Source organism: Erinaceus europaeus, chromosome 14 (genome assembly GCF_950295315.1).
Source record: "Erinaceus europaeus chromosome 14, mEriEur2.1, whole genome shotgun sequence".
In the NCBI taxonomy this organism is placed as follows: Eukaryota; Metazoa; Chordata; class Mammalia; order Eulipotyphla; family Erinaceidae; genus Erinaceus; species Erinaceus europaeus.
The window spans coordinates 31,428,361-31,500,449 of NC_080175.1; the positions used below are offsets into that span (position 1 = coordinate 31,428,361).

At 42.8% G+C, this 72,089-nt stretch overlaps 1 long non-coding RNA gene across 1 annotated transcript; it reads left to right on the plus strand.

Moving 5' to 3' along the window:
* The first annotated feature begins 5,145 nt into the window (after nt 1-5,145).
* Nucleotides 5,146-56,231, plus strand: LOC132532656 (uncharacterized). The gene is made up of 4 exons (XR_009544564.1): nt 5,146-5,255; nt 49,853-49,929; nt 50,992-51,139; nt 55,620-56,231. It is a non-coding gene; the product is annotated as an uncharacterized LOC132532656 (long non-coding RNA).
* Nucleotides 56,232-72,089: the final 15,858 nt, after the last annotated feature.

A 72,089-nucleotide genomic window follows, 5' to 3' on the forward strand; every position in this document is an offset into this window, starting at 1 on the left:
ATCTGCCTTGAAAGAGCTCCTCCAACTTCATGGCTGTAATTGGAGCTACCTTACTTGGGGGCTGTTTGTTACTCTCAAGGTCAGTTGACAAGTACTGGTTTGCAGAGTTGTGCATTGCCACTCTCAACCTGCCTCTGGATAAAGCTCTGCAATATCTGGAGAATCAGTAGCAATCTAGTCTGTCTCTTGGCTTCTAAGAGGTGGGAGAAATAGGATTGGGTTAACCTCTGATTTTTGTCCCTATTGCTTTTCTAAAACTCACGTCAACTTTCTCTCTAATATGTCTCTCCTAAAACCAAGGTCTCCATTAATTTGTATTTTATTGAATATTGCTTAGCAGAGGTACCTGGGCACCAGCACACACACAAAAGAATCAGGTAATAATAGTGGTCACTATTTATTGAGGCCTGATTCTGTAGAACGCACTGCACTAATCAAGTTTTTTTATGTGTGACTTCATTTAAATTCACAACAAACCCATGAGCCAGTTATACTGGTTGTACATGTTGATAGGTGATGAAAGAAGCTCAGTGAGGCTAAATGGCTTGCCCAAGTTCACAGAGCTGGAAGTCGGCATGATCGAGATTTGAACCGAGATTTTTTTTTTTTCCAACTTGGTTATCTTTGGAGTTGGTTCCTGCATGACAAACACACCATTCACTGTTGTCATTTTTCCTTTTATTTTTTTTAACTTTACTTATTGTATCAGATAGAACAGGAAAAAAATTGAAAGGCAAGAGGATAGTGAGGGAAAGAAAAATAGAGAGATACCTGCAGCCCTGCTTCATCACCCATGAAGCTTTCTCACTGTCTGTTGGGACTGGAGGCTTAAACCTGGGTACTTGTGTATGGTGATACATTCATCTAACCATGTGTGCCATCACCCAGCTCCGATGAACTGAGGTCTTTCTGACATGTTGTAGAGTTTGTAGCAAGTCTCAAATCACTGACAGTCTAGGGAAAGGGAGAGAAAGGACCTGAATATGAGGACTATTAAGTACTCCAGAGCCATATAAGTCTGTATCGAGCACACTGGTAGAATTTGTTAGAGAGCTTCCTGGAAACAGAGGAAATAATTCTTCTGTCAGAGGGGACTTGAGCTAGAGTGAGGTCATTTTGACTTGATGGGTACAAAGTCATTCTAGTTCTTCTAGGTTGCCGTGTGACAATAGCAGGAGCCCACTGTTGGGTGGGAAGACAGTTTGTGGAAAACAGTGGTAGGAAATCAGTCAGAATAGAAGGCTCAAGCTACTATCGACCCAAACACCTGGCTGAAGATGAGCTTCATTTTACAGTCCATGGGAGTCTGAGGAGATGCTGGTGTCTCCACCTATGTTGGAGGGTGCCCAGCCCCTTAACTTGTTTTAATGACCACATTCATACTGCTAACAAAGACCATTCAAGGTATGCTTCAGAGGTGCACTTATGCCCCCTGCCTTGGCTCTCTCTCTCTCTCCATGTTCCCTCATGAGTCATTCAAAGGTGGAAGTGAGTTAGAAATGGAGCCATGCCTCTAGAAGGCTAGAGTGAGTCCCAGTAGACCGCCATGCCCCACTGTCCTGCCTGGCCAGGCTGGGGGCTCAGCGTCGGGGTTTCAGCATGGGCCCAGTGTGGCTGCTTTATAGAGGCCGACTGCTCCAGGCTCCCTCCTGCCAATAGAATGGCGATAATCTGCCCTCAGGACCTGGGTTTGAGAAGCTTCACTTGTCAGCCCGTGCCTTTTTGCAAGAGATGTTTGTGAAACCTTGTGAGAAATGACCCCTGTTCAATTCTCTGGAGCAGCCCAGGTGCCCCTGTGTTGAGACTTTGATAAGAAACCTACTTTTCATCAAGAACTGAGACAGGTGAGTATCCAGGGGCTTGTTCTGCCTAGAAAAGCCACAGACTCATCTGTAGCCTGTGTAAACTGGAGCAGCCCATGTGTATAGTTGGAATATTTAATAATAGCAAATAAACTTCCTCAGGAAGGGATGGGCTATGGGGGGGACAGTCAACTCAGTACTCTGGTATGGCAGCCTCTCCTTGGTCTACAAGGAGAAAACTCTCCTGTATAAATGACCTCTAAATGTGAGTCACCTCAAGACCCCAAGCCCTCAGCCTGGGAAGCAGGGGCACAGTGAGGCAGTCAGGTGTGAATTATATGAGTCTGTGAAGGCAGGAAGCAAAAAGAGCTATAATAGTAGAGTAAGTTAATTTCACATAAGTGGAATTAGCAGTTAAATAAATAGCAACCCCAGAGCTAACCTGGTCTGGAATGCTCAGTGTCCCCTGCCAGGGGACAGAAAAACCTTATGGCTGAGCAGGAATTGGGTCACAACCAGGTCAGTTCTCCACTCTAAGGATAAATTCTCTGGAAATAGAAGAAAGTGTTTGTGTTTAAAAAGATAGTCTACGTTGAGTAAAGGAGACTGTGTCCCTGTGTGTGTGCGGAGTGTGTGTGGGGGGGAGGGCTGCTTCACATTGATGGTTTATCAATTTTTACAGTGGTCACGGTACCCCAGGTGTCAATTGAAGCCTAAATGCAATCTTAGAAGTATGTGGGGGTGGGTGGGGTGGAGGGGTGGCCTAGGCTGTGAGAGGCAAGTTGGGAGCAGTGGGTTCAAGGGTTCTATCCTGAGCTTCCACTGCAGGCTGAGCATGCATTGGTTTTGTTTTTAAATTGTCATCCTGTTATTTGCTTATTGGTCAGTTTTAGGCTTCTGCCTTCTTCATGACTTTAAAGCAACCCCTGTGAGAGGCCTTGGGTCCTTGTGGGGAGGTGCTTCAGAGGCTACAGGGTATGGTGGGAAAGGTAGGGGAGTGTTGAAATAAGATAAAGCAGGTTTTGCACAAAGTAAGGATAATTAACAACAACAACAAAAAAAAAAAACCCAAAAAACTAAGGACAACCATATTGTACAGAGGTGTCAAAATGCGGGGAAAAGTAGGAAATCCCTAATTCAAATCTTGACATACTAAAGAGGAACATGTTAACAAAAGAAAGCTCTCTTTCTTTTCTCTCTACTCCTTTCTTAGATCTTTATTAGTGATTTACAAAATAACAGGGATACAATTCCACACTGCTGCTATCACCAGAGTTCTGTGTCCCCATTTTCTCCACTGGAGACTGCAGTGGTTCTCCCAAGGTCACAGATATGGGTTTATAACTATCTGTGTTCCTCTTCTTTTAATACAATGGCACCTAGAGACTCCATATTACTCAAAGGCAGTTCCATCAATCAAAATTCTCCCAATGTGGGAATTGCTACGTGCCTTTCAGGCAGTTGTCAGTGAAGACTTCTTGCAAGAACCTTTATGAAGCTGTAGTTCTCAATCTGTATTTGTTTAGAATCTTGACCTAAGGCAAGGCAGACTTGCTGATAGAATGGGGGAGAGGAGACCCAAAACAAGTTACTATTCTTTCAAATTTCTTTTAGTGATTTAGTAGAGATTTATAAGATTGTAAGATTACAGGGATATAGTTCCACACTGCACCCACCACCAAAGTTCTTTGTTCCCAGCTCAGATAATCAGCATATTTGTCACATTTCAAGAAAGTTTGGTCACTCTTTTGTTTGTTTGTTTGCTTGCTTGCTTGCAAGCTCATGAGTCTCAATTCTTCATATTCTACATATGAGTGGAATCGTCCAGTAGTCATTTTTCTTTTCCTTACTTCACTGAGCATAATCACCTTTAGCGTCACCGAAACACTTTAAGACCTTAACATCAAAGATATATTTATAGACTCAACCCCATGGCAAGTGAGACTAAAACACAAATAAATACATGGGAATCCATCAGACTGAAAAGCTTCTACACTTTGAAAGAAAGGCAAGTCAGCAATTGGGAAAAGATATTTGTACATCACACATCTGATAAGATATTGATATCAAATATCTATAAATAAATCATCACAGGGGCTGGGGAGTTAAGCACTCATATTACAGTGTGCAAGGGCCCTGATTCAAGCCTCTGGTCCCACCTGTAGGGAGGACACTTAATGAGTGATGTAACAATGCTGCAGGTGTTTCTCTCTCTCCATCTCTATCTCCCTATTTCCTCTCAATTTCTCTTTGTATCCATCCAAAATAAATAAATACGTAAATAATTTCTGAAAAGAATCAAGTTGAAAAAGAAAGCATACAATTCAACAACAACAACAAAACAAGTAACCCAATTTAAAAAGCGGGCAAAAGATTTGCATAAGCTGTAACTCTTTAACCTGGGGTTCCTAAACTTTGTACTCTGTGTCCAAAGAATAGCGTCTACTCCACACCTCTCCTGAGTGTGGGAGAGAGGGGGTAGGCTTAGGGGAAGGCAGTGGGAGCCACAGAGGAATCACCTGGTCAGGTGGCTGTGAGCTTGTTGAGCAGGTAATCTACATGACCTATGGCCTATTTATATTACAAGTGTATGGGGAAAAGAATAACGAGATAAGAGCATGATGTTTCACACTTGATTTTATATAGCAAAACATTGTCACATGCTCTCAAAAATAGCTCTAATGGTTTCATTTTACTAGCCTTGATTATTTTTAAATGTTTAATTAATTTATTTATTTGGTAGAGACAGAAATTGATAGAGAAGAGGAAAGAGAAAGAGATATACCTGTAGTACTGCTTCACCACTTGTGAAGCATCTCCCCTGCGGGTGGGAGCCAGGGGCTTGAACCCAAGTCATTGTGCACTGTAACATGTGCACTCTACCAGGTGTACTATTGTCCCTTAATGTCAACCACTTTTATTTTTACCAGAGCACTGCTCAGAGATGGCTTATAGTAGTAGTGGGACTGAACATGGGAGTTCATAACCTCAGGCTTAACAGTTGGTTGCATAAAGGTATGCTGTTTCTCCAGCCCAACCTTGATTATAACATGAAAGTTATTAGAATAGCACAAACCTGCAGGCAAGCAAGCCACCAAGGAAGTGTTTCCTTTCAATAAGGTGACAAATCATGTCAGGGTTTGCCTACGATCATTCTGAAAGTTTTGCATCCCAGTAGAACCCTCAGCCTGAGGCAATCTAAGATGGTGTGTTGTTACACAGCCCATGAATAGGACTTTGGGACTTGATTAGCAAATGGCTGAGGTTGAACCGAGAATGTAATTATCATGCGGCTGATGTCAGGCTGATTCAGGACTGGACTTAGAAACAAGCTGGGCAGAAGTCGGGCTCTCTGTTACTGCGCTCCTGATCTTCTGGCTCCTTGCTTTCTTGGTTCGCTGTGCCGAACATGGCTGCTCCTTCCAGGACTTGAACATGTATAGCTGAAATCAGGTAACTAATTTATGGATTCATGGGCCCAGCCTAGTCTTAGCTCTGCCAATAATTGCCTATCTTGCTGTACCGTAAACATACCATTCCATAATGCTTATACTGCCATGTAACAAACCTTTGATTGTTTTAAAGCAGCATCTAGCCATGCCTCCATGAAGTCTTCATAAATTTTTAATTACAATAATGGTGGTCACTTTACCATATAAGCAGACTTTAAGGAGTTATATATGTATCACCTTTAGCTATGAAGATACATAAATCATTTATTGATCTGCAATCTATTTGTGTATAATATCTAAGTACTGGACAATTTCAGAAGCCCAAAATACTCACTGTAGGACAAACCCTCCCCCAAACTACTCTCATCAGACTAAAATGAGTAACAGAGCACAGAAAACCAATAGTAATTTCTAAATAAAAAGTGTAAATAACAGCCACTGAAAAGCCATAACAGTTCCAAACAACTGCTGAAGAACTAATTAAAAGGCATCCTTCCAAAAACTGGAGAAATCCAGTCTATGTATAGTGTGGGGTAACAAACTTGAGTCCTTAGTAAACTCTGCAAACAACCATTTTAGTTTATGAATAACAGATTTCTGTGGGTTACTGGCAAGTAGCTCTTAGTTATACATGAGAAGAAAAGGCTGGGGGAAAAGTGTGTGTGTGTGTGTAAACCTGCAGAGATTTGTATTGCTGGGTCAGTGCACAGTCATCAAAATGACATTTAGTTCCCACCAGGGTGTCAAGGTCAACACCTGAAAAGTCACTGCTTTAGCTCATTAAATAAATGAGAAAACCAAAGCTTAGGAAAGCTAAATGACTTTCCCAAAGTTGCAGCTGTCACAAAACCCTCTAAAAAAGTCTTTGTTCTTGCTGTAGAAATTAGAGTTGGAGGATTTCTAGATATTGATCTGTCTTGTTCAGTTCAGATACAGTCAAAACAGTGAGAGAGGATTATATCAGTTGGTCCCCCTCCCCCCCCAAAATAAGCTTTAGTTCTTTTTAAAAGAATATATTTTATTTTTAAATGTTTATTTATTCATTTGATAGAGACAGAAAGAAATCAAGAAGGAAGGGGAAGATAGAGAGGGAGAAAGGGTGGCATCTGCAGCATTGTTCCACTGCTTGTAAAGCATTGCCCTGCAAGTGGGGATCAGGGGCTTGAACCCATGTCCTTTCACATTATAGCATGTGTGCCCAACCAGGTGTGCCACCACCTGGTAAATAAGTTGTGGTTCTAAACTCCAGAATCCATGGATGTAAATTTAATAGGAAATAGATCTTTGCAAAAAAAAAAAAAAAAAAGAGCCAAGTTAAGGTGATTAAGTCCCTAGGGCAGCCCTGCCCCAATATAACAGACACCCTAATAACAGGAGGGATCAGCTCACAACTCAACCCCTGTTTTTTTCTTTCTCTCTCTCTAGAGTCTACGTGTAACCAAGGCATATATTTTCCTTTCTTTTTCTGTCCCTACATTGTCTCAATAAATTCTTATCTCCCTGAAAAATAAGTTAAGAATAGGAACCTACAAACACACACACACACACACACACACACACACACACACACACACACACACACACATATGCCATGTGAACCTATGTAGATACAATCACAGAAGGAAGACAGCCATGTGAACACAAAGGTAGAAATTTGAATTCTGCTGCTATTGGCCTGGGCCTGTGGGGCCAGAAGATGCTTGAAGAGACCAGGAGCGCCTCCCCTGCCCCAAGCTTGATTTTTAGCATCTAGCTCCCAGAATTGTGAGAGAATACATTCCCATAGATTGATGCCACCTTGTTTGAGGCACTTAGTTACAACAGCTCTAAGAAATGAATGCAGGGCCTCAAAGTGATTCAGAGCCCTGGGCTGGATCTCCTCCCTCCAGCAATTTTCAAGATGTTTTTCCCTTCTCTTCAATCTTGAGGCCTCCCCCTCCTGCATGGGCATGGCGTGGGCACAAAGAGGCTGGTATAATGCCGGTGCCTGAGTCTGTGCCCAGGAGGTGGGACACCCCTCCCCTTCTTCCAGAAGACACTGTTCTTGGCCGAGTGCTTCCAGCAGGACCACTTGACATTTTCCCGTCCACACACCATTTGGCGAGAGCGAGATTGATTCAATGAGCCATCCCAGGCCTTTGCTGGTTTTCTTCTAGGAGGAAAGCAAAGAGCTCATGAGATTAGGGGTGGGGAGATGTGGGCAGTAGGAAGCTGGGGGGAAGGCTGCCTCTGTGGAAGCTGAGAAGGCTGCATACTATCTTGCTTTTACACATAACATCTTATAGATGCAATATATAGACATATTTGTACTACCCCCTATTGTGTGAGGTGACTGGTTGTGAACTTCCAAAGGAAGATGAGGATAAATTTCCCCAAGGCCAAATAGCTCCAACCAGGGCAAGGGCATGGCTACAATTCCTCTCGGACACAATCTGAGCTCAGTTTGATGCAGATAAATCCACCTCCCTGTTGATATGCTTATTAAGGTACCTGGAAAGACATCAAAGCGTTGTCTTTCCAGGCCAAAATTATGAATGTAGTTATTTTACATTTGTTTATTACTTTTGCAATAATGCTACAGTAAATAGGAAGGAATGATGTAATAAAACAAAATTTAAAAATCTCGTGGTTACAGCTCTTGAGCATGAATACTATTAGTATCCTGATGCCCTTTCAAGCAATGAAAACACAGAGAGAACTGATATAGCTGTCCTCAACATTAACTCTTTCTTACTCCAGAGAGGAACAAAGACTTTTCCAGTGAATCACCTTCTTACTGTGTTGTGATCACCCTGTGTCTATAAAACTGGGTCAAGAAGCCACCCCACCATCCACATTCCAATCCCTTCCATTCATAGTAACCACAATATTTAATAGGAGCATAACAGACCATTAGTGATAGAAACCTTCATTTACCTAACCAGTCTTTATAACTTGACATTTTACTTTTGGGCTTGGAATTTTAAAAGAGATGTTTTTTTTTTTGTTGTTGTTGTTCTTTATTGGGAAGATTAATGGTTTCTAGTGGACAGTAAAATACAGTAGTTCGTACAAGTGTAACATTTCTCAGTTTTCCACAAAACTCTCTAACCCCCCACCTTGGTCCCCCTCTGCCGTCATATTCCAGGACCTGAACACTACCCCACTCCTCAGAGTCCTTCACTTTGGTGCAGTACACCAAATCCAGTCCAAGTTCTGCTTTGTGTTTTCCCTTCTGTTCTTATAAAATGAGTCATTTTATATTTTACTTTGAGTATCAAAATTCAGAGGGTCAGATAGCAGTTGTATTACCCCTTTGAGTCCCCCTGGGTATATATTTGTGGTATAGGTGTGTGTGCTGAGTTGTGTCATGTCACGAGCCACTCCTCTTTAAATTACAACTTTTAAAAGATCTCCAGAGTCTTGTGTCCCAGTATCCTGCCTGATTTGCCCTCCTGGGTGTCAGCTTCTGTGTCACTGAAGTTCAGAAAAGATCCACCTGGTGTCTAAGTTTTGGCACCCAACTGGGGGGGGCGGTGCTGTTGGCCAGCCACCTCCTGGATCTCCTACAGACACTCATGAGCTGGACGTCGGCCTCATTTCAGTCAACTATTTGGCCCGTGTGTGGATTTGGGTCAGCCTTGCCCCATACCCCTGACATTGTGGGCAGGCATTCATGGTCATAGTTTCCACTCTCTTGGTTTAAAAATGACTTTCTGGGCTGGAGAGACAAGCCTAATGGTTTTACAAAAGTCTTATTAAGGGGCCAGGCAGTGGTGCACCTGGTTAAGCCACACGTTACAATGAAGAAGAACCCATGTTGAAGCCCCTGCTCCCCACCTGCAGGTGGGAAATCTTTATGAGTGGTGAAGCAGGTCTGCAGGTGTCTCTCTGTCTCTCTCCTCTCTATCTTCCCTCCCCTCTCAATTTCTCTCTGTCTCTATCCAATAGTAGATTAAAAAATATTTTTTTAAAAAGACTTTAATTGAGCCATAGTTTCTATGAGATCCCAGCTTCAAACCCCAGTACCACCAAAAGCCAAAGCTGAACAGTGTTCTTATCTCTGTTTCTTTCTCACTTTATCTTTCTTATTAAAATAAACAAGACAGGAAAAAAGGAAAGTGACTTCCAATATTCATTGGTCAAAGAAACACTATTATTTCTGCCTCCATTTTTCTTCCTCTCTCTCTCTCTCTCTTTTACTAGAACTCTGCTCATCTGGCTTATGATGGTGTGGGGGATTGAACCTGGGACTTTGGAGCCCCAGGCATTGAAGTCCTTTTGCATAACCAGTATGCTATCTCCTCCACCCCCCATCTTTCCATCAGCCTAAAATACTAGCGCTGTTTTCAACCTAGATCTGCCCTCCCTTCTCTGGTGTGACATCCCTGTCTTTCTGGGAGGAAGACAAATATATGGCAACTGCCATGCCACTCATTGTTGGTCTGTGGCCAGGACACCGAAAGTTACTATATTCTTTCCAGCAAAGCCTGGGCATAATATTAGTGCCCTAGGTAAACAGCCTTGTGTTGTCCCAAGACTTGGCAATGCTTAGCACAAAATCTTTTTCTTTCTTTTTAGCCAGAGACAGAGAGGCAAAGAGAGGGAAAGAGGCCACGGTATCAAAACTTCCTCCAGTGCCATGGAGGCCAGGCTCACACCTGGGCCACCCTCATGGCAAAGCAGTGTGCTATCCTAGTCAGCCATTTCACTGGCCCCTTTCATCTCTTCTAATTCTGACATCTTTCAGAAATCATTGAACTTTCACCTTTACCTTTAAAAGTGGAGCTGTGTAGAAGAACGGCCAGTGGGAAATAAAGACATCACTGCAATTGCTAACGGAAATCCTGCCACAAGGAGTCCTAGAACAGGGACAGACTTTCAAGATCACCAACTGGGAAGGAACAGCCTGAGAGCTGGGGAAGAAGATCTATACCACAGACCATAAATCCAGCCAGGGGAAAATAGAGACACTTCCTTAATCACACTTGGCTAAGGACTTTCACCATGCCTTTGGTGAGGAGCGACTGGAAAGTATTATCAGAATCCCGCTGTGTAGCTAGCTGTTGCTCACAAGATATAATTATGCTCGGGTTTACTTTACAGTAAACTGACTGTGAGTCTCATTCTGTAGGGTAAGATCAGACAGTCTCAAATAATTCTTTTGTTGCCTTTAGAAGCCCTATAGTAAAAACTTTACTGTGTATCATGTAATTATAGATCTGTACTGGGGCTCTCTGCCAACACACACACATCACCTGGAACCGTAGCATGCAAGATTCTGGTTCCCAAAGTGAAAGGACCTGGTGAACCCTTTCTTTCTTTTAATTTTTTAAAATATTTATTTATTTACTCCCTTTCATTGCCCTTGTTGTTTTATTGTTATAGTTATTCTTATTGTCATTGTTGTTGGATAGGACAGAGACAAATGGAGAGAGGAGGGGAAAGCAAGGAGGGAGAGAGAAAGACAGACACCTGTAGACCTGCTTCACCACCTGTGAAGCGACTCCCCTGCAGGTGGGGAGCCAGGGGCTCGAACCGGGATCCTTATGCCGGCCCTTGTGCTTTGCACTATGTGTGCTTAACTGGCTGTGCTACCACCTGACTCCCAAGGGTGAACCCTTTCTAGAATGCTTGGTGTTGGGATGCTACATGTCACAACAGCTACAAGGACATTCATTTATTACACAATGCTTTTTGAGAACGTGTGTTGGGACATACACTGCCCTAGGTGCGAGGGACACAGTAGAAAAATAAAGTGCCTATAACTTCAAGAAGGCTCCAGAAAGTAACTAAGCAATAAAGATATAAGTGGGAATAGTCTTTAAGGAAGTAAGAGCTGGGTTGGAGAACTAGATCAGGGGCAGAGCAGAGCTCTAGCACATGTAGGCTCCCTCCCTGGTGCTTCATCATAAATGAGGCTGGTGCTCTGGTCTCCTAATTAACAAGTAAAAAAGAATAAGGAAAATTGTGAAGATAGCATAGTGATCGTGCAGAAAGGTTTTCATGTCTGAGGCACCAAAGGCCCCATGTTCAGTCTCTAGCACTACCACAAACCAGGGCTAAGCAGTGCTCCAGTTAAAAATAGATAAATAGGGGCCAGGCAGTGGTACATCTAGCTGAGTATACAAGCTATTCTGCAGGAGGGGAAGCTTCAAGAACGATGACACAATCTTGCAGTTGCTTCTCTCTCTCCCTCTCTACCCCTCCCTGCCCTTTCAGTTTCTCTCTATCCAATAAATACTCAAAATTATTTAAAGAATTAAAAATAAAGAAACAAACAATAAAATAAATGAAAATAAAAATGAGTCCACCAGGAACAAAGGGATTAGCGGATATAGAGCCCCAGTGAAAACTCTGGTGGGAAAAATAAAAAAGAGGAAGAAACAAAGAAAGAAAAGAGAAGATCTAGAGTAATCACAGAAGGACAAGAGTGAGGAAGAGAATGAGAAATAAGTGAAAGAACAGATGGAAAAACCAAAAACCTTATTGTTGGAGGTTTCATCCCTGGAACCTGCATGGGACATTTAGAATAAAGATGAGAGGCTGGTCTTCCTGTTTCACGCTCTGGAGCATCAACAGCAGCTAGTGTATCCAGCAGAGCTGAATGGTTTTGAACATTGAGATGTCAGGTGGCCAGTGCCCTGTAGTGCTTGCAGATGGCTTGAGTAGGGGAGATGATGTTATTAGGAAGCCACGAGTGAACCACTTACCCTGGAGCACAGCTGCAGGAAGGACAGCCAGAGAGATACAGGCAGGCGGTACAGTTAGGCTGTTTCATCAGGTTCCATCCCTGTGCTCTGCCAACAGTGAGAGGAAAAGAAGGGGGGCTTGGAGACAACCCAGCTTTGTCAGTGCTCAGCCCCAAGGGGCTTAAGTTGCCAGGAAGGGCTTAGCAGTTGGGTTCTCAGGAGAGGAGATGAAGCTTATATCAGAGCTTTAAAAAATCATCGCTGGAATTTATAACTCTCCCCTCAGACCATTAGACTTTGGGCTACATGACAGAACCCAGTGGAGCCTTGGCTGTTTCTAATGGTTGAGACAAATGCAGTCTGATCACTCAGGTGAGGGCAGTCTACTCATTAACCCTCTACTCTGTTCCTGTGATTGGCAGCAGCTCTGTTGCTTTTGTCTTTATCTCTCTCTCTTTTTTTAATGTTCTATTACATTTTATTTATTTTTTATTGGATAGAGACAGAGAAATTAAGAGGTTCAGGGGAGGTAGAGGGGGAAAGTGACAGAGAGACACCTTGCAGCCCTGGAGCTTCACCACTCATGAAGCTTTCCCCCTGCAGGTGGGGACCAGAGACTTGAACCTTGAGCACTATAATGTGTGCACTTAGCCACGTGTGCCACCGCCTGGCCCCTGCCCTTATATTTCATGCAGCCCGGCTTTGCATGGTAATCATGAAAATCATAGCACTGTCTCCTTGTGTTCATACATAATGGACAGCTTAGAAACTGCTGGCAGTGTTTACTTACTAGAACAGCATGGAGAGGGAGGCAGAGAACATGCTACTATCTTTCTGTTCTATGGCACAAAAAAACTGCAGCCCAGACTCAGAGCATTTTCCCAATCTCATAGCTGATGAACTGTGCTAGGATTTTAACTCAAGTCACTTGACTGTGACAACCACATTGTGACTGGTCTTTATATGATAACATATATTTATGCAGTGGAATGGAAGCTGCTGGTTGATCTTCAGCCTTAGAGCAGGACACAATATGTGTCTGGATGAAGATTAATTCCTGGGCAAAGAAGCAGTGCTCCCTTCCAGCAAGGCTGGAGGACATGTGTCACTTCCGTTCATTTGTCATGCAGGGACACTGTTTGTTTATTCTGAGCAGGGACATAGGAGCAGCGGGAACTGAAAGAAGACAAGGGTGGGCAAGACAAGTAGACGCATGCCTTTACTCTGTCAGGGAGTCAGCTCAACTTAAGCTCTCCTTAGCTCAGTCCCTGTTCAGCCTCAGCTCAACATCTTGCCAGCTGCTCTGTAGGTCAGCAGCCCTAGTAAACCCCAAGGACAACAGCAGCAATAGTTCCCTGGGTCAGGTGGCAGGATGGTAGACACAATCACCACAGCTCCAGAAGTGGGACAACAGTCAAAGTCCCCTCTGGCCTAAACCAGGGTGTCTTTATAACAAATCACACAAAAGGGGTAAGCAGCCAGGCTGGAGGTCTGGGTGGGCAGGCTGTCCTTATATAGTGATCACGAGCAGCAGCAGAAAGGCAAAGTATGTCTACATGCTTACACAGTTTCTGCTTAGTTATTTTCCAGTGGAGGGCCGAAGGTAGCCATATATGCTTCACATAACTACGTTATCTGATGCTCCCCTATAACTTGGGGCCTGGCCCATCTTCATCTGAATTTCAAGGTTCTACTCCTACCTTAACCCCACTCAGGGTACCTAAATCTTGGTCCTCTAAACCCTAGCAAGCTCTAGCCCACAGGTTACTTGCTATGTGGGCATTCAGCATCTATTGCCCCTTTCACTTACTGACATCATTTGAATTAATGTCTCTCCCCACTGGGTGCTGTCTGGTGTTCTTAGCTGGCTTAGGGAACACACATGTTCACAGCCCAACAGTCTAGCTCTCTTCTGGGACTTCAGCCATAGTACAGAGTGAGAGGGAGTACATGTATTCCAAGGACAGAGCCCTAAGGGAGCTTCAAGTGACTGCCCACACCCTACAGCAGTCAAGTTCCTGCACTATTTAAAGCTCTTGCTCCTACTTTCTGGAGCTTGAGAGCCACATGGTGTCCTGCTAATCAGGCCCCTTCCCACCCAAGCCAGCTAGAATCAGCTTTGTTGTTTCTGTTGCTTACAACCAAAAGACTCTGTTTCCTTTCTGTTCTCCTGTGTCCTCTTTCTCCTCTTACAGAAGCAGGACATCACTGAAGATATATTTGTGCCATCTTCTGGTCAGCAATGTGCAGGGGGCCCTGCAGGGGAGAATATAAGTAACACACAGAAAAAGTTATAGGAAGTTTATTTGAATAAATAAGTTTTTAAAATGTTACTAAAAAAAAGAGAATAGCAGACAGTAAAAAAGAAGTCATCTTCTGCCTCAAAGGTGAGACAGGGAGGCATGTCAGCAAAGGGAGAGCCAGTTACCTGCACTTAGGCAGCAGTGCACTGGTTCTAGAACTTTCAACTGAAATTGGATTTTGTGGGAAAACAAAAGAAGGAGCCTGTAGATAACCACCCTGGTGTCAGGGGCAGATTTCTGTCCTATTCAATTGGCAGGTGTGGAACCCTTTATTTTGATATTCAGAATGACTTGAAACTGTCAGCTAGTTTTTGCACTTGTAAATATCTTAAGCCTGGGGGTTTTCATTGGCCTGGCTCTGAACTGTTGCTGTTCTGTCATCCTGGCAAAAACTTTATTTATACTTCTATGCCACAGCAATTATAAAGTAAAGAACCCTAGAACCAGAGTTAAAAAAAAAAAAAAAAAGAACAAGTTTGAATTCAGTCCCTGCCACCTCTTGGCAGAGTAAACTTGTCTGTGTTATTTAACTTTTCTGAAAACTTTGTTCATTCTCCTTGAAATAAGGGTAATGACAACTGCTTCATCTTTGGGCTGTAAAGATCACATGAGATGACATTTCAAGGGCCTAGTATAGCTGCCACACCCAGTACCTGTCTTCCCCTGCCACTCCCTGGCTCTCTCCCTCACTGTTATTTCCAGTTCCTGTCTGCTGCTTTGCAATTCTCTTCATCCCTTTCTGCTTCTCTTTCTCTACTGCTTTGCAATCCTCCATATCCCTCGGGCACCTACCACCTTCTATTTCCTCTCTCCAGCCCTCACCCTCTAACTGATGACACCCAGAGCTTGGTCAGCCCAACCCCACATTTCACACTGAATCAAAAACACTCAGGTTTATTTATTTATTTGTTTGTTTATTTATTTATTTATTTATTGTGGGATTAATGGTGTACAGTCGGCAGTAAATACAATAGTTTGTACATGCATAACATTTCCCAGTTTTCCACATAACAATACATCCCCCACTAGGTCCTCCTCTGCCATCATGTTCCAGGACCTAAATCCTTGCCCCCTTCCCCCAACAAAGTCTTTTATTTTGGTGCAATACACCAGCTCCAGTTCAGGTTCTACTTCTGATCTTGTTTCTCTTCTGATCTTGTTTTTCAACTTCTGCCTGTGAGTGAGATCATCCTATATTCATCCTTCTGTTTCTGACTTATCTCACTTAACATGATTCCTTCAAGCTCCATCCAAGATGCGGTTTAAAGAAAGTGAATCACCATGAACCTGAGATTTTGGAGCCTAAGGAATAAGAACCTCTTTGTATAAACATTAAGCCATCTACCCCTGCTCACATTTTCTCAGTTTTCCACATAACAACCACCCCTCCAGGTCCTCCTCTGCCATTGTGTTCCAGGACCTGAAACTCCCCCTCCCTCCCTAGAGTCCTTTACTTTGGTGCAATACACCAGTTGTGCTTTGTGTTTTTTCCATCTAAATTTTAAAGGAATCTTCAGTGAAACTAATCCAGTTACAAAAAAAAATAATAATAGTTGGACAATAAATTTAGAAGTGTTTTACAGTAGCTCATGAGATGTCAAGTCAGTTAGAAGCAGACAAGGAAGGCACTCCTGCAACCGGAAGTAGTAATTTTTATCATGGGGGAGAAGGTGCCCCCCACCAGGCTCCACACTCCCTCTTGGATCTGTAAGGGGAGCTTTGTCTGACATTCTTTGTGAGAGACTGTGGACAGGCCCTAAAAAGTACTCTACACGGCCAAGCTAATAGGCTGGCAGCCTGGCTACCAGGGAGACAACAGTCCCCTTTCAGTTGGGGAGAAAGTGGCACTGCGTTTGTGAAGGGGCAGTGGGCAGGTTAAGGCAGGGCTCAGAACCAGCACTGGCTCCCCATCGGCTGGTGTGTTTGGGCAGAACAGCCCCTTCCTGTTGTGCCTCTGTCTTCTGTTTCCCAGGAGAGGGGTTTGTGGGGCTGTGAGCAGCCTCTGTGCTACCTGGAAGGATGTGCTGGTCCCCGGGCTGTAATTAGGCTTCAGGAAGTCAACAAGCTGCTAAAAGATTGAGCCTTTGAAATGTGGAGGCAGAGCCCAAGGCTGCTTTGAATTCTGCCCTGCCTTTTTCTCAGGCTGTGTGCTTTGGTGTTTTGTGCTTTGAAGTGTGACCCAATCCCTTGAGCTGGAAAGAGCAATTTTTGTTACTTTTTTTGGTCTTCAATGATAATTGACCATTGACTCAGCTCTGTGCTGCTTCCAACAGCCTTGGGGGCTGGAAGCTCTTATGCTTGGATGGCAGAGGTACACTCCTGTGTTCATATCTGCACTAGTCACCATAGCCAGGTTATAGGAACAGCCTAAATGCTCATGGGCAGAGGAGTGAGTAAGGAAACTGTGGGCTAAATATTTGAAGCAATACTACTCTGCAATCAAAAAGATGAGATTGTATCATTTTAGACAACATGGAACTGGAGGTGATTGTGCTAAGTGAAATGAGAGGTGAAGGACAACTACCTACTGGATGGTTTCACTAATATATGAAATACAGGTGACAAAAACAAATGAATTTGCTTAAAAAAATGATCAAACTGATCCTTGGATTTTGTGAAAGCTTTGGTGGTTGTGGGGGTGGGGACCATAAAACTGATAGATTGTGGGTATCATAACTTACACACCGTGTGTGGACATGAAGCCATACCCTCGAACTCTTGTAATTTGTAAAACACAGATCACTAATAGTAAAAATTTAATAATTAAAAAAAAGTTCCTGTGAGTGCCCCCACCTGCCTCTTTTTCCGTTTTATTTTTTATTACCACCAGGATTATTGTTGGAGTTCACTACCTACACAACAAATCCATTGCTCCTGGGGTCATTTTTTTCATTTTCTCTTTACTTGCTAGTACAGAGGAAAACTGAGAGATGTGGGAGATATAGGAAGAGAAAGAGAGATACTTGCAGCCCTGCTTCACTGCTCTTGAACTTCTCCCTCTGCAGGTGGGACCAGGGTTTTGAACCTGGGTCCTTGCTCATGGGTGTGTGTGTGCGCAATACACTGTGCCAGTGCCCAGACCTCCACCTGCCCATTTTTGTTTCAAGCCAGAACTCAGTTCAGGTGGCTCTTCCATCTAGTGGCCATGCCACTGGATATGTGCCAAGTGATTACTACAATTTGGACAGCATTGGTTGGTCCTCTGGAATTTTACATCGGATGAAGGAAGTCTGGATCAGACAGACTTCTGTGTGGCCCTTCTAGAGTTAGAGCTAACTGCTAACTAACACTGTCAATTTTAAGAAAAAAACAAACTACATTTGGAAGTTAGGAAAACAGTTCAAGTGGTTGTGAGTGCTCAGAGAGAAAGCCTGATGTGGGAAAAGGCACGTGTGTGTGTGAGCGTGCGTGCATGCGTGCGTGCGTGCGTGCGTGCGTGCGTGCGTGCGTGCGTGTGTGTGTGTGTGTGTGGTGGGGGTTGGACAAGGGTGTTGGCAGTGGGGCCAGGAAGAAGGCAGAATAGAAACAGGGTGAGAAAATTGCAAAGAACAAGGAAGCAGCTGGAAATATCCATCAAGGAGCTGGTGAGAGGGTGGAATGGAAAAGAAAGCAAAAAGGAAAGTCCCTACTATGTGTCAGGCATCATGCTAGGTTTTATTCACCTATTACATATTTATACTTTATCTGTTTAAGCACTTGAACTCTGCAATTGCAGGTGCAAAAGGTCAAGGGTGGAGCTGCAAAGACAGGAGGAGGACTTCTCTCATCAAGTTCTGGGTCCCCACATGCTGGGCTGAGTCATATTTAGAAAAAAAAAACAAAACACTATGTGGGGCTTACTGCCCCTGCTGGTTATTGCTCTGGGTGAGACAGAAGCCATAGGAATGGCCAAGTGATAGGGGCCTCTTTGCCGTGACTGCTGAACCATCTACCTGGGACATGGTCCTGAAGGACATATCCTTCCCTCCCTACCATCTCCTCCTCTCCAGAAGTGCGGAGCAGAGAAGCACAGTTGCTATGGATATCAGAGCTGGGGACTAATCTGCCAGAGAGAGCCTGGGCCCTCAGGTGAGGAGTGGGGCTGATGTGGCACTTCCATTCAGATGCTCAAGTAGGTGGATTCTATGTGCTGTCTTGTTCCCTCTCATGCTGAGGACCTTTGATTCCCCTCAGAAGGGTCATGGCCTCTCGTCCTTCCAGCTCCCCAGGTCTGTATCTGTCATCCCACACTTGTCCCTGAGTGACTACACTTCAGAGAACTGCTGGCAAGCTGCCATCAGAGAAAAGATGAAGTCTCTGACTTGGTCCCTGGCACAGCATGAGTGCCTGGTTAATATTCTCTTCCAGTGGGTGGCTGAGAACAGTAAGGGCCTCAGTCTGTCCTCCTGGCTCCACTCCCTCTGGGAGTGTCTCTGCACAGTTTCTGATCTGTGAGCAGCAATAAAAGGGACACAGACACTTGCATATCAGTTCCTGCTCTCCTGTAGCTCCTGGAACTGGGCCACCTTGTGACAAGCCTGCATCACATGTGGAGAATGAGGCCATAGAGAGGGGACTCCGGTGATGGCCTCAGCTGGTGCAGGCTGAAGTCATTAAGACAGTTAACTGAAAACTTCCATTGATTTCTCAAAGGTGCCCAGTTTCAGAGTCAGACTGTTACAGGTATCACAGCCACATGCCAGAATTCTCAGATGATTGGCTTAATGATTCATTGTCTTCCATTTTCCATCTGGAAGACTTTCCCCTCAGTAACTTAAAAATTATAGCAACAAATGAAGCTATTAAATAAAAATTTCTGGAAATGAAGTCAAAATTGCCCTTTAGGTGAGACAAAGGGACCACTCCAATGTCCTGTTTTCCTGGTCAAACTCAGTAGGACCCACCCCAGGGGGTGGGGGTGGAAGGCTGGGCCAAGTTAGGCAGCCATCTAGGGCAGACAGGGAAGGTCAGGCCAGAGGGAGGGCAGGATCTGTGTCCTGGTCATGAAGGCCACGGGGTAAGGGCAGGTTACAAGCAAGAAGAGTCATAAGGTCAGAGTCTAGGGATGTCAGGAACATTTGAGAAGAGTCAGAAAGACGGTAAATGGTTTTAGAACAAGAGTTGTGGCTGAGGTGAGTGGGCTGAAGGTTTCTCCACATATGGTCCTGGGGCACTTGACCTTTGTCTTTTACATGGCTAGAGACCCCTTTCAGACTTGGCTGAACATGAGCTCAGATCAGCCCATTGGTGGGTATTAGTGGAGTGCCAACAACATGTCCAAGGTTGGACTAGGCACCATGAGGGAGTCAGGGGTAGGCTGAGGCACTTGCTCTCAGATGGGTCACCTCACAGAATCTGTGCCAGTCAGGTCTAGAAACATGAGAGCAGTCAGTGGATAAGTAAGTGGCAGTTGAATAGTTCTGTGTGAAATTCTAAAGGAGAAAGGGTTAGTTAGACCATGAAGAATAGAGAGGCATTCACAGCACCTGTCTACTGCTAATAAACTTTCCTTCCTATATATATGGACTGAGGGTTTGAACCCTGGTCCTGGCACATGGTAATGTGTGTACTCTACCAAATGTGCCACCAGCTCCCCACCCCCATTTTTACCATCTTCTATTTACCATCTCCAGCCTAAATGATATTTAAAGTCTTTTGGCTCTTTAACAATCTGTGACTAATGGCATTTATCTTAAGACAATGCAGCTATAATACCTACAGTCTGTGTTATATGGGGTGAGTGGGGAGTGGAGAGGTTGGTCTTATAATATTCTTGTCTGAATTTCTTACATAGAAACCTGAGAAATTTGTATCTGGTCTAGAATCTTCTGTATTGCAAAAATGTTGGACATTCAGAGAAATGCAAATAAAGACAATAATGAGATACCACTTCACTCCTGTGAGAATATCATACATCAGAAAAAGTAGCAGCAACAAATGCTGGAAAGGTTGTAGGGACAAAGGAACCCTCCTGCCCTGCTAGTGGAAATGTAAATTAATCCAACCACTGTAGAGAGCAGTCTGGAGAACTCTCAAAAGGCTACAAGTGGACCTAACCTATGACCCTGCAATTCCTTTCCTGGGGATATATCCTAAGGAACAAAACACAACTATCCAAAAAGATTTGTATATACCTATGTTCATAGCAGCACAATTTGTAGTGGCCAAAACCTGAAGCAACCCAGGCGTCCAACAACAGAGGAGTGGCTGAGAAAGTTGTGGTCTATACACAGTGGAAAACTACTCAGCTATTAAAAATGGTGAATTCGCCTTCTTCACCTCATCTTGGATGGAGCTTGAAGGAAACGGATTAAGTGAGATTAGCCAGAGAGAGAAGGAAGAATATAGGGTGATCTAACTCATAGGCAGAAGTTATAAAAATATGATCAGAAGGGAGAACACTAAGCAGAACTTGGACAGTGTATTGCACCAAAGTAAAAGACTCTGGGTGGGGGGAGTGTTCATGTCCTGAAACATGACGGCAGAGGACCTAGTGGGGGTTGAATTGTTATGTGGAAAACTGAGAAATGCTACACATGTACTAACTATTATATTTTACTGTTGACTGTAAACCATTAATACTTCAATAAAGAAATTTTTTAAATGTTGGATATTATTAATGAACAATAAGCAACCATAAACACTCAGTGTAGTTGTAGACAATAAAGAGAGTAATAGAAAAATTCGAATTTCCTTTGGGAAGTGACAGGGATACAGGTATACCTACTTAAATTACTAGGGATACTTTATTTTTTTAAAGCTGGCTGATAAATGTTTGGTTGTTAATTTTGTTATGATTTGTATGGATTTCATGCACACACCTTGAAATGTGGAGTCTATTTCATTTCTTATTAATCATTTTTTAAGGTTAATAATGGGTTACAAGATTGCAAGATTACAATGTTTAGTTCCACACTGCACCCACCACCAAGATTCTGTGTCCCCACCCTCACACCTCCCAAAGATAACAGATATCCACCATAGTCCATAGTCCTCACAGTGTCTTAAAAGCAATGTTTTTTTTTTTGCAAGTTCATGTATTTCAGTTCTCCAGTGGAATCTATTTTACAAACACACATAGTATTAAGTTAAAAGAAATAGATTAGATAATTGTGAAATTGTAACTGAATGAGAAAAGGTTGAATTTCCTAGGGAGGAGCTAGGGTCCTTTGGTGGGGAGGATGCTGTGAGGAGAAGTACCACTATCCTCCTTTGGCTGGAGAAGTCCAGGAGGAGACTTCTAGACGTCTGGTTCCCAAACTTTCGGTCCTGTCCTGCCTCAATCCCGAGGAAATGCTTTTGTGTTTTTTTTTCCCCATCATAATGGGGCTTCACTATTCTGGGTTTGCTTTTTCAGATAGAGTGACAGAGACCAAAAAGCAAAAAAAGGATAGGGAAGGATATCATATCACCAAAGCTTCCTCTGGTATGGTGGGTCAGATCTGGACTTGGGTGGCATGCATGAAAAAGTAGCACACTATCCAGGTGAGCTATCCTGCTGACTCCACCCTGGAGTCTTTATAAAGCAACCCCAAGGTGGATAAGAAGAGAATCTTTTTCAGGAAGACTTTCACTCTTAACATTGCACAGTATTACAAATCAAGACCTTTGTCTTAAAGCACAACATCGTGGAATTTTGATGATGCCCAGTTTCTCTGCTATTGTCTTTGTTCTTTGTGCTTTGGGTGTGTTATCTGAGAAACCACTTCTTTTTCTTTTCTTAAAATTTTTATGTTTATTTATTATTGGATAGAACTAGCCAGAAATCCAGAGGGTGGAGGGAGATAGAGAGGGAAAGAGACCGAGAGACACCTGCAGTCCTGCTTCACCACTTGTGAAGCTTTCCCCCTGAAGGTGGGAACTGAGGGCTTGAATCCGGGTCCTTGAACATTGCAACATGTGCACTCAACCAGGTGCACCACCACCCGACCCCTCATTATTAACTTTCTAGAAAATTAAGTTAGATATACTGTTGGCTTTATGTGGGGAATGGGCCCACTGTCCAGGAAGTCCAGACCATTGTTTCCATGAGAGTCTGAATGGGTTGACCCCAAATTCACTCCCTTCCCTGGGGAAGAAGTTAGGCAGGTCCCTCCTGACCTCATGAACTTATGATGGATGGGCTTCCCTGGACCTAGCACCTCTCTGTACATGCTACTCCTTCTCCTTAAAACAGAGGCCATGTGTATGGCTGACTTGAAACCCACCGCAAATATCCTGATTTTACTCAAATGCTCCCATCCCCCTTGCCTTGAAGTGCCTATTATTTACCCTCAGAGAAAATGCATTGTGAGCACATGACCAAGCCTTATACAGTAACTTTCCAGTTGTGATCAAATACTTTGTAGGTCAAGATGTAAATATGTATTGTGTTTGGATTAATGATTACCTCAACCTTCTCTCTGGACTATGGGTATATCTGCTTGCTTGTATCCCTCAATAAACGAGTTGACCCTCAGAGGCTTCTCTCGGAGCTGACTGGCTGTGTGCTGGCTGTGTGTGTGTGTCTCTCTGCTCACTAACCCCTCATCACCAGAGCCACCCTGTGACCCCCAGGGGCCACTCTGATCCCTTCTGCCAGTGGCCAGGGAGGTGGGGAACCCAGAGCGATCCACAGCTTTAGCCAACCTTTTTTTTTTTAACTTTTATTTATAAAAAGGAAACACTGACAAAAAAAACATAGGATAAGAGGGGTACAACTCCACACAACTCCCATCATCAGAACTCCGTATCCTATCCCCTCCCCTGATAGCTTTCCTATTCTTTATCCCTCTGGGAGTATGGACCCAAGGTCATTATGGGGTGCAGAAGGTGGAAGGTCTGGCTTCTGTAATTGCTTCCCCTCTGAACATGGGCGTTAAAAGGCTGATCCATACTTCCAGCCTGTCTCTCTCTTTCCCTAGTAGAGCAGGGTTCTGGGGAAGCAGGGCTCTAGGACACATTGGTGGGTTGTCTGTCCAGGGAAGTCCTAGAAACCATTTCTTAATCCAAGATCAGAAAGGTTACTCCTGTGCTTCCTTCTGAGAGTCATGTAGTTCCATTCATTGGTCCCATTTAGAGGTAATTTTTGCATTTGGTGTGAGATAGGAGCTCAACTTCATTCTTTTGCGTGTAGACGCAAGTAACTTTATAGCCTAATCTCACAAAATTTACCATTATTTTTGCCACATTCTATTGGTCACAGGCAGATTAATACTGTTATAATATCCCTCTTCTAGTCGTGAAAACCAGTATCTCCAAGCATCATTCTGAATGTTGATTACAACACTAGAGACTTTTAATGTATCATGGGGGGGATTCCTGATATAAGCTCTATTGAAAAAAAAGAAGAAGAAGCTTGTACAATATTACCTTGACTGTAGCTAAGTCACTCTTTCATTGATTTACTCTTTCATTGATTTACTTCCTTGTGTGTTGTGGCTGTCACTGGATCTATCATATCTGAGCAACTGCTTGACTTAGTGGATATTAGAAACAAGGGATTTGTATCCACATTCATTGGTGGAGAAACTAAAGGCAAGGTTGAATGATATGTCCAGGAAATCAGAATCAGTCTCAAAAACCTTGATTCATTGGGCTTTGGAATGCTTCCTCCCTTCCCCACTGCTGATTCAAAGACTCCTGGACATATATTTTGGAGCTGGGCTTCCCCTACTTCTTTGCTTTCTTCATGCCTTGCCACCCTGACTTTTGTGAAAATGAGTTTCTCAAAAGAGCAGAAACAGATATTGTGGGTCCAGCAGTGTCCGTGTGCATTAGACCAAATTGCAGAGTTCAGCAAGTGGGTGGCCCTTGTCAAGCCTGTGTGATTCAGCCACCCTTCTTGTTGCTTCAGCAGATCACTAAGGTACTGTGCGAAGACTCAAAATGTAGCCCAAATACATTATCGTTTGCATTTTATAGCTTTATTTGAAGGACTGAGCTCCTTAATAGTTACACAATGTGCATTCTTTTTTTTTTTTTTTCTTTAAAAGCACACTTTAAATTGTGCCGCAGCATCCACTATGGTTTTTATTACATCTTGGAATCAAGCTGTTTTCTAAAATCTCTATTTTTATGACTTAAGGCTATCAGAAAATGAGCCTAGTTACACATTCAAAATCTGCATTGCTGGACACTTTAAGGGGTACCCATTCCTTAAGGAGGTGTGATTTGCTTCTCTACCTTTATTTATTTCACTCTTAAACCCCCCCTCCATAATGCAGGGAGAGTCAGTAATGAGTTGATGGTCAAAAATTCAAATCCATTTTCAAACATGAAGTGACTCGTAGCTCCTTGGGTGGATGAGAGATTACAATCTGCAGTATTTTCACTGAGGTTGCATTTGCCTTTAAAAAACAGCTGCTGTTTTTCTCTTTTAAAGCACATTTCCAATCCACATAGACAAGGGGATTCTCCTATGCCTTAGTCATTTCCCTCCCACCTCCTAACCCCCAAGGGTTTTATATTTCTAGGGAGGGACAACACATTGGAAATCTAATTTACCTAGCAAAACTGTAGGCAGACCTGGAAAAAAGCTAACCTCTCCATAAAGGTGGCTCATTTATTTCGCTGTATTTAGTTGCTTCATGGACTTAGGTGAATACTGAGGACACACACACACACACACACACAGCGAGAGAGACAGAGAGAGAGAGAGAGAGAGAGAGAGAGGGGAGGGAGAAGCTTCTAACTTCAGAGGGGTGCCTGTAGCTTGAGGGGTCTTGTACAAATGGAAACACAAGGACCTGCAAAAGAGTTTAGTTGAGTGGTGTGCTGTTTTGCAATGTGTGTTACACAGGTTCAAACCTGGCTTCCATTGAAGAAAAGGAAGTTTTGGTAAATTCTGTGTGTGTGTGTGTGTGTGTGTGTGTGTGTGTGTGTGTGTACATCTGTCTCTCTCACTACATCTCTATCATATCAAAAAAAGAAAAATTAGAATATGGGGCTGGGTAATGACACACCTGGTTGAGCACACAAGCTACCATGTGCAAGGACCAGGATTCAAGCCCAGCCTAGCGCTGCAGTTAAGGCAGGAAGAGAGACAGCTGGGTGCTATCAACCCCCTGAAGTCATGCCAGAACACATCAGCAGACTCTGATGGCACCTCTCTGTGTAACCCCCATTTGACAGGACACACACACAGGTAGAGGCACGTAGTAGACAATGTCATGGGCACACGGTCTGCACAATCCAGCCTGGAAAGCTTTTCAGGATAATGCTCAGGTTTCTCAATATAAATATTTTCTTTTTCAAAAGAACAAAGAGAAAGTAAATTCATGAATTAAAAAAAACTTTAAAATGCAGTGCACAGACTGATAGCTCCCAAATCAGATGAGCAAACTGTTAGGAGGGAAATAAAGGGACATGCGAACACCTGGCTGTGCAGGTGATGATGTGCAGAAAATCTTGTGAAACATTTCTTTTTTATATATATATATTTTTTTAATTTTTTATTTTATTTTATTTTATTTTATTTTATTTATTTATTCCCTTTTGTTGCCCTTGTTGTTTTGTTGTTGTAATTATTATTGATGTCGTTGGATAGGACAGAGAGAAATGGAGAGAGGAGGGGAAGACAGAGAGGGGGAGAGAAAGACAGACGTCTGCAGACCTGCTTCACCGCCTGTGAAGGGACCTGCCTGCAGGTGGGGAGCCGGGGGCTCGAACCGGGATCCTGACGCCGGTCCTTGAGCTTAGCGCCACCTGTGCTTAACCCGCTGCACTACAGCCCGACTCCTGTGAAACATTTCTTAATGCCATTGTAGCTGTAACTTTATTTCTAGTATTTAAAATGGAATTTATCTTTTAAGCAAATATCAATTATTTTTTATATTTATTTATTTATTCCCTTTTGTTGCCCTCTTTGTTTTATTGTTGTAGTTATTACTGTTGTCATTGTTGTTGGATAGGACAGAGAGAAATGGAGAGAGGAGGGGGAGACGGGGGGGGATAGAAAGACAGGCACCTGCAGACCTGCTTCACTGCCTGTGAATTGACTCCCCTGCAGGTGGGGAGCCAAGGGCTCGAAACAGGATCCTTATGCCGGTCCTTGTGCTTTGCACCACGTGCACTTAACCCGCTGCACTACCCTCCCACAACTATCAGTTATTTTATCCTCACTAGGACTTCACTACTCAGGACTAACTTTTTCAGATAAAAAGGGAGAGATGCCACAGCACTGAAGGAAGGGAGGGAGGGAGGGGAAAAGGAGGGAAGGGAAAGAAGGGAGGGAGGGTGGGAGGGAGAGAAAAATTACAGGTATACTCAAGCTATTGTCATATGCTTCTGAAGATCACAGACCCCTGATGTCCCTCATGTCTTCAAGTTCAAGTATCAGCCTCCTCATGGTCTGGCCCCTACCATAGGTTCAGCTTCTCACTACCTGCCCCGGGATCCTTCTATCCATGAGGTCTCCTCTACCAGAAGACCCTTTCCTCAGGCCCAACTGACAGCCCTGTCTGTGGTCTCCCTCACCTGCATTACAGCACTGCTCTGGCTCACAGGACTGTTCCTTTAGACCACACACGCATCTCCAGGGGCTGATTCTCCATTTTCTCTTCTGTGCTGAGCCCAGAGCTTTGCACGCAACCAATAAATGTTAGTTAAAATGAACTCAGTGGAAAATTTAAAGCCCCAGGGTCAGGGGAGAGCTAATGGGATCTCACAGCTCAAATACTCTCTGTTGGAGAAGGGGAAGAAAATGCTGAGCTCACTGCTGCCTGCACAGCCTTACATCTGTCAGGTGAGGAGTCCATGCCCCAGGCAAATGGGGGAAGTGACAAGTTCCACCAGGTTTAGGGCTGCAGGGATCAACCCACAGGGCCTCTGCCCTGGATCACAGCTAACAGGTGCTGTCTGTAAAGACTGGGGACCAACAGAGCACTTTTATATTCAGCCTTTCGTTGCCCCACCTCCAGCTTGGGAAGAATGGATAATCACACTGCCCGAGGGGGTGTATGCTGACTGAAAAGCCCTGTACTGCATCCCCACTTCCACCTCCCATCCTCACCTCCATCCTTGCCACCTACTGCACTGCTAATCTGCAAGTGTGTTCCTGACTTTGGCCTTACCCACCTCTCAGTGTAGTCTGCTGCAATCTACAAGGAAACCAGGTGAGATGAAGGACTCTGGATGTCCAAGAGGCAGCCTGAGACCCCAACTCAGGATGCAGGAGAAGAATTCAGGAAGACCTGGCTGGGAGGCAGATGAATATGGAGTCTATGTTAGGCAGAGAGACAGAAGTGGAAAAGACCCCAGAACCCCAAGAGGTGAGATCACAAACACACAGGGTCTCCTACTAGCTTAGGAATGGATGCCAGTGGCTGCTAAGAACCCACAACCACGGCATTTCCCTGGCACTTGGTCTATCTTTTGCATTTAACCTTTTAAAAATGTCATCTCTTCTTTTTTTATTTCTCAAGGTATCCTTGAGCTTCAAACACTAGGAGAGGAGCAGGACTAGCAAGGTAGCTGACTAGGATAGTGTGCTTATTTTGTCATGGACCTGGGTTTGAGCCCAGTCCCCACTGAACTAAGGGAAATTTTGGTGTTGTGGTGTCCTTCTCTCCGTCTCTCTATCCCTTTCTCTTTTTAGTATTTCTTTCTTTCTTTCTTTCTTTCTTTCTTTCTTTCTTTCTTTCTTTCTTTCTTTCTCTCTTTCTTTCTTTCTCTCTTTCTTTCTTTCTTTTAATTTGGTAGGTTAGAGAGAAGTTGGGAGGAGAAGGAAAGATAGGGACAGAGAAAGAGGAAATACCTACAGCTCAGCTCTGCCACTGTGAAGTTTCCCCCCAGTAGGTGGGACAGGAGGCTTGAACCTAGTCCTTGTGCATGGTAATGTGGGCACTCTACCAGGTGCACTACAACTTGGCCTAATCTTTGTCCTTCTGGCTGAAAAAGTCAGCCTGGAGTGGTGAAAGCCCAATGAGAACCAAAAGCAAGTAAATAAGCAAATACATCAAACATAGAGAAGGGAACAAAGGAAAAGACAGTGATCTTTCTAAGCTTTGCTGCCTAGCTTCAAACCAAGACTCTATTTGTCCATCGAGCCACCTTGGTTTCCTCAGTGTTGGAGAGAGAAAACAACTTTCTGAACACAGTCCTGCTCCTGGTGTCATAGGTGCCCTTCACCCACATGCTCTGAAGAAGAGAATACTGTTTCCATTTTGCAGTTAAGAAAACAGAGACTAGACTCAGTGTGTAAACTGGGTAGCTGAGTCCTTTTCCAGGGAACCATGGGCATCGGGCAGGGGGTCAGGAGTCAGACCTGATTTGTCTAGGAGCCTGTTGCTGTCATTTCTCATGTGCTGTCTTTTCCTTCCAGGTGAGGAGGCTCCCTAGTCTTCAGGGAACTCCCTCAGCTCTCACCACTAGTGGGAGTGCATCTCAGACATAAGAAATAAAAATGTTTGCAAACATAATACAGTACAGACAGGGGCCAGGGCTTTCTGGCTGTGGGGGAGCAGACAGGACAGCTGAGCAGCAAGGGGGGTATTTTACATCTACCACTGCAGGCCTGGCACCATCTGCTCTCCCTCCCAAAAGGTAGCATGGCCAAGTGCGAGTTCCAGAATGGAAAACTCCCCTCCAGGGTGTCTGTGTGCCCAGACAAGGTTTCTGATGATAAAGTCCCCCACTTCCCCCTCTGTCACTTGTATCTTAGAGGAGATCCTCACCTCATGTTCCAGTCTGAGTCATGCCCATATTCTCCGACAGATCTGGGAAATAGCTCCAACTCAGTCTCTCATTATGGCATTAGTGATGAGGTTTGGACTTGCTTTGTCTGGTCCTTCAAAGCTCAGTGCCTCTCTCACCCCTCTTTCCCACTACCTTCTCCCTTCCTTCCCACCCAGTGATGAAGGAAGGACTAGCAGGGAAAGCTGGAGCAGTTCCTCTTTCTCCCTTTGTGTCTTCAGAACTTTAATTCTCCTTACTCATTCTTTCATTTTGTCCTTAACCATGGGTCTCTGCAGTTGATGTGATCACTTGCCATTTTTCCTTCTCTGTACTTTGAAACATTTCCTGAGCATTCCTTGAATCTCCTGAACCTGTTATGTTCAGAACTTATCCTGTAGATATTTTCTGTTATTTCTTTCATGAGGATTTAACTCCTATAAAACAAATCCAAGCCTCAGGAGCACAGCATACCATCCTCACCCCTTCCTCCTTCCAGAAAAAATGACCCAGACTCCTTCTTCAGAGGTCACAACTGCAATATTAACTGACCTTTGAGAGGAGTGTCACATTTGTCAAGGCCTGCTTATTTCTGAGCAATCCTCCCAGCAGCTCCATGTCTGCTTCACAGCATGGAAACCTGAGAGAATCACCAACTAGTAGGCTGCACTGCTGTCAGGAGGCATTGCAGGAAGCATGAAGCAGATGCCTGCAGTATGGAAGTGTTTTACCCCCTTAGTTTTTACCCAGGAGTGTAAGATACACTTGTACTCTGCAAGGATCCAGCTGGGATTATTTCAGAATAATAATTATTATTTATTAATAATTATAATTAATATAATTATAATTATTAATTATTAATAATAATTATTTCAGTTTGGACTTGCCAAACTGAGCTCCAGAAAGGAGATTCCTTGTCTAGCCCCATCCCTGTGGATGAGGAGGTCTGTTGTTCCACATGCTCAGAAACTGAAAGGATGCAGAATTGGGGTCATCCGTTTACTACCCCCCATAAAGGCAGAGTGGTATCTGCCCTTATTTGTCCTATCTTCCTGGACCCCCAGGTCTTTTCTGCTTTCTGGGGAACAAAAAAAATTGAAAAGTAATGGAGTCTAGAGCTCCAAGCATGTCTGCAACTAAGCCCTCTCCCCAGGCAGGCTTCCATTTGCAGCTGCCCCACAGGGAAACCTAAAATTGAGAGGTGTCTTCTCTGTAGACTACATTGTGGGGCCTGTCACACACAGTTTGCTTTGTTCCTTCTGAAGGCCATGGAACACTTTGCACCAGGGTCACGTGAAGGTTTCACATAAGGTCTAGTTTGTACACAAATATGTTCAGTAACCTGACCCTTTCTGTCTACCTGTCCTGTCTTTCCTGAGATTACACATATCTCTTGATTGCCTGTGTGCTCTGGACTCGTACCATGGAGCCTGTGGGGCTTGCCAGTGCTTTGGATATTTCTTTCTTGACTGAACCAGACATGAGACATCTTATCTTTGCTGAAACAGAATTATACTGTTTGAACAACCATAACTCCCAGACATAGGATTGTCATCTGGGTTGATACCCATGATCTCGACCCATCCCCTTTATCCACAGCCTGAGACCACCAGCAGAGGCTCCTGTCTTAGTCATCTCCAATTGTTATGAAAAAATACCATCAAGAAGGGGGCTTTAAACAACAAACCTTTACTTCTCATAGTTCTGGACGTTCAAGATTCAGTGTCTGGAGGGCCCACCTCCTGGCTCACAGGAGTCTCTCTTTTCACTGAAACATCCCAGCAGGAGGGTGAAGAGGCTCTCTGGGGCATTGTATAGAAGGTAGTAACCATTCATGAGGGCCACACCCTTGTGACCTAATGACCGCCCCCCCCCCCCAAGCCCTATCTCCAGTAACCACTGTATGAGGATTAAGTGTCACTATATGCATGTGGGGATCACACAAACCTTCAGTCTTGAGCAATACTTAGCATCTGTCTTTACCACCCTTCGGAGAGGAGGTGAGTCGGACTGCAGAGAGCTCTGCCTACCCAGTGAGATACTCTTTGTTGGCCTGCTTGCCCAAGCAATCAGAACTTGCAAAGTCTGGTCTTGAGGTGGGTAGGGTGGAGATAGGAAGTTGCCTATGGGAAGGACTCTTAGGGGAGTATCCTATGAAAGTGATACCCCAAAACTGCCTCCAGAAGATAATTAGTATGAAGGCCTTAACTCCAGGGTCCTGGTGATGATGATGGTAAGCCCCACAGAGCAGGCAGCAAGGGCAGCAAACAGTTATGGAGTAGAGCACTTAAAGATACTACATTTCTTTTCTTTATTTTACTTTTTATGTTTTTAATTTTCCATTAGTGATTTCATATTGATTTACAAAATTGTAAGATAATAGGGATATAATTCCATACATTTCCCACCACCAGAGTTCTGTGCCCCATCCCCTCCATTGGAAACTTCCCTATTGTTTATCCCTCTGGGTGTATGGATCAAAACTTTTTATGGGGTGCAGAAAGTGGAAGGTCTGGCTTCTGTAATTGGTTTTCCACTGTATAATGGGCGTTGGTGGGTTGATCCATACTCACAGCCTGTTTCTATCTTTCTCTACTGAGGTAGGGTTCTGGAGAGGTGAGGTTCCAGGACACACTGGTGAGGTCATATGCCAGGGAAGTCAGGATGGCATCATGGCAGCATCTGCTACTTGGTGGCTGAAATGTAGTAAGATGGAAAGCAGGACAAAATGTTTAATAAACAGGAATCATAAATTAGGAATAGAGAAGATAAGAACAAGGATATAGTGGTAAGAAGTATGGAAGTCTATTTTATAAATGTTTCTAGGAACTTACATAGTAGTAATCTTTGTTTGAGCTTGATAGCTAATATGGGGGTGAACTAGAAATATTGCCTGGGAAGATGGTGTCAGAGTTGAGAATAGAACTAGGAAGCAGAATTAGGACATAGAGTTGCTCTCAAACTTGAAGAAAATACATAAATGCCATTAACTGTTTACCACAGTGATCTAACCCAGGGACCATATCTATTCATATTTATCTCTGGAGCCTGTACAAACTCCAAGTTGCTGTCAGACCAAGCTCACAGTCCTTAGTTATAGCTGGGAACATTCTAGGATACATTTACTTCAGAACCAGTCTTTCTCAAGTTGCAGTGGCAGAGAAGGGTGGCCCAGCCTCCCTTCAGAGATTGGAGCATTCCCTACTATTAGTTCATAGTGAGGGTACAGTCCTGTAGAAACCCACAAAAGGCCTTATGATGATGTTCCCAATGGGTGTGACCAGTAATGGTAGAGGGTGGGTTATAGTAGAGACTTAGGCCCATATTATTTATGGGGGAATCCAAGGATTTCCTGTCTAGGACCCTGGGTGATGGGATGGCCTGATATTGACCAAAAAGGCTATCATCAAGCCAGCCAGTCTTTTGTTTTTGTAGTCACTTCTTTGTCTGACAAGCTTAGACTAGAAGGTTGTATTTCAAAACAATAATAGTCCTATATAGAACAGTTCCCATTACACATTTTTCTTAACCTTTCTGATCAAATGTCTTTTTTTTATCAATTACAAAACAGTTATGGATTCACAGGGAGTTAAAAGTTGCACACAACTTCATGTTATAGATTTCTCATTTCAAAAGATAGCAAAAACCTTGATCCAATTTCCCCTTCGTTTATGTAGCTACACCACCAAATCAAAAGCAGAAAACTGATTCTAAGCCATTTTATCCTATGTGTAGATTCATTTCACCATGAAAATCAAGGCACAGAACTACTGCATTGCCACAAATAATATAGCTTCCTTTTTACTGGGTCTTAATGATACGTCAGGTACTATGTGAAACAAGGTCTCCTTTAGTTACTGTACAATGTGTCTACAAGATGGTGTCCATGACAGCCCCACATTTACCCATCAGAAGACTGACTCAAGATGCTCTTGGTCCTCACACAAGGTGGCACAGCTAGTAGTTAGAAGACAGAGAAGTCATCATGTCTCTGTCCCACAATTTACCATGCTATACCAATCAGGATATGGGTCAGAAAGTTCTTTTCAGGCTAAGTCTGCTGAGTGTCAAGTTGGGCTGAATATTTTGAACATTGAGACTGAAAAGAACATCTTCCTTGCATCTGTCTAGGCTACAAACTTCAACCCTTACATAGCACAGCCACAAGAAAACTCCTTTATCTATAACATAACATCTTCAGAATACTTGCCAGCCTGGAGCCCTTTGTGAAATTCTTCCCTCAGGGGAACTGCTCAAAAAGCAAGAGAATGATCTAAGCTCCATTTAACTGATCATTTAGCCATGGTCTTTGTCCCTTAGTAGTTGTTTTTCTTTCAAAATATAGGTGAAAATATGATGCTTATTACAGAAAAATCTCAAATATGTTTCCTTTATTTTTCCTTCACAGCAATGAATGTGAAATCTTCAAAGTTAAAGGCTTATATCAGACCACACCTAATCACAACTACTGATAATCAATTCCCATCATTTTGTTTTGTTTTGTTTTGTTTTCTCCCTGCAAGGATACTGAAAAGTCCAATGCAGAGATATTTGAAGCCTTAGCAAGTTGACTATATTCAGGATATTTGTATAGTCAGTTAAGTGACTGCTGGTAGAATATCACTAATTTTGAAATGCCTGAAAGCACTTTCCATATAGTAGCAAGATGGCTGCTGTTTAGTGAAATGACACTTGCAGTCTTAAGAGGCATGATGTGGCCATTCACAGACATTTTTTACATGAAACTTCTTCTTCTTCTCCTTCTCCTTCATCATCATCTTCTTCTTCTTCTCCTCCTCCTCCTCCTCCTCCTTCTTCTTCTTCTTCTTCTCCTTCTCCTTCTTCTTTTATGACTGTAACATTTTATAGTTACATGTTAATCACATTTTCAACTTCCTTCTCCACTAAGTTCAGCCTAGGCAGTGATGTGTTTAAGAGCCTCCTCTCAGAATGAAGCAAGGATGCCTGGATTCTTTGTCTGCAGCTTACAGACTTGGGAGTTTTCCTTCTGTTATCCTGGAGAATATGGGCTTGTTGAAGTCAGGATGTGGGAAGTGTCTGTGTTGGCCAGGTCCACTGGGTCCCTGGAGGACCATATTTCCACAAGAAAAATGCACAGTTCTTGCCTTTGTTGCAAGTCCAGATGTGCTCACTCTGAAGAGACAGCACGCTGAGAATTGTTCAGGGCAAACACTCAGGGCTGGTGCTTTGCAGAAGTGGGATCTGTAATTTGGCACCAAAGACCCTCTGCTGCCATTTGTCTGGATTTGACATTGTGTTTGGGCTTTTTTGAGATGAGCTATAAATCTCTTCCTCCCTTTGATTTGATCTAAAGTTACTAATGCTCCTGGGAAGAGTGGTAGGTAGGTTGACTTCTCAGTGGGAAACATCTAGTCATTTTTCTGAGGGGAAGGAATTATGGTTCCCAGAACTGTTACTTAGAAATTTTGCACATGGAACTGTTACCTTTGTCTGCAGGTCTCGGGAGGTCAGGAGAACTTAAATGTTCCAACAGATTGGTTGACTCATTTGGCTATGATCCCCAAATTCTACAAACACATACAAGAGTTACTTGGATATGAATAGTAAGAGACCCAGGAAAGACTGATTTTGGCAGATGAACACTCTTCTACCAACTCAAAAAGCAATTGATAAATAAATGGCAACTTCAAGCTCAATATCCAGGGTGATCTTGAAAGAAGCTGGTGGTTTCTATTATGGCTGTTGAATTTTTCTTCCATATCATCAAAACAAGGTTGTTCTTATCATAAGACAAGGGCCACTTCCTTTAAATCTAACATTTTCTAAGTGAAATTTTACTGTGTCCCAGGTCCCTTTTTTGTTTGTTGGTTTGTTAATTTTTTAATTGCCACCAGTGTCACTGGGGCTTGGTGTCAGCATTATGTACCCACCACTTTAAGTGACCATTTTCTCCCTTTTTTCCTGCTTTATTGGATAGGACTGAGAAAAAATGAGAGGGGAGGTGTAGATAGAGAGGAAGAGAGAAAGGTAGACACTTGAAGACCTGCTTTACCACTGGTGAAGAAGCTTCCTCCCAGATGGCAGGGAGTTGGGGCTCAAATCTGGGTCGTTCTGCATGATACTGTGTCTGCTTAACTGGGTGCACCACCATCTGACTCCCATCCCCCATGGTGGGATGGAGTGTCACATCATGCCTCTTCTTCAGTTACTTTACCAATAGGGGGCAGATGAATCTGCCTGGGCTTGCAAAGAAAAGTACCTTAGACTAGGTGACTTACATAACACTTTTTTCCTCCCATTTATCACAGTTCTGGAAGCTGGGGAATCCAAGATCAAGCAGTTATCTGGTTTGGTTCCTGATGAACGCTCTGGTTTGCAGTTGATTACTTCCTTACTGTCTCTTCACATAGGATGAAGTGAGGGCACACTTTGGCCTCTCTTCTTATAAGGGGCTTATAGGATCAGGATTCAACAGTTATGACTGTACTTAATCTCTTAAAGATCTTATTTATTTATTTATTTAAATTTCTTTATTGGGGAATTAATGTTTTACATTTGACAGTAAAAACAATAGTTTGTACATGCGTAATATTTCCCAGTTATAACAATACAACCCCCACTAGGTCCTCTGTCATCCTTCTTGGACCTGTATTCCCCCCCAAACCCACCCCAGAGTCTTTTACTTTGGTGCGATACACCAATTCCAGTTCTGGTTCTACTCGTGTTTTCTCTTCTGATCTTGTTTTTCAACTTCTGCCTGAGAGTGAGATCATCCCATATTCATCCTTCTGTTTCTAACTTATTTCACATAACATGAATTTTTCAAGGTCCATCCAAGATCGGCTGAAAATGGTGAAGTCACCATTTTTCATAGCTGAGTAGTATTCCATTGTGTATATATACCACAACTTTCTCAGCCACTCATCTGTTGTTGGACACCTGGGTTGCTTGCAGATTTTGGCTATTACAAATTGTTCTGCTAAGAACATATGTGTACATAGATCTTTTTGGATGGGTGTGTTGGGTTCCTTAGGATACATCCCCAGGAGAGGAATTACAGGATCATAAGATAGGTCCATTTCTAGCCTACTGAGAGTTCTCCAGACTGTTCTCCACAGAGGGTGGACCAATTTACATTCCCACCAGTAGTGCAGGAGGGTTCCTTTGATGCCCACAACCTCTCCAGCATTTGCTACTGTTACCTCTCTGATGTATGACATTCTCACAGGAGTAAAGTGGGTCTCATTGTTGTCTTTATTTGTATTTCTCTGACAATCAAAGACTTGGAGCATTTTTTCATGTGTTTCTCAGCCTTTTGGATTCCTTCTGTGGTGAATATTCTGTCCATGTCCTCCTTCATTTTTTTATGGGGTTATTTATTTTATTGTTGTTGAGTTTGGCAAGCTCTTTATATATTTTGGTTATTAGACTCTTGTCTGAGGTATGACATATAAAGATCTTCTCCCATTCTATGAGGGGTCTCTCAGTTTGGGTAGTGTTTTATTTTGCTGTGCAGAAACTTTTCAATTTGATGTAGTCCCATAGGTTTATGCTTGCTTTAATCTTCTTTGTAATTGGATTCATTTCATTGAAGATGTCTTTAAAATTTATGCTGAAAAGAGTTCTGCCAATATTTTCCTCTAAGTATCTGATAGTTTGTGGTCTAACATTCAAGTCCTTGATCCATTTGGAATTTACTTTTGTATTTGGTGAAATATAGTGGTTCAGTTTTGTTCTTCTGCATGATTCAACCCATTTTTTCCAACACCATTTATTGAAGAGACTCTGCTTTCCCCATTTATTAGTCTGGGCCCTTTTGTCAAAGATTAGATGTCCATAGGTGTGGGGGCTTACTTCTGGGCTCTCAATTCTATTCCACTGGTCAGTGTGTCTATTCATGTTCTAGTATCAAGAAGGCCCTATAATACAATTTGAGATCTGGAAGTGTGATGGCTCCAGTTCTATTCTTTCTTCTCAAGATTGTTTTGGCAATTCTAGGACTTTTCTGGTTCCAGATAAACATTTGTAACATTTGTTCTATTCTCCTAAAAAATGTGGTTGGGATCTTGATGGGGATAGCATTAAATTTGTGTATGGTTCTGGATAGTATATTCATTTTGATGATGTTAATTCTTCCAACCCATGAACATGGAATATCTTTCCACTTCTTTGCATCTTCTATTCTCTCTCCCCTCTACTTTTTTCTGGAGTTCATCTATTTTGTTACCCTGTTCTGATACTGTTTTAGCTTGTTCAGCTAGTTGTGGTCTTAACTCAGCTATTTCAGATTTCAGCTCTCTAAGAGATAATTAGTGTTTTCTTCCAGAGTCTCATTTGTGGTTTCTGTATTTCTGATGACAATTCTTTCAAACTTTTTACTCACTACTCTTATTATTTCCTTAACTAGTGTTTGGATGTTGACCTAATTATTTTGTGCTTCAACCTTTGGAGGAATTTTAGCTGGACTCTTGTCCTGGTTCATTTCTCCAATATTTCTTCTAGTTGGTTTAACCATTTTATATATTATGTTATGAGATCCCTCTCTCAGTACTTTTCAAATTAATGATCACTCTTGCCTGGATTGGCTTGTGTCTAAGTAAGGTACTTAAAGGGTTCACAGTTTGGGAAATTCACAGTTGTTTCAATATTATTTTAATCCCTGAGTTGGAGCTTAAAAGGCTTAATTGGCTTAAAAGCCTCTTTTGTTCTTTTACTTACCTGTAGGCTATGGGAGCCTGAGGGCTTTTAAACTATAAGTAGGCTTCTTAGCTTAATCACTGAATCCTGACCAAGAGATAATGCAGGGTATGGCAGAGATAATTCAGTGGTTATGCAAAGAGACTCTTACAGCCCCACAGCTAGGCCCTAGGTATAGATCTTCTCCTGAGTTTCCTCATTAGTTTTCTGTCCCCTGTGTCACCACAGAGCCTCCCCCTTGATGCTCCAGATTCTGAGGGAAGTAGCAATGGAGACTCACAGTTGTATTTGGTGAGTCTTAGGGGAGTCCTCTCCTCCCTTCAGCCATCTTTTTGTTGGTGAAACTGACTAGAGGTGGTGTCACAACTGGTAAACTGCTGGACTATTACCAGCCACTTAATCTCTCCCTAGGCTCCTCTTTGTCCATGCCACACGTGTTTGTACTCACTGGTGATTTGGTGGGTTCCTGAATTCTTTCTAGTCCTATCTTGTTGTGGTCCTAGGTGGTCTCCTTTGATATTCCTAGTTGACCCAGGAGAGGAGAGGAGAGGAGAGGAGAGGAGAGGAGAGGAGAGGAGAGGAGAGGAGAGGAGAGGAGAGGAGAGGAGAGGAGAGGAAACACCAAAAATCTTTTTATTTGAAGAGACTTCCAGAGACAGGGCTACAGAGTAGCAACAGCTACATCTCTCTCCTCTCCCCAGTCAACTAAGAATAACAGAGAAGATTACCTGAGAACACAAGACAAGACTTGGAGTACTTTGGGAACCCGCCAAGTCACAGGTGAGTACAAACACGTGTGGCTCACGGACAGAGAGGGGCCTAAGAGGAGATTCCTGGGGCTGAACGCCTGTATCTACTCAAAATTGACTGGTAACAGTTCAGCAGTTTGCCAGTTGAGGCACCACCTCCAGACTAAGTTTTATCAACAAATAAGATGCTGATGGGAGGAGAGGGACCCCTAAGGATCAGCAAATGCAATGAGTCTCCATTGTTACTGTCCCTTGGAGGCTAGAACAGTGGGGAGGCCCTGTGCTGACATCAAGGGCAGAGACCTGATTGGGCAACTCAGAAGAAGATATACACTCCCAGTGGTCTGGAAATGGGATTGTATAGTGGTAGTCTTTCCACATTGTTCTCCTAATGAATTTGGAGACACGTTAAATAATTGCTTCACGGGATACGAACAGGATTTTTTAAGAAACTCACAGGGCTAAGGAGTACTCCTGCTCATTTTGGTTCTGGCTACTGTCAGAGAAGCCAAATTGGGCCTGGGACTTTGGACCCTTTTGGCATGGAATTAGAGAAAACTAAGAAAGAAGTAGAAGATCTTAAAAAGAAATTAAGAGATACTGAAAACAACAACAGAGACATATGGGATGACTTAAAAAGGAGTAATATACGCATTATTGGCTTGCCAGAGGAAGAAAGAGAGAGAGAAGAAAGCATTCTACAGGACATAAAAGCTGAGAACTTCCCTACTCCAGACAAGATAGTTGAAGGAATCAACTATCACCAAGCCTGCCCTACAAGCAGTTCTGAAAAATCTCTTATAAACCATCACAGCATCATAAACATATCATTTATCAGAGCACTCTAAAATTTTAGAATAAAGGCATTAAAATATCTTCATTCTATAATATCAGTAAATATGAATGTCCTGAATTTGCCTATTAAAAGGCACAGAGTAGAAAGATGGATCAGAAAACACAACCCAACCATATGTTGTCTGAAGGAATACCATCTAACTCAACAAGACAAACACAGACTAAAAGTGAAAGGATGGAAAACTACCATACAAGGCAATGGACCACAAAAAAATGGAGGGGGAGCAGGAACACCTATTCTCAATCTGACATGATAGACCTTAAAATAAATAAAATTTAAAAACACAGGGATGGACATTACTTAATGCTCAGAGGATTAGACAATCAAAAGATCTTAATGATTATTAACATCTATGCACCCAATCAGAGGCCCTCTAAATACATCAAATATCTACTGAAAGGGCTACAGCAATATATTAACAGCAACACAGTCATAGTAGGGGATTTCAACACCCCTTGGATGTTAGACCAGAAACTATCAAAATACTTACAGGAAAATATTGGCAGAACTCTTTTCCAACAAAATCTTCAATGAAACAAATCCAATTATAAAAAAAAGAAGTTGAATAATAAACACAAAGCAGAATTTGGACTGGGTCTGGTATATTGCACTAAAGTAAAGGACTCTGGGGTGGGGGCAGGGGTTCAGGTCTTGGAACATGACCGCAGAGGAGGACCTAGTGGGGGGTGTATTGTTATGTGGAAAACTGAGAAATATGAACAGGGGTAGATGGTATGATGTTTATACAAAGAGACTCTTATTCTTGAGGTTCCAAAGTCTCAGGTTCATGGTGAATTCATATACTTTACTCTATCTTGGATGGAGCTTGAAAGATATCATGTTAAGTGAGGTAAGTCAGAAACAGAAGGATGAATATGGGATAATTTCACTCATAAGCAGAAGTTGAAAAACAAGATCAGAAGGGAAAACTCTAAGCAGAACTTGGACTGGAGTTGCTATATTGCACCAAAGTAAAAGACTCTGGGGTAGGGAAGGGTTCAGGTCCTGAAACATGATGGCAGAGGACCTAGTAGGAGTTGCATTGTTATGTGGAAATGTTATGCATGTACAAACTATTGTATTTTGCTGTTGACTGTAAGCCATTAAACCCCCAATAAAGAAATTAAAAGGGGGCTGGGCAGTATCCTAGAGGGTTCAGTGCACATGGCTCAAGCGCAAGGGCTGGCACAAGGGTCCCGGTTTGAGCTCCCAGCTCCCCACCTGCAGGGGGTTGCTTTGCAAGTGGTGAAGCAGGTCTGCAGATGTCTATCTTTCTCTCCTCCTCTCCAGCCTCTCCTCCTCTCTCGATTTCTCTCTTTCCTACCCAACAATAACAGCTGTAACAACTACAGCAATGGCAACAAAATAGGAAAAAATGGCCTCCAGGAGCAGTGGTTTTGTAGTACAGGCAACAAGCCCCAGCAATAACCCTGGAGGCAAAAAAAAAAAAAAAAAAAGAAAGAAAAGAAAAAAAATTTTTAAATGTATTTATTTATTTTTATAGAGACAGAGAGTACTGGAAAGTGGAGAGAGAGATAAAGAAGGAGGGGGGACGGGAAGTGTTGCACCAGGTTAAGCGTACATAGTACAAAGCATAAGGACCCACACAAGGATCCTAGTTCCAGCCCCCAGCTCCACCCCCTGCAGGGGGGTTGCTTTACAAGCAGTGAAGCAGGTCTGCAGATGTCTAACTTTCTCTCTCCCTCTCTATGTTCCCCTCCCCCTCTCAATTTCTCTCTGTCCTAACCAAAAAAATTTTTAAAAGCCACAGAAACAATGGCTTCATGGTACAGGCACCAAATCCCAATGATAATCCTGGAGGCAAGAGAGAGAGGAAGAGAAACACCTGCAGTACTGCTTCACTATTCATGAAGTTTCCATGAAGTAGAGGGAGACCAGGGACTAGAATCTGGGTCCTTGAGCATGGTAATATATGCACTCTACTGAGTGCACCACCACATGACCCCCAGAAATTAATCTTTCTATTTTAATTTAATTACTTTCTTATAGGCTCCATTTTAGAATACAACCACTCTGGGCTTCAACATGTTATTTAGGGATGGGAGGTAGCACAAGTACACAGACCATATGAGAAGGCTACCAAACCCTATTACCCATTTATACATCAAGTGAATGACTGGCATCCTTATGCCCCAGGAGAACAGAAAGAGCTGTATCTAGGGGGTCTGATTAGAGGAGGGACTGAGGACTGGGAGGGGCTGGAGTTGAGGACTGACTCAGGTCACGCGTCCCAATGACAGGCACAGGTCTGACTGGAAAGGGAGCAATGTGAGTCACAACTTGTTGGAGGGTGAACATGGTGTCTGAGGTTCCCTGAGAGAGAACTGGAGTTGGGGGTGGAAAGAAACAAAATGGCTGAGGTGTCTGCCTTTCCCTCTTCTTTTTGCTACCTGCTTCTTTTGTTTTCCTTTTTCTCTCATTCTTCCTTCCCTCCCCTCCTACTTTTTTCCCTTCCTTCCTTCTCCATTTTCTTTAAACATTGCTTCTGCAGTCCTATAGGCAGGACTGAATAGGACAATAGAAGGGAGGGAAGGAAGGAAGAATGAGAGAAAAAGGAAAACATCTTACCAATGATTTTAGTGACACACTTTATGTCTTACCAATGATTTTAGTGACACATCCACCTATATTAGTGCCACAAATTCACCTCTTGTCTTCTTAAATATTTTTCCTAACATAAAACTCACTGTTGTGAGACAGCCTATTTTCAAATATTTCTAACTGCAACAAGCTCCATCTCTCTGCAGATCTTGGCTCTATGTGCCAGTCAACAAAAATACAATAAGCGCTTTAAAATACATTTAGAATAAATATCTCTCTGGTCAGAATTCATAGCTCCCTTACTTATTCTTCATGTTCAGTGTTTTTTGCCATCCTTCAGTCTATAAGAGGACCTGGTCTAAGTGAATTCTAGCTAAATAAGTTTCTGTTCACCAGAATCAAGTTCATTTTAACTCTACCCTCTACTGATTGCTTCTGTGACAGAAAGTTGCCATTTCTCCACTCAAAGTCTACTTCAAGAGCACGTTCTATGTGCCAAGGCCACCTGAGGTCCAAGGACTTTAGCTCTGCATAACTGGAAAGATGGGTAATAAGGCAAACATATAAGCAAGCCAGGGAGGATGTGCCACAAAATAGAAATCTTTCCTTTCACAATCTCCCCCACAATTCTAAACTCTACAGAGTGCTTGTTTTGAGCTAGAACGCTTTGCTAATTATAGAACTAATCATCTTGTAGGCAAATGTCTTCTTTACAGATTTCATGAGCTTTATGCCTTTTGATCTTTACAAACACATCATAAAGGAAATGGGATGGGCATTAATTTGATCATTAAGCCCACTTACAGATGAAAGAAGCTGAGAGTTGTTACAGCAGCAGCTTAGCCCATGAGTGTGTGAGAGGTCCCTAATTCTTTGATACCCACACTCTTTGTGGCACTCCCTGGCTGTCACAAATTAATGGTTTTCCTGATAGTTTTTCACCTCTCCCAGCTTCTCAAGTCAGCTCTATTAGAGTCATTAGCAGTCTACACATCAGTTTTCGACAAATGAATGCCTCCATGTATTTATGTGATGCCTCTGTAGGTTTGCCACATGTATCTTGCATCTTGGTGTCATATTTAGCCATTGCAGTGAGGACAGCAAAGGGGGCAAGGAATGGGCTTGCCAGCACCAAGAGACAGTACCAACAGAGCAGGGAGATAGAGACATCTGGGGAGGTCAAGTGGCCAGCAGACAGGGGCAGCTGCACAGCTGGGGCAGAAGGCTGTGGAAACTGTGGGATGAGCAGAGTGGACCTCCAGCGATGGAGGAGGTGGCTTCTCCTGGAAGCCTGTTAAATGAGGTGGGAAAATGCCTCTGACTCCTTCACTACACACTGCTTTTGCTCAGCCTCTCAGTCCTTCTTTCTTCTGCTGGTCCAGGTCACCTGGGGACAGCCCAAATAATACATCATCTTTTTTCAAAAGAAAGATCTTAGGGGCCAGGCAGTGGTGTACCTGGTTAAGTAAACACATAAGTGAACACATTACAGTGTGCAAGGATCCAGGTTCAAAGTCTCTGGTCCCCACCTGCAGGGGAAAGCTTCATGAGTGGTGAAGTAGAGCTGCAGGTGTCTCTCTGTTTCTCTATGTTCCCCTCCCCTCTCAATTTCTCTCTGCTTCTATCCAATAATAAATGAATATATTTAAAAAAATAATCCTTTAAAAATAAATAAACAACGCAGGTGGCGCAAAGCGCAAGAACCGGAGTAAGGATCCCAGTTCAAGCCCTGGCTCCCCACCTGCAGAAGCATCGCCTCACAAACAGTGAAGCAGATCTGCAGGTGTCTATCTTTCTCTCCCCACCCCCCCATCTTCCCTTCCTCTCTCCATTTCTCTCTGTCCTACCCAACAACGACAACATCAATAACAACAATAATAACTACCACAGTAAAACAAGAAGGGCAACAAAAGGGAATGAATAAATAATAAAAAATGAAAAAAACTTTAAATAAATAAACAAATAAGTAAGTAAATAAAGGTTTTTTTAAAGATCTTACACAAGACATGTCTCATTCATTCTCTTCTTGGCTCTCTAGTTGTCCTCTTACATAACTTTTTAAATTATTATTATTATTGCCATCAGGATTATCACTGGGGTTCAGTGCCTGCACAATGAATCCACTTCTCCCAGGTAGGGAGTGAAGGCTTGAACCCAGGTCTTTGCACATGGTAAAGATATTAACTGTGCACTGAACCAGGTGTGTCACTGCCCAGTCCCTTTCCATGACCTTTCTATGATACTTAGACACGTGGGTATTTATTAATTCCTTTTGTTAGCAGGTACTATTCAGTCACCTAGACCAGGACCCAAACAGAGAGGCTCAGATGCATTTGCCATGGAGAAGGTAAAAGGGTTTCTGAAGGACACTAGACAAGAGGGAGGGGTGGCAGGAAGCAGGCTCAGAACTGGAATCAAGATTAAATCAAAGGAAACCTGAACTTGAGCAAGAGAAAGTAGCAGTGATGCTGCCACACACATGGGAGCAGAGGCTTGTTATCTTTGCTCCTCCTGACTTTGGCCAATTGGATCCTGATTCTGCAGAAGGTCATCCTTTCTGTACTAACACGGCCATAGCAGCAGAAAGTCAAAGTGTCTGAGTTGCAATGACTATTGGGAGCAGAAAGGCAGTAGGGTCTGGAGGCTGCTAAGGGAGCTTCTTTGCCAGGCACTCAGTAGCTAGACTCCATTTTTTTCCAGTGAGCAGCATGAGTTGTCCTTAAAAATGGCAAGTGAGATGAAAATAAAATGTAAATAAGAAGAGGAAAGAGCAAAGTAAAAAATCTTAAATTAGAAGATTCCAGTTCAGAAAAGCTTCAATTGGTTCCATGATATTTGATTTTTTTTTTTTTTCAGAGCACTATTCAGGTCTGGCTTGTGGTAGTGGAGAATTGAATCTGGGACTTTGGAGCCTCAGGCATAAAAGTCTTTTTACATAACTATTATGTTACTGCAATTGAGATTCTTTTTAAAAATTTTATATTATCTTTATTTACTGGAGAGAGACAGCCATAAATCAAGGGGGGGGGTAATAGAGAGGATGGAAGACAGAGAGAGACACCTGCAGCACTGCCTCACCACTCGCAAAGATTTCTCCCTGCAGGTGAGGATGGGGGACTTGAATCTGGGTCCTTGTGCATTGTAATATGTGCCCTTAACCAGGTGCACCACCACAGGGCCCCAAGAACTGAGATTCTCATGAAGAAAACTGCAAGAGAAATGAGGCAGAAAGATTTTTTTCATGAGATTCTGCAGTACAAGAGATGGTTTCATAATTTTGCACTACATGTCCCAGTTGACAGTGTTTTCACATATCTTGGTTCCCTCATTAAATCTTCAGAACCTGTGAACAATTTTGTTTCACCAACCAGGATGAGGCACTGTGGGTGGAGTGTGGTGGGCTGTCCAAAGCTACGTGAGACCAGGCATGTGACCTGGCAGATACTCTCTGGCTCCTTGTTGACGATTTATATCTTCCCACCAGCTCATGTCATCTACATCCCTTCATCTGTTCCTCATTTGAGATGTATTCAGCTTCTCCTCTTGCTCTTTCTTCTCCTCCTCCTTCTCCTTTTATTTTCTTTTTAGATTTGTATATGTTTGTTTTGATGACACTGCTAGAAAGACCAGAGCACCACTCAACTCTAGCATACAGTGGTACAGGGGACAGAACCTGGGGCCCTAGGGGTCTCAGACACACAAGTCCGATGCTCTAGTGCTGAGCTGGCTCCCCAACCTGAGCTCCCCTTCTTACCTGCACTCCTGTCTATGGCTCCCAGTGGTCTCCGTCCACCTGGAACTGGAATTTCTGTCCTCTTTCCAGCCCTGGGCTCCCTCCCCACCACCATCTGTGTGTAGTCCTGGGTTATGTTTCTTCTTGCAGGTCCTGGCAGTCCTCAGCTTAGACCCTGAGACTCTCAGCGCGGTTTGAGGTGGTGTGACTAGTGTCCTAGAGAGAGGAATTCAGCAAAATCTAAACAAAAGAATTATGTGCATAAAGTGAGAGGGTCTTGCTGCCACCTCTTTGAACAGGAAAATCAATTCAACAAATATTTATTGAGCACTTACTCGGCACAAGGCATGGTCTGTATATTAAAAAGAAAAATGGTATGGCCTTGAAGTGGTGGAAATAATAAAACCATGGTTCAACCAATTTGTAAACGTCCAAGAGAGGACAGGGAACAAGGTAGGCTCCATAAAGTGCTTGTCCAATCAGACTAATCTCTATATTTATTCCAGAGTCAGAATAACAGCATCTTGAAGGATATGCCACCCTCTTAGACATCTGGATGACTTCAGTCCCCAAAGCCAAAAAATGAGCTGCAAGATGAACTACAGCACCTAAGGGAAGGGCAGACCGAGGAGGCAGATGGCCACTAGGAGGCAGGCTCCCCCTGGAGTAGAATTCCAGGGGAAGAGGCTCCCAGGCTGGAAGGCAAAGCTTCCTGAGGAATATTCTTGCTGTTTCCTTCTCCTTGGCCACCTTCCCAGGCCACCTTTTTGAGCATTTAGTATCCACTGTGACTCCATGTGCCTTTCTTTCCTGCAGAACAGCCATTGTCTGTGCTTTTCTTCATTGCACGTGACAGACACTAAGATATTGATTTCCTTGTTAACGGGGCAGTGTGGCAGAGACGGTCTATCTCATCTTCCTCCATTTTCTGTGATATTCCAAGAATCAAGTTATTCAATATTTTCAGGTGGAGGGAGGTAATCTAAGAAGGATATTGCAAAGTTAACATGACTGCTGTCAAGAACAAGGAAAAGAGCATGCTGAGTTGGAGCAGGGAGGAATTTTTCCACTGTCTTGTGAATTCTTAGCTCAAGTTCTAGTTTGCATTTCCTCGATAAGCAAATCTCTTAACTTTCCCAAACTCTGCGTGTCTTTTCTGTAAAATGAGTGCAAAACTGACCGAAGCTTTTTGTAATGGCAAAGCAAACAACAGTTCAGCCACAGTTCGCAGGCACTGTTGTGAGCCCTGACATTATTTCATTTAACACTTAAAGCACTCTTGTGTCTCACTATATGGCATGCAGCTATGGTTCTTATCCCCACTTCCAGAGAAGTAAAGTAGAGAGACTTTAGATGAACTATCATATGCATTTTTGTTTTGTTTTTGTCGCCACCTGGGTTATCTCTTGGGCTAATTGCCTGCACAATTAATCCACTGCTCCTGGCAGTCATGTGTTTTTTCATTTGATAGGACAGATAGAAATTGAGAGCAAAGGGATAGAGAAAGAGAGACATCTGCAGATCTGTGAAGTATCCTCCCTGCAGGTGGAGCACAGAGGCTCAGACCCGGGTCCCCAGGCATGATAATGTGTGTTCGTAACAGGGTGTCCACCACCCAGCCCCACTAACGTATTTTTTTTATTACTTCTGAAGCAGCCTGTGCAAGGATGATTGAGGTTATTAGCTCAAGTTGAATGCATTAATCTGGTGGAGAGATGCTTTCTTTAGTTTCAGAGGAAATTAATAGCTAGTTCTTCTTGCACTAAATGGGGAAAATTGAGACTTGGAGACCTATAAGTTATGTTGGCTTACTTAAATAACTAACATTAAAACAAGGCCATTAATATCAGCTAATTTAAATAAGGTAGTTAATGTTGACTTGCTGTCGTGTGTTAATACTCAGAGTTCTGGCTTCATGGCACAATAAACAGAAAATCACTTGGGCTGATTTAAATAGGGCAGTTAGGAAAAGAGTGGGAGAGAGCTACACGAATCTGAGCACCAGTAAGAAAGGAAGGAAAGCTCCTTTCTCTGTGCTGAGCGAAGCACGGGAGAAGAAATGTTTAAGGGCTCTAAGCACCTTTTCTGGCAGGAAAGAAGTAGCTTTTCTGTCTGTGTACCACAGAAGGTTGGTCTGAGTTGTGCCAATTCTGTGCAGAGCCTGTTACCTGGGCTGCCACAGAGAAGTGGGCAGCAGAGCCTCCCCTGAGGGGTCCAAATAGCCCCACCTGTTTTGAAGATACAAAGCTAAATGCCCGATAGACATTTTTTTCATCTTTATAATTACAACTATCAGCTCCTTTTTTAAAAAAAAAAACAAACCATTTTTATTTGCTATTAATAGTGGTTTACAAGAGTGTAAGAGGACAGTGGTTGGGCAGTGACATAGCCTTGCACTAGGTGCAAGGACCTGGCTTGAAGCCCCCACTTCCTACCTGCAGGGTGAAGCTTCATAAGCAGTGAAGCAGTACTGCAGGTGTTTCTCTTTCTCTCTCCCTCTTTATCTCCCCTTTCCCTCTCACTTTCATTCTGTCGAAAGAGAGAGAGAGAGAGAGTACAAGATATAGTTCCACACTGCACCTACCACTGAAGGTATGTCCTTGCTCCCAATATAACCACCATCATTCTCACAAAGTCTATGAGACAGTTTGTTTACTTCTGATGTTTTTTCTTTGAAAGCTCATGTATTTCAGTTCTCTATACTCCTTATATGAGTGAAACCATCCAGTAGTTGTTTTTCACCTCTTTACATATTTTACTAAACATAAAATTTCCATCCATCTTTTCCCAAAGAACACAATATCACTCTTTTTTTTTACACCACAGAACAGTATTCAATAATATCTATACTCCACAACTTTTTTATACAATTGTCTGTTAATGGGCATTTAGGCTGTTTCTACTCTTTGGCTATTGTGAATAATGCAGCTATAAGTATAGGGGTGCATATGTCCCAAAGAAGTAGTATTTTCATGTCCTTTGGATATATGCTTAAGAATGGTATCTCTGGATCATAACATAATTCTTTTTTTTTAACCAGAGTACTGTTCAGCTCTGGTTTATAGTGATGCAGGGGACTGAACCTGGGACTTTGGAGCTGCAAGCATGAGAGTCTCTGCGTAACCATTATGCTATCTACCCCAACACATAACTCAATTTTTCAAATATACTATTATGTCTCAAGCAAAGTGACTCCTCCGTTTAAATTACCACACTATCTTTGAAGTGACAGCATGTCTTTTTATTTAAAACTTACAAGCCTGGGTTAATTTAGGGACAATTATCTGACTGATTTCCTCTCCCATAAAAAAAAAAATGTCTAACAAAAAAATATCTGGTGAGGGGAGATATTCAGACTCCCATGAATATATTTACCTGGGGCCCTTCCAGCTTAATCACATGGCTGGTTAGTGGCAGAGGCAGGACTGGAAGCCTTTGTGGACTTCAGAATTTTATATAAGAAGTCGTGCTGACATGGCTCCAGTGTGAGCCCTCTCTCTCACTGGGTGAGGGAATGTGAGCACAGTTCTGTCTCTGTGACTGTTTCCTTCTGAGACTGCTGGGAGGAGGAAACAAGCTGATGCACATGAAGTTCAGCATGAGCCTGGCACAGAGTCACAGTTGAACTGTTGCTGGACTCTAATGCTTTGCTTGGTACTCGAGGATTAATTCTGCCTATCTCATTCTTTTGAAGTGGTCTTTCCCCCTATTAAAAAAAACTGTATAGCTGACATACAATATCTTGCTCATAGTCAGAACATACACTTTAATGAGTTTTGATATCAGTGCAAACCCATGAAACTGTCACCAGGATCAATATAACAAAATACCCACCACCTCACTCCACCCAGCAGTCTCCCTGTACCCTTTTGCGCTCCATCCTTCTCTCTCCCTTTATCTCCCCAGCAAACATTGATCATGTTTCCTGTCATTATAGATAAGCGTGTTTTTTTCCCTAGAGTTTTTGTGAACAGAGCCCTACCATATGTACTTGCTTTTTGTCTGGTTTCTTTTACATGGCATTCATTATTTTGAACTCATTTATTTATATATTTTTACTAGAACATTGTTCAGCTCAAGTCTGTGGTGGTACCAGGGATTAAACCTAGGACCTCAGAGCTTCCGGCATGAAAGTCTTTTGTGTAACCACTATGCTATCTATGGGACCCCATTCTATTATTGACGTGGGATTTTTTAATAAAATAAATAAATAAATAAAGTTAAGAGAGAGAGAGAAAGAGCACAGACTAGAACAGAGAGAGGGAGAAGGAAGGAGAAAGAGAACTAGAACAGAGCATCATTCTGACACAGGCAATGCCAGGGATCAAACTGTGAACTTCATGCTTTCAAACCCTTTATCCATTGCACCATCTACTGGATTTATTGTATTTTAATGTTTTTCCTTTACTTTGAGTATGGTGGACAAAGCATTTCCAGGTTAAAGACACAGACCAGTGGAAGTCATCTTCAGAGTCCTGGTGGCAATTGCAGGTGGGTGTGAGCTGATGGTGGGCTGAGTGTTAGCTGGGGCTTCTAGCTCTTGTATTCTGGGCATTTATATGGTCCCTGTGGCCCTGCAAGTGCAGGCAGTTCCAGAGCAGGAGTATTTAAAGGGTACAAATCACGTGGTCTTTTCGTACTCCATGAGCCAGGCCCTACCCCTGAGAAGTCACAGGTCTGAAGTGTGTTGTGGTTGAAAACTGCATCTGAAGTGATGTCACTCATTGGTAAAAGTCTCCCAGTCAGTGATACTTAAGGCAAGAAAGGAAGAGAGTCCCAGTGGCCTGTAGTGGAAGCATCACTTCTCATAGAGACAATGGGATGCTCTGTCATGTCTGAAATATATTTGGAGGTGTCTGTAGGCAGTTGTGAATGTGGCACCCAGAGCTTTAATGGCCACACATGGAAATAAGACAGTTCCTGGGGTTATTTCAGTATCTTAAACACATGTGACAAGAGTCACCATGTGTCTTGTGAACCAGGAAACAAACAAGGGTGGGGTTTCACCTGTCTGCACATGTGACTGCCGAAAACCACATTCAAGAGGGCACACAAATCAATAACGAAAATGAGACACTCAACTTAACCACAAAGAGCTATTTTTGCTCATCCCAAATTGCTCTGTTTCTGTAAGCAGCTATTTTCATGGCAAAGACAGCCTCTTCCCTGGCTATGTATAGGGCGGCTCAGCAATTTAAAAAACAAGTGGGAAGAGAAAAGAAATCTGCAAATAGGCTCACACCCCAGGGATAAATCTGAGGCACTTCGGAAGGTGGTGTAAGTTGGTTCTTTCCCCAAATATCTGGCCTCTTCAAATTCCACCCATGGGTTGGAAACCATCAGGAAATAAATAGACATACACGTTGGAGGGTCACTTTCTAGTAAGTGCTCAGTGTTTAAAAATAGGGATTTAAAAGGAAATGTCTCCTCTGTGTCTAGTGGTGGCGGTTCCTGGGCTGTCTTTTGCTCCAGTACCCAGGGACTGCGTTTAGATGACAGGTGAGGGGAAGCGCGTGTCTATTTTTAAAGCTCTGTTTTTCTGACTGTTGCCAGGGAGAATGTGAACAAAAGAAGTGCACAGAGACGAGAGACGGGAAGGTCACCTCAAATGCTGGTTCAGTGAGTCACTCAACAATTATTTACTGATTCCACTGCCCAAAAATATACTGGATCTGCCTTCTTCGCTGCCATGTTTATCCAGGTAGCCATTATTTTTTGCCTTGACTATGAGGACTTCCTGTTTTCCCCTGCGGTTCCTCCAGTACTCCATTCCCTACCCTATAGTCAGAGCTGAGTTGTTCTGTTTCTTTGTTTGTTTGCTTTTTGTTTGTTCATTTTTCTTTTCTTTCTTTGTCAGTGAGTGAAGGGCTCATATTGCCAGCTCCGTTTTTCAAAATTCTGTATTTCTTGAGGAGTAGGGGGAAAGAGAGGAGGAGGGAGAAACACCAAACACCATCCTACCACCCAGGGACCTCTGTTGGTACTGTTCACAGTGCTCCTGAATGGTACCAAGGATTGAATCCAGGATCTGAGGTATGTGCTCTATTACTGAGCACACTCCCAGGCCCCTAGAGAGAAAAGCTTTCAGATAGTGGACATTAGAGTGAATCACACCCAGGAAAAATAGAAGTGTGCAATAAAAGGTCTGGAAGCACACCTACCAAACTGTTATTAGTGGGTATCCCTAGAGAAGGACTCACTGGGAGACCTGGATGATTATACTATATTGTTTGAATGTTATCAAGTGAGCTTTATTTCTCTTTCATAATTTAAAAGGAACTCTCAAATATTTAATTTGGATCCTACTTCTTAAGAGCTCTTAATCTTGCATGAGGTTTCCAGACAGTGAAAATTCCAGGAATTATGCTCACTTGTAATGGTCCTATGGGGCAGAATGTATCAGCACAGATGAAAAGTGGATGGGGAGATTGACATTAGGAAACACAGAACTTTGGTGGTGGGTATGATGTGGAATATGCCTGTAATCTCACAATTTTGTAATCCACTGTTAATCTCTCTCTCTCTCTCTCTCTCTCTCTCACACACACACACACACACACACACACCATCAAGATACCTCACCTAGATAGTGCACTTACTTTGTCATGCCCATGAGTCAAGCTCAAGTCCAATCCCCACAGCCCTGGAGGAAGCTTCAGTGCTGTGTTGTCTTTTTAAAATATATTTTATTAGTGATTTAATAGTGACTTAAAAGATGACAAGATAATAGAGATAAAATTCTACAGCGCTACTGCCACCAAAGTCTGTGCCCCCTACCACTTCCAATGTAACTACCATATTTCTCCCGAAGATCATAGATAAGAGTTGACTATATATATTGAATATATTTTTGTATTTTCAAATTCATGTGTTTCAACTGTCTGTATTTCACATATGAGTGAAATCATCCTCAGTTGCCCTTTCCTTCCTTATTAACTTCACTAAGCATAATCACCACCAGTCCCATCCATTTTGTTCCAAAGGACACAAGCTGTGCTTTGTTATCTTTCCCTATCTCCCCCGTCTATCTTTATCTGAAAAGGTCAACCCAGAGCAGTGAAGTCAGGTAATAAGAAAGAAAAAAAAAAAAGAATAAGAAAGGAAGGAATGAAAAAGAGAGAAAAGGAAAGGAAAGGAAAGGAAAGGAAAGGAAAGGAAAGGAAAGGAAAGGAAAGGAAAGGAAAGGAAAGGAAAGGAAAGGAAAGGAAAGGAAAGGATAAACCATTCTGCTCAAAGTTTGCCTATGGACATGCACGGGCAGAGAAGGCCAGTGCAGAGGTACTGAGGCAGCTTCCCTTTGCTGAAAGTGGTGGCCCTGATTTAAATACCACATGCCAGCAGAGTCCCTGTAGTTCTGTAGCTCCATCAATACGTTAGAAAGCACAAACTTTGAGCCCCTTTGTTCCACAGGGGACCCAGTAGCAACCTAGTTTCATTTATTTCTAACTCTAATTTTTTTTTTTTTTTGCCTCCAGGGTTATTGCCAGGGCTTGGTGCCTGCACCATGAATCCACTGCTCCTGGAGACCATATTTTCCCCTTTTGTTGCCCTTGTTTTTTTTTAATCATTGTTATGGTTATTATTGTTGTTGTTGCTGTTGCTGTCATTGGATAGGACAGAGAGAAACCGAGAGAGGAGGGGAAGACAGAGAGGGGGAGAGAAAGATAGTTACCTGCAGACCTGCTTCACCGCCTGTGAAGTGACTCCCCTGCAGGTGGGGAGCCGGGGGCTCGAACCAGGATCTTTATGCCTGTCCTTGCACTTTGCTCCATGTGCGCTTAACCCATGGCACTACCGCCTGACTCCCTCTAACTCTAATTTTTATCAGACAAGTACACTTCCAGGACCCTGTCTTCTGTTGGTAAGCTGGTTATCCCTGAATAGCTTTCCTTAGTCATCATTTTCCTTAGTCATCACTGCCTTTTCAAATGGGCTCATTCTCCACTTCCAAGAGTGTTTCTCTGCAAACTTTTTATGACTGAGCTCTGCAGTTATTAGGAATTGGCGGTAAAGCATCCCCAGCAATCTAGTTTCAACAGTGACCCTGAAGGACATTCAGACACTTGATTTAGAAGGTCTCTCAGTGCACCAGGCTAAAAACCTGGGCCAGTGATGCCAAAGCTGTAGCTCCCCTATACTTCTTGATCTACTGCTGCAGAGTGCCAAACCCTATCTGGCAATCCAGCAGCCTAGTTAAAAGGAATATTTTTTCAGTGACAAAAACATTGAACTGAGTTTGCCTTCAGAGTTGAAAGAGGAAAATAATAGCTCATAGTGGCTCCTTGTGAGTGTGTTAATACTCAGAGTTCTGATTTCTTGGTGTGAGAAGTGGCTAGTCGCAGAAGATAATATAAATGAAAAGATCATGGCAGTTATGAAAAAAGTGTGTGGGGGGGACAGTTAAAATTTACATATATTCATATGCATTTTCTTTTTCTATAAGAGTCATACCTGGGACCTCATTCCACAAGTCCTTTGTTTTATCACTGGATTATTTTCCCAATTCACTCATTCCTATAGATGAGATAGAAAGAGAGAGAGAGAGAGAGAGAGAGAGAACATGGGGGAGCAGTTTCATACATGTACTGTGCTGCTGAACGCCCCCACACACTGGCCCAATTTGTGTGTGTGTGTGTGTGTGTAATGAGAGAGATAAACAGAAAGAAGAGAGACAGGAAGAGACACCAAAGCTCTACCAACCATGGAGTTCTACCTACTTTTATCTTCATTGCTCTTTACTGTTTTAACCCAGGACCTCACACACAGAGAAGGAATATGCTATACTTCCTGGTCCCATATTCTTATTTTCTTAAATAATGAGTTTTTTTTTTTTTTTTTTTTTTGGATAAGGTGCATGCCTTTCCATATGCTGCCACCACATGGGAGCCTCCAGTGCACTGGGAACAGCTCTTGTGCTGTGATGTGTGTGTGTGTGTGTGTGTGTGTGTGTGTGTGTGTGTGTGTGTGTGTGTGTGTGTGTGTATGACAGAGAGCAGCAGCCTAGGAGTGGTGAAATCATATATGCATGAGAGTCCTCAAAGGAGGGAAGAAGATGGAGGGAAAGAGAGAGAAAGAATCTTAACTTCAATCCCCACAAGTGTTTCAGTACTCAGTGCAGACCGGCCTCTTTTGTTGACCCAGCCATCTGTCTGCAGGTGTTAACATAGCTCAGGCCAGACTCTGCATGTCATTCAAGGCAAGCCATTCAGTGTTGTCACCTTGACTCTCTGCCACCCTCAGCACAAGTCCTTGTTAGAAATGTCCTCTTCAGCTGTTGACCAACCAATGACTTGGTATTTCTTCCCTTCATTCAATCACCTGAAAGAGTAGGCACAATGCAAGTGTTGATGTCAAGTTGTGGGAATATAGGTAGATAAATAGACAAATAGGCATAGATACAGCTGTATATCTGTGAAGAGAGAAGTGAAATAAAATGCTAATGCATTGGGAATCTAGATAAAAGAGATTATACTCTTTTTGCATAGCTCCTGTAAAACTGAGAATACTTCAGGATAAATTACAAAATTGGCTTATAAAACAAACATGTTCTGAGGTTGATCTCCATGCCCTCAGACTATGGACAGAGGAAGGAGATCATCTTAAGAAGCTCTAGCCATTATTCATTTCAGCAAAGCAAATGCAACCCCCTCCCCCTTCTGCTGACCAGTGCAAAAAACCAAAACTAAAGTAAAATAAATGTTTAAATAGCTCGTGAGAGTCAGTAAGAAACTGGTCCTGCTTGGGAAGGCACTAAGAAGTAACTCTTTATAGACAAGACAATCTTGAAGCAAATTACTGATTTGTGCCAGGGTACAGAAAAGATTGTAAAAAAAAAAAAAAAAGTTGAAAGGAACCCATTGCAAATAGTTGAAGCTAATCAATGTCAGAACAAAAGCATTTTCATCTACCTTCCCCCTAGTTACTGTATTACTTGACTGAGGAAATACTGATTTGTAGTATTACTGGTGTCACAAGAATGCATTTCCGCATTTCCCTAAGACAGGTGTGTGTATACATACCTCACCTTCCATCAGATTGTCGTTTTGTTCCACCATAGAAACCTAGATTCCTCAACATCCCCTCAGTGCTTCTCCCCTTCCTCTTCTGAGTCCCCAAATCTACTGCAGTAGACCACAGTCCCCTGAGGTTACAGCCTGCATTACCCTTGCTTTGTTTCTTAGATCTCATCTATAAGGAAGATCATCCAATATCCATCCTTCTGACTTATTTCCATCAGTGTATGCCCTTTTCTAAATAATGGCAGTGAAATATTCACAATAGCCAATGAGTGGAAGCAGCCTAAATTTCCATTAACAGATGACTGACTAAAGAAGTTATGGGACATATATTCCATGGAATACTACTCTGCAGTCAAAAAAGAAGATACTGTGTCCTTTGGGGCAAAATGGATGGAACTGAAGATGATTATGCTTAGCAAAGCAAGAGATGAGAGACAACTACCAGATGATTTCACTCATGTGCAGTCTAGAGATCTGATTTATATGAACTTGTCAAAAAAAATTAAAAAAAAACAGAAACAAGCAAACTGTTGATAAGACTTATGACAATGATTGTGGCTATCTTTCAGAGGGTGGAGATACAGAATTTGGTGGTGTGGAAATATATATACACTAATCTTACAATCTTGTAACAAACTATTAATAACAAATACAAATTTTAAAAAATAAAATAAATATTGGTGGAGCTGGATGGTGGCACACCTGGTTGAATGCACATGCTACAATGCACAAGGACCCAGGTTCAAGCCCCTGGTCCCCACCTGCAGGGAGAAAGCTTTTTGAGTGGTGAAACAGTGTTGCAGGTGTCTCTCTGTCTCTTTCCCTTTCTGTCACCCCCTTCCTTCTCAATCTTTATCTAAATAAATAAATATTGACACTGAAAGAGACGGCAAAGTGGAGCATAGAGTTCAAGTGTAGGAGTTGAACATGGGAGGTCCAAATTTAGACTTCTCCATTTTGTTTGTTTGTTTGTGCGTTGCCACCAGGGCTATGGCTGGTGTTCAGTGCCTGGATGACAAACCCACTGCTCTTGGTGGCCATATTTATCCTTCTTATTTTAGAATAGAGACGGGGGGGGGAGGGACAAGAGACACATGAACCCTGCTCCATTGGCTATCAAGTTCTTCCCCGCAGGCAAGGACCAGGGTTCTCACACATGGTAGGTAACTTGTTTACTTCACAAGTTGCACCACGGCCTGGCCCCACATCTTCAGTTTCTACCCACGTATTTTCAGGCAATTTACCCAGTCTTTCTGGACCTTGGTCTCTTCAACCTATAGGATAACAATAGCAGCTTCCTTTGACCATAGGGAGACTTGATGTAATACCATCCTGAATTTGGGAGATATTCTATAAACACCTGTTGCCTTGCTTTCTGTGAAACATCTGGAAAGTCTTCAAGCCCACTGAATCCTTGGGCCTGACTCTAAGAACCATCTCAGCAGACAATGAGACCCTGTTCCAGCTTTATCTGTGTCTCTCTGGGTCCAGGACTCCTGTAATGTGTGATGCCTTCACCTTCACGGCATTTAAAAAAAATTTTTTTGCCTTCAGGATAATTACTGGGGCTGAGTGCCAGCATCACAAATCCACTGCTTCCAGTTGCTATATTTTTTCCATTTTTACTTGATAAAAAAGAGAGAAATGGAGAGGGGAGGGGATGATAGAGAGGAAGAAAGAAGGATAGACACCTCAGACCTGCCTCACAGCTGGTGAAACAACCCCCCTGCCGTGGGGAGCCAGGGGACTCAAACCCGGATCCATGTGTTGGTCCTTGCACTTCTTACTATGTGCACTTAACCCAGTGCATCACAGCCCCTTCTCCCCCCGCCCACCTTGTTTTACTCCAGGGTTATCGCTGGGGCTCGGTGCCTGCACTACAAATCCACTGCTTCTACAGTCATAATTTTTTTTTCTTATTATTTTTTTTTAGGAAGGACAAAGAGAAATTGAGAGGGCATGGGAGATAGGGAAAGAGAAAGACACCTGCAGACCTGCTTCACCTCTTGTGAAGGGACACCCCTCCAATGAGGGGAGCTGGGGTTCAAACCCAGGATCCTTGCATGGGTCCTTGAGCTTCAAACTATGTATGCTCAAACTGGTGTGCTACCACCTGATGCCCTATTTCTACCAGACAACGCTTCATCTCACAACACCAAGTCTGGGCAATACTTGTGACATGCCCAAATTTATTATTTTTCCCTTGAAGACATTTCCCTCCACTCCTCATGGCTTATAAGCTAAGGAAACCAAGAGGAGAAAATATTCGTCTGTCTCAGCCTGTCTGCAAAAGAGGAGCAACACAGCAAGAAATTGGACTAAGATGGATTTTTGAAGGACTGAGTTTAATAGCAAGAAACCAAATAAATCTCAAACAAAGTGTCCACAAGACATAGGGACAGTGCTTTGGCCCCTGCCTTGTAAAAGCTGTTTTATCCTGAGTGGGACGTGTGTGTCATCTTTGTAAAACCAGCCTGATATTAGGGCATACACTTATCCTCTCTCTTTCCTCCTGCCATTTTTCATGGACAGTAAGGGCATATCGCCTATTTAGGATAAGCCTCAGAATCATCTCACATCTCACCTTTTACTATCCTATCCCTTGGGATAGAAGAGAGAGGAGAGGAGGATGGATCTGCTAGGATTTCAGGCTCTCACACAAGTTGCTCTAAACCCAGGAGGACAAGAAGAAGGACAGAGGATAAAAAGGGCCAAGAGTAGCTCAGTAACAGAGCAAATGCCTGCATGCATAAGGTCCTGACTTTGATTCCCTGCGTTTTGAGTAACGGTGCTCTGATCTCTTTAATAAAAATTTAAAATTAAATTAAACAAATATGGGGGCCAGGTGGTGGTACACCCAGTTGAGACCACATATTACAGGACAGAAAGAAGGACCTGGGTTCAAGCCTCTGTTGCTCAACTTTAGGGGGAAGCTTCACAAGTAGTGAAATAGTGCAGTGCTACAGGTGTTTCTATCTCCTCCTCCCCTCTTAATTTCTCTTTGTCTCTATTCTAAATAAATAAATATAGTAAAAAAAAATTAAACAAACATGCTCCTCAAGGAACAGTCCATTGAAAGATACTCCTTGAAATATGTGAAATAATGCTGCTTTAAAAGAATTGATTTTCCCTTTTTATATATTACCAAGAAAATACAGTTATAATAGCAATTTTAAGTAAATTCACATAAACCAAAAAATAGTAAGAAAAAATTATAATCTTTCTGACATAAACATCTGTCCTTGAAAAAAGCACATGATCTTCTTATGAGATCATATCAAATCACTTCTCACTTAACAGAATCACAAAGTATCCTTAAGAGTCCTTGAAGAGAAAAAAATGATCTCTGTTATACTGTGGGGAGGAACACAAACTGTGGAATACAATGTGGAAAAGCCTTACATAACATAACTAAAAATGAAAATACCTTATGATTCAGCAATACCATTCTTTAGTATACATTTGGTGGAAATGAAAACACTATTTCAAAGGGACAAGTTCATCTGTCTCTATGTTCAGAGCCACGTGATTCCCAATGGTCAAGGAGTGGAGGCAATCTAAATGTCTATGGACAGATGATTGAATGAGGAAGCGATGGGCTATATCAATGGAATACTGCTCTGCAATGTAAAAAGATGCTATCATAACCGTCTGGACAAAATGGAAACTTAAAGAAGTAAGTAAGGAGGTAAAAGGTAGCTACCAGATGGTTTTGCTTATCAGTGGAATAGAAATAATTAAAACATATGAACTAACAAAGAAAACAAAGCTGTCTCTAAGACTTTATCAGAACTATAGTGAGTATCTGATTTAAGGACACAGAACTTTGGTGGTGGGTATGGTGTGAAACTATCTCCCTATAATCTTGTAGGCCATTATGCAATCACTAATAAAACTTGTTTTTTAATTTTTTATTTATGAAAAGGAAACACTGACAAAACTATAGGATAAGAGGTGTACAACTCCACACAATTCCCACCATCAGAACTCTGTATCCCATCCCCTCCCTTGATAGCTTTCCTAGTCTTTAAACCTCTAGGAGTATGGACCCAAGGTCATTGTGGGATGCAGAAGGTGGAAGTCTGGCTTCTGTCATTGCTTCCCCTCTAAACATGGGCGTTGACAGGTCAATCAATATTCCCAGCCTGTCTTTCTCCTTCCCTAGTGGGGCGGGGCTCTGGGGAAGCAGGGCTCCAGGACACATTGATGGGGTCATCTGCCCAGGGAAATCTGGTTGGCATCATGGTAGCATCTGGAGCCTGGTGACTGAAAAGAGAGTTAGCATATAAAGCCAAACAAATTGTTGACTAGTCATGAACCTAAAGGCTGGAATCGTGCAGATGAAGAATTGGGGGTGTCTCTGTTTTGTAGATAGTTAATAGTCCTATTTTAGTTATATTACAAAAAGCCCATGAGTATACTAGTTTTTTTTTTCCCTGAGCCTCAAATCTGATATGCAGGTGGATCCAGCATCAAGCAATGCAGGGGACCTGGTGTAATGACCAACAATGGTCTGGGGAGATGATGGCTGGAAAAAAAAGGACCAGAAAGCTGGATCAGGGAAGAAAGTAGTTCCCAAATATGGGAAAGGTGTATAAATATTGTTGACCGTAAACCCCATCGGTTGGATCTGATCTGGGGCCCATATTCATCTTAGGAGCCTATGTGAACTCTGCATCCCTGTAGATCTGAGCTCATATTCTGTGGTCATGAGTAGGAATGTTCCAAGCTGTCCCAATTTCAGTACACATCTTCCTCAGGTGGTGCATAAAAGTATGTTATCCAGCCTCCCTTTGGAGGATAGAGCATTCTCTACTATTGTTGATCCATGTTGAGGGCAAGATCCTATGTCTATTGTGTTGTTCCTGACAGAGATGACTGGTAACATTGTGGGGAAGGGTTCATTCAAGGTCTAGGCCCATCATGTCTATTTGGGAATCTCAGGACTCCCTGACTAGGGCCCCAACTGATGGGGTGTCCTGATAATGACTAAAGAGTCATTGTTAAAGTATGCACGTCTCTTGACCTTATTCAGCTTTTGCAGTCCTTTCTTTGATAAGGTTAGCTTTGTGAGTGAGAAAAACTGTAACAGGAAGTAGGTGAGGAGGGTATCTAAGTCTAAGTGGATGCTATTTCATTATGAACTTTATACTGACTCACTGCAGACTATTGTGTATTTGGCAAAATATATACCTGAAAACAAAAGTACACAACAGTCTGCGCTGTCTTGAAATATAAAGAACAAAAATTGGGCTGAAGCAATGTATCAGCAGTATCGAGTATGCACAGGGCATTAGGTTTATGCCAAGACATTGCATTAAAGCAAGCAAGCAAATAAGAACAAAAACAGAGAGCTAGAAGGAGATGGTCCTAAACAATTCTCTGTGGCCATTTTATTGTGTTCCTTAGGACCACCATTTGCTTAGCTGTATTTCTAGTGAAGAATTTTTAGGATATTCCCCATATTTTTATTATATAGACAGTGAATGATGTTTTTATATCTCAGTCCTTACATGCAACTACAATTCTTCCTTAGAATAAAATCCCATAGATAAAAATAAAGCAGAAATAGCACACACATTTTTAAGACATTTGCTACCTGTTTTCCTGCCAGAGAAGTTATATTGATGAAATAGCACACTCTTATTTCCAGGGCATTAAGCTGCCAAGTTATTCCATTATCTTCTTTACCTTGTTGTGAAATGAACATCTATGATTTATTTGCACAATTTGGGGAGGTGATGTTAGGCCTGGTAGCTTCCATGAGAAGCAGAAATAGAAAGGAAGAGTGTACAGTAGTTCTGAAAGCAGCCAGTCCTACTGGCTTGGGAAAGCCCCTGTGAATAAAATGTGGGCTATTGTTGTTGGTAATTACTCGTTACTTCTTAAAAACTTCAAAAACTAAAAAACTTTAAAAAAAAACTCAAAAACTGAGATTTAAAAATAAATCTGGGAGACTTCCAGAGGCATGGCTATGGAGTAGCAGCAACCGTGTTTCAGTTTTTGTATTTTTCAACAAAAATCACCCGAACACTCAACAAAACATGACCAGGATTTCTTCAGAGTTTCACCAAGCCACAGGTGAGTACAGACATTTGTGACTTGTGGACAGAAAGCAGGTAACGGAGAGATTCCTGGGACTGAAGGGCCATACTCAGGGACAGCTAGCACCAAACTGGGAGAATGACAGCTGAGATACACCACGTTTGGGTTGTAGTCAAAGAAACAACTGTAAGAAAGAAAGAAAAAAAAGAAAGAAAGAGGAAAGAAAGAAAGAAAGAAAGAAAGAAAGAAAGAGAAAGAAAGAGGGAGAGAGAGGGAGGGAGGGAGGGAGGAAGGAAGGGAGGAAGGAAGGAAGGAAGGAAGGAAGGAAGGAAGGAAGGAAGGAAGGAAGGAAAACCACCTAAGCAAAAGATGAATACTAATTAGAAGTGACATATGCACCCTTACGTGCATAGCTGCATTATTCATAATAACCAACAAGTGGAAGTAGCCCAGATGTCCATCATCAAGTGACTGGCCAAAAAAGTTATGGGATATATACTCCATAGAATACTACTCTGCAATCAAAAAGGAGGATACTGCATCCTTTGGGACAAGATGAATGGAACTAGAGGTGATTATGCTTTCCAAAAAAAATAAAAATAAAGAGATGAAAGACAACTACCAGGTGGTTTCACTCATATGTGTGACCTAGAGATCTTATTTATGTGAACTTGCCAACAACAACAAAAAAAATCCAAAAAAAAGCAAACTGTTGGTAAGACTTGTGAGAACTGATTGTTATCTTCGGGATGTTGGAGGGTGGGGATTCAGTTTGGAGCTATACATTGTAATCTTGTAACAAACTATTGTAACAAATAAAAAATTTAAAAATAAAATCACTGCTGGGGAAACAGCATAATAGTTGTGCAAAAGGCTTTTCATGCCTGAGGCTCTGAGACACCAGATTTAGTTCCCTGCACCACCATAAGCCAGACCTAAACACTGATCTGGTATCTCTCTCTTTCTTGCTCTGCCTCTATCTCCTTCATTAAAGTAAAATAAAATAAATAAATAAACTTTAGGAAACCCCTTTTATGGCAGGAGAAGATAGCATAATGGTTATGCACAGAGATTTTCATGCCTGAGGCTCCAAAGTCCCAGGTTCAGTCCCCTGCACCACCATAAGCCAGAGCTGAGCAGTGCTATGGTAAAAAGAAAAGAAAAGAAAAAAGGAAATATCAAGAAACCCTTTTTCCTATTTATGGAAGTTACACAATCACAACTAGAAAATTTGCTGAAAGCAAAGGAAATTAACAAGAAGTCTCCAGAACACCCCAACCCAAGGGAGGGCACTCTGAGCAGCTTGCCTTACAGTCTTTTCTTTGCATGCCTGTTTGGACTGTATAAATGAAAGAATGTCAGTTACATTCCATTCAATAGTCTTGCTTTACCCTGTTTTACCCTATCCTGAGGGCTTTCCCTACCTCAGCTATCTGAGAAGCTGTCTTGTTTATCACTCATTCTTTTGAGGGACAAGGGCAAGGTGACATCATTCAAGAAGTACTTTCCAGTCCATCTCCTAAGAGCACAGCCACACACCTCTCTGAACCTTTGACCTCTGGCTCCCACACAGTCCTAACTGGACCTGTCTCTCCAACAATCTATAAGCCATTATTAGCTCAACAGGGCCTGTCCCTAAGGCCTCAGCTTTTATCCAGGATCAATATAATAAATGACCATCTGAAGAATGTTTCTGCAGAGAGTGTCTACTAGGTGCCGCAGTGTCCTTATATTGAGACTCTCATGACAGATTTGTGCTCACATTGAGAGCCAGGGAAAAGTTTGGCTCTCCTGACAAATGACTAGACTTCCTTCTATCCAATCACTCATCACATTTCCCCTTTCACTTTAGCTCAATTTAATGCGCAATTGTTGTAACTATCTTCTGTGAGGTTTCTGGTTTAATCATCTCTTCCCTTTATCCTTATAATTTTGGAGATTTCATCTCACTGTCCCAAAACCTATCATTGTAATTGTCAGTCATCTTAAACCTGTTTGTAAGCTCGGAGGAATATAAATCATAAATAAATGATTATGAGACCTTAGGTCATCTCCTTAAAATCACATCTGCCTAAGTAATTAATAATTCTCTTCATTAATTCTGAGTTCCTTCCCAATATTTCCAGGCAACTGCACCTGAAGAGCCCTTATAAGATAGACACATTAGGCCCAAATGAAAAAAAAAATTGGGATTTTTTTTTTAAGATTGCATTATTAGACATTAGGGTCACTTAGTCATTTTGCTATATAACTGAAGTCCAGGCAAGTCATTCTGATCTAATACAGCAACTTACTGATCCAGCACTGTGCTGTTTCCCTGCAAGGATGATGGGCACCCCACTATCATGGCAGCCTACTTGGTGACCTCAGTGAAAATGTTGTAGCCAGTGGGGCTTCACAGCAGTGCCCTGGGACCCAAGGGGAGGGATGTTTTTGCTTCAGTCTAAACTACATTCCCCTTCCCCTTGGGGCCCACCATGATGTGTGTCTCCATACTTTGGTGTATGTCACCTCAGTGATCTTTTTATGTCCTAAATTCCCTCTTGGCCACTCTTGTCCAGTCTTTACATGGTAGACTGCTTTGGTAACCAGAGTCCTTTGCCCCTTCCTGCAACTATACACTCACCATGACCTCAGTCTGACCAGAGGGTGCTTCCTTGAACTCACAAATGGTTCCTGCTGTGGTCAAAAAAATGGGCTGGAGTGAGAGGGTACTAGCTGCAAGTTCTAGGCCTGAAGAGGTGTGGTGAGCTTGGCTATGCATCCTTGCACTTCTATCCCACTGGCTGGAAGAAAGCTTTCTTCTCCTCCTTCTCCAGACCCAAATGAAGCAGAAATGCTCCAGATAACTCAAATTTCCAAAAGCAAAGTAAGTGTTTATTGTTGAGTTAGGGAAATGGTTCAGTGGTCAAGTACATACCCTAAACTTGATAACTTGTATCACACTTAAAAAAAAAATGATGGAACTTGGACTGAGTTTGGTGTACTGCACCAAAGCAAAACTCTGGGGAGGGAAAGAAAAGGAGGAGGCAGAGAGAACTTTGTTCACAAATCCTGCATCCTGGTTAGTGTGTTTTGAAGACATCTATCACAGACAGATGAGAGATTGTACTCATGTTTCAGTAGCTGAACTGCAATGTGTTAACAACAACAACCCGGGGCCAGGCTGTGGTGCATCTGGTTAAGCGATCACATTACAGTGCACAAGGACCCAGGTTCAAGCCCCTGGGCCCCATCTGCAGAAGGGAAGCTTCACGAGTGGAGAAGGCTACTGGTGACTCTGTCTATCCCTTTCTTTTTTTTTTTTATTTTTTATTATTTTTTTATTTAAGAAAGGATTAATTAACAAAACCATAGGGTAGGAGGGGTACAACTCCACACAATTCCCACCACCCAATCTCCATATCCCACCCCCTCCCCCGATAGCTTTCCCATTCTCTATCCCTCTGGGAGCATGGACCCAGGGTCATTGAGGGTTGCAGAAGGTAGAAGGTCTGGCTTCTGTAATTGCTTCCTCGCTGAACATGGGCGTTGACTGGTCGGTCCATACTCCCAGTCTGCCTCTCTCTTTCCCTAGTAGGATGGGTCTCTGGGGAAGCTGAGCTCCAGGACACATTGGTGGTGTCTTCAATCCAGGGAAGTCTGATGACATCCTGATGACACCTGGAACCTGGTGACTGAAAAGAGAGTTAACATACAAAGCCAAACAAATTGTTGAGCAGTCATGGACCCAAAGCTTGGAAAAGTGGAGAGGAAGTATTAGGGAGGTACTCACTGCTAACTCTAGTATACTTCTGCTTTCTTACTTTGGTGCCATACTCCAAACTCAGTCAATTTCTGCTTTGCGTTTCTACTTCTTTTTTTTTTTTTACATGCATAACATTCCCCAGATTCCAATTTAGCAATACAACCCCACTATTTCATTCATCATTTTTCATGGACCTGTATTCTCCCCACCCACCCACCCCACCCCAGAGTCTTTTACTTTGGTGTAATACTCCAATTCCATTTCAGGTTCGACTTGTGTTTTCTTTTCTAATCTTGTTTTTCAACTTCGGCCTGAGAGTGAGATCATCCCATATTCATCCTTCTGTTTCTGACTTATTTCACTCAACATGATTTTTTCAAGGTCCATCCAAGATCGGCTGAAAACGGTGAAGTCACCATATTGGAAGAACTTTTTTCCGCATAAATTTTAAAGACATTTTCAATGAAACGAATCCAATTACAAGGAAGACTAAGGCAAGTATAAACCTATGGGACTACATCAAATTAAAAAGCTTCTTCACAGCAAAAGAAACCACTACCCAAATCAAGAGACCCCTCACAGAATGGGAGAAGATCTTTACATGCCATACATCAGATAAGAGTTTAATAACCAACATATATAAAGAGCTTACCAGACTCAACAACAAGACAACAAATAACCCCATCCAAAAATGGGGGGAGGAATTGGACAGAATATTCACCACAGAAGAGATCCAAAAGGCCGAGAAACACATGAAAAAATGCTCCAAGTCTCTGATTGTCAGAGAAATGCAAATCAAGTCAACAATGAGATATCACTTCACTCCTGTGAGAATGTCACACATCAGAAAAGGTAACAGCAGCAAATGCTGGAGAGGATGTGGGGTCAAAGGAACCCTCCTGCACTGCTGGTGGGAATGTCAATTGGTCCAACCTCTGTGGAGAACAGTCTGGAGAACTCTCAGAAGGCTAGAAATGGACCTACCCTATGACCCTGCAATTCCCCTCCTAGGGATATATCCTAAGGAACCCAACACATCCATCCAAAAAGATCTGTGTACACATATGTTCTTGGCAGCACAATTTGTAATAGCCAAAACCTGGAAGCAACCCAGGTGTCCAACAGCAGATGAGTGGCTGAGCAAGTTGTGGTATATATACACAATGGAATACTACTCAGCTGTCTATCCCTTTCTATCTCCCTCGCTGCTCTCAATGTCTGTTTCTATTCAATAATAAATAAATAAAATATTTTTTTAAAAAAACCCACACACAAAGCAGAGAGGATGAGGAGGAAATTAAAAATAAAGGAATACTTAAAAAAAGATTTTTTTTTAATGGTGGAGCGGTGCTTTGGCTTTATCTCTCCCAATAAAAGGAAGCAAATTTCAAGATAAATAAGCAAATACTTATTGCAACATGCCACTGAGATGGTCATGTGTCACGTGGCAAATGTTGAGAGAGAGAAACACTCTGTGATAGATGTTTCCCAGGAGATTTGCTTCCCCCCCCCCTTTTTTTTATCCTTATCCAAGTGCCTTGGAGTCTTCGAGACCTTAAATGAATTTCCAGATGCCCTAGAACTTAAACTTCACCCCGTTTGCTGTCCAGCCTGCCCCAAGGACCCTGGCTCATTCAGGTCAGTGCTGGGCCTCCTGCTTGTCTCAGAGGCAGGGTCCTAGGTGATCCTAATAATGAGTAGATAAGGAATGGGTGCACCTTCATACCTGAAGTGTGGATTCTGATAGCTGGCCTTTCTGAGCATGGACCAACAACTCACCAGCACCTGTCTCAGTGCTATTTCCCATTCCTCCCAGAACAGTAAGGCAGTTAGCACTATCTTTGCTGCGCACATAGCTTACATAGGAGCTTGCTTCCATTCTCTACCATCAAGGCCAGAAAACTGAGTGAAGGACCCAGCCTCAGGTTTCAGCAGTCATCCTTGCCACATTCCCTACCCTCCCTCATTCCCTTAAGACAGAATTCCTAAGACAGAATCGTAGCAGCACTTTAGGTCCTGTGTTCGACCCCTATGCTCTGTCCTGCCATGCGGCAATGAGGGCTTGCGGAGCCATTCTGTGGCCAGTGGAGGCATGAGAACTCAAAGTCAAGGCAATGAGGAATCTTCTAGAATCTTCAGGAAGAAGTTTCCTGTAACTTTTGGGGATTTGGATCATATCTGTTCTCCCATGAGTCTCCTTTGGAGAAGAAACAGACTGAAATGGTGGAGGTCTTCAGTCTGTTTCTTCCTGTTTCTCCCACATTGTGATGAGATGTCTCACCTGAGATATTCTGTTGGTGTCTCAGGATACACACTCCTTCAAAAGAGAGCAAGGGTGAGCTTTGCTTCTACTGGAGAACCTTCCATTTGTCTTTTATCAATTCTCTGGAAACAAAGAAAAGAAAGGGTCTCTCTATTTGTACCTTCACCCGCACAATGACGTCCATTCCTCCACAGCAGGCTGTTATTAATGTAGCAGCAGGGAGGGACACCAGAGATCTGTCTAGTAATATCCCCAGGACCATGTGTTCTTAATGCCCTTCAAGGTGTCTGGCAGAGGTGACAGCCTCATCGTCCTCTGGCTATGGCTTTGGAGTCACCAGTGCCTCTCTTACCCCTCCTATGACAGGTGTAAATTGGTTCGAAAATCCTGCAACTCGTTTAGCTCATGCTCCACTGAGTTTCCTGGGTGATTTTCTGGTTTATTGCCTGTTGCCTGGCTGCTAAGATTCCTTGTAAATTCTGTTGCCCTCTGTTCTGCTCTGCCATTTGTCCAGGCTCAACGTGGAAGCTATTGTGCCAGCATGTGCCATGTGCTGGTGGGTCATGAATTGCTCTAAAGCAATGGCTTGCTGCATGCAGACCTGCCACCTGCATGCAAGGAGTCGGCACAGAGAGACAAGACCCAAGGGCACGCAGCTAATTTATGCCGACAGACAGGCCTCATCTTTCTCTCCTGTCTCATTCCGGAGGAGGGATCAATATATTGAGGTGGTGGGATCACTCAGTGCTCTTGAAAGTTTTTTGATGCCATCCCACTATATCCTAGGGACTGCAGGCAAGTCAGTGACAGACAGATGGCCCTCCATGAGCACTACACAAGCCATGACAGTGCAGATGATCTTAGCTTCAAATGCAAGCTCTCCACTTCCTGGCTGTGTGACCTTGAATAATTTCCTTCAACATTCTGTGCTTCAGTTGCAATCTATAAAAGCAGAAATGACAACAGTGCCTGTCACACAGTATTTTGTGAGGATTAGATGATATCTGTAAAAATCATAACCCTTAGCATATAATAAGTGCTCAATAAATGCCAACAGTGATTATTACTGTCATCATTCCAAAGAAGCAGGCCCAAGGCCAGAAAATACAGCAACTTTCAAGTCCCTTCACCCAGTTAACTGGTCTCTGTGCAATGATATAGTTATTCATAGCACTGTCTGGCTTGGTGTTCCTTGCCAGCTCCCTCCTTTGTCCGTCCTTTCCACAGCCCTCTGGTTAACAGCAGCTTCATATTTCCACACACCCTTTAATTGAGAAAGGGGAATCACTCATCCTCATAAAAAGAGGAGCCCAGGCTCCAGTCCCACCTCTCCAGAGCTGTAAATTACACATCACTTTTCTGTAGCTGCCATATAGTTACATAAATTATAGGCAGTGTTCTTATAGCATGTGCATATGAACCTTTTATGTGGAGGAAATATTTATACAGGTCCCTATAGGAAGGCTAATATGCATTCTCCTTGAACAGACTATTTCTCAAATGTTCTCTTCCACAGCCACCAGGGTCCAACATGCCGATGAAAGCATTGTTCTGTATTAACCTTCCTTTCATTTGTCTTTACAAAAGAAAGAAGACTGTAGAACTCCCCCACTTCCCCAAGCTGGATGCAAAGCAACATTTTTCTTTTATCTATTCTTCACTCTTTTTTCCCCAGAACCTTGAATGGGAACTTATAAGTGAAAGGGACCTAGGAAGCTTTTTAAAAAATCGTTGAACCCAAATTCCTACCAAGCCCAGTAACCCCCTTTCCAAAAATCACTTCTCTGTGCAAATCTACATAAAAGAAAATGGTCCACTGAAGGGCAGGTAGCTGTAGACATTAGTTATTTCTTAAGTAGAGCTAAAAGCCCTTTTACAATTCCTTACTCCCCATCCTCTTGAACAACACTGAAAAGACCAGCCCTTCAAGACCCAACTTCCTTCCCAAACAATTGAATCTATCCTCCCACCTTGCCTCAGCCCTCTCTTCTCCGGGTGAAATAGGCCACATTCCCTTAAACATTCCAGCCCAGATTTCAAGGCTTTTCTTTAGTCCAGTAAATTATTTTCCTCTACTGCATCCTGGTCTATTACTATGATCCCAAGGAAAGAGATCCCAGCCTGGAACACCTTCTAGTGTGGCCTGACCAGGCCAGCAGCTCTTATTCATTTTATGGTCTAACATTGATCTGGGTTTCACAGTTAGAACCTCACTCGGGTTTTTTTGTTTGTTTTTTGCCTCTAGGGTTTTCATCAGGGCTTAGCACTAGTGCTACAAATCCACTGCTCCTAGCGGTCATTTTATTGGGTAGGACAGAGAAATTGACAGAGGAAGGGGAGAGAGGAAGATAGACACCTACAGACCTGATTGACCACTTGTAGGTGGGGAGTGGGGTAGGTAGGTCCCTGTGCTTTGTACTATGTGCATTTAACCAGGTGCGCCACTGCCCAGCCTCCCCACACAGGTCTTCTCCATCAGGGCTGACACTAAGCCAGGTCTTAGCCAGGGTTTGCAAGTCCAAAATAACACTGTAACTTTCCATCTGTTTTTGTTGTCCCTGGCTCAACAGATTCATTACCTCAACTACTAGGTCTCTCCAGTACCTACCTGGAGAAGCTGAATTTTTACAGCAAGACAACAGCATTGGTTTCTCTTCCGCCAGCATCTGTCATGGTGCTGTGTGTATGACAGGCTTTCAGTAATACCTGAATCTGCTGTCACTCCTCCACCAAATCCTAAGTTCAGATATGTGATACCTGTGAAAGCTCTTGAAATACTGTCAGGCTCTAAGAAGATCAGTTATTATTAGTGTTACTATGACTACAGCTACTGAATGCTTATGGAAAGCAAGACTAGCTGATGATTTTTCTCTAACTCCATAGCAAATAGAACAATGTCTTTTACACACCAGATGCTCCATAAAAATTGTTGGTTGAGGGGCTGGGTGGTGGTGCACCCAGATGAGCACACATGTTACAACATGCAAAGACCTGAGTTCAAGCCGCCAGTCCCCACCTGCAGGAGGAAAGCTTTGTAAGTTGTGAACCAGGGCTGCAGTTGTCTCTGTCTCTCTCCCTCCATCTCCTCCTCCCCTCTCAATTTATGATTATCTCCATCTAATAAATAAATAAGGATAATTTCAAGAAAACTGTAGGTAGAATTAAACTGAGGGAGTTTACCCAGCATCTTAGACACAGATTTGGGGTGGAAGTTTGTGGCTAGGGGATGACAAAAGATGAGGACATTGAATAAAAGAGGAAAAGAAAAAAAGTTGGAGCTGTGCTGAAACGAGGGGTATCATTTCCCAACATACCATGTTAGATATGGGTAGATTAACTTATTAGGAATACATAACTAGCCAGCCCATGGTTAAATGATCAAAAGGAATAAGCATTTCTTTCTCTTATTTCTTTATTGGGGAATTGGGTTGCATTGGATCGACCTTCTCGTGGTGCATCCCGTGAGTACCCATTCATTGGGGAAACTGACGATCCTTCCTAGCCGACTGAATCCACATGGATCCCAGTCACTTTCAAAGCCAGCAACAAGCAGCTCCTGACAGCTTTGCTGTTGACTGGCTACGGAAGAAGGGCAAATGCTAGAAGAAGAAGATTGGGGAATTAATGTTTTACATTCAACAGTAAACACAATAGTTTATATATGCATAACATTCCCCAGTTTCCCATATAACAATACAACCCCCACTAGGTCCTCTATCATCCTTCTTGGACCTGTATTCTCCCCACCCACCCACCCCAGAGTATTTTACTTTGGTGCGATATGCCAACTCCATTTCAGGTTCTATTCGGGTTTTCTTTTCTGATCTTGTTTTTCAACTTCTTCCTGAGAGTGAGATCATCCCATACTCATCCTTCTGTTTCTGACTTATTTCACTTAACATGAATTTTTCAAGGTCCATCCAAGATCAGCTGAAAACGGTGAAGTCACCATTTTTCATAGCTGAGTAGTATTCCATTGTGTATATATACCGCAACTTGCTCAGCCACTCATCTGTTGTTGGACACCTGGGTTGCTTCCAGGTTTTGGCTATTACAAATTGTGCTGCCAAGAACATATGTGTACACAGATCTTTTTGAATGGATGTGTTGAGTTCCTTAGGATATATCCCCAGGAGAGGAATTGCAGGGTCATAGGGTAGGTCCATTTCTAGCCTTCTGAGAGTTCTCCAGACTGTTCTCCACAGAGGGTGGACAAATTTACATTCCCACCAGCAGTGTAGGAGGGTTCCTTTGACCCCAAGGAATAATTATTTCTTATTGCCTATGAGATTATGGGGTCAACTTGGCAGTCTGAACTAATATTGGCTGATCTTGAGCCTGATCTTAAATCTACAATCAGGTTGTGGGCCAGCTGGAGGTCTGGTGGTTAGCTGACGATTGGTTAGAGTGACAGGATGGCAGGACTCATTCATGTCTCTCACTGTGTAGCTCAACAGGATTTCAAGAGGAACAACCACAGTGTAAAAAGTGTCTTGAGGATCATGGTCACTTCTATTGCATTTTCTTGGCCAATGAAAACCCAGATTTAAGTGATAATGGGAGGACTCCACTTCTT